At 49.8% G+C, this 66,408-nt stretch overlaps 1 protein-coding gene across 1 annotated transcript; it reads right to left on the bottom strand.

The window, feature by feature from the left end:
* Positions 1–6,115: 6,115 nt before the first annotated feature.
* On the bottom strand, positions 6,116–35,438 carry KCNIP3 (potassium voltage-gated channel interacting protein 3). Its single transcript, XM_004435807.3, has 8 exons — positions 34,980–35,438; positions 16,024–16,148; positions 15,508–15,577; positions 15,170–15,240; positions 10,482–10,589; positions 9,702–9,806; positions 8,897–8,959; positions 6,116–8,271 (listed from the first exon to the last, which is right to left on the bottom strand). Exons 1-8 carry the CDS (start codon positions 35,080–35,082, stop codon positions 8,224–8,226), a joined length of 693 nt encoding a protein of 230 aa, XP_004435864.1. The 5' UTR covers positions 35,083–35,438; the 3' UTR covers positions 6,116–8,223.
* Between the last annotated feature and the right edge of the window lie 30,970 nt (positions 35,439–66,408).

The following is a 66,408-nucleotide window of genomic DNA, read 5'->3' as shown; positions in this document are numbered from 1 at the left end:
TTTCTGTGACAGACTGCTGTCTCCTGTCTGGCCTTCTAGACCCTACAGGCAGCTGTGAAGCGTGTAAGAGAGATTTTCAAGCTTTTTTCAGGATTTTAGAAACCTAATAGGTAAGGCTAGGCTGGCGAAACCAAGTGGTAACTTTATTTGCTTTGGGCTGGAATGAAATCAGCTCAGTGTGGTAACGGTTACGCAGTCTAATGAGTAGTTATGTGTATCCTAGTTAACAAAATAACGAAAAATGAAAATGAGTAGTTAGGTCCCCTCTCCCCAGCACCCAGCTCAGCGGACTCTGGGTGATCTTGTGGAATTGTTACTTGATAAATTCAGTTTTTTGGGGGAAAGCCATGTGGAGAATGAGGCAGAAATATGAAAATGCCTTTGGGGCTATGAGAGAAATGACTAGCAGCTTTCCTTCCAAGCAGCTTCCTCAGGGACCTGGGGGCAGGGAATTGGGGAGGAGGCTGGTGTGTGGCACATTCACCCCCTGGTGGTCAGTGGGGAGCACAGCACTTGGAACCACAGGCGAATGGCATCCTCCATTCGGGAGGATGGGGGAGGATCCTCCATTGGGGAGGAGGAGAGAAGCCATGGATCCTCTAAATCATAGACCGGCCATTGCTCTGGAAAGTTGTGCAGCAGAGAACGATGGTTCCCATTCTGTCACTCATTGGTCTTGGCCAAGGTGCATGACAGGTGTGTGTAGTTATGACACCTGTTGACTGGTGCTTGACTAAAGGGAAAGCTGCTACCATGTTGTTGTTATGTGAGATGTTCGCTGTAGAGACCCTTTCATCAGCTTAGGGAAGTTCCCTTCTATTCCTAATTTTTTTCATGAACGGGTGCTGAACGTTTTTAATGCTTTCCCTGTATCAAATGAGATGATCATAAGGTTTTCTCATTTAATCTGTTGTTCCAGTATCTACTTCTGTGTAAAAACCACCCAAACAACAACAATGACATTATTTGCTCATCAGTCTGTGCTTGGGGCATGACTCAGTAGGGACAGCCTATCTCTGCCCGCCCACTATCAGCTGGGAGGGTTCAAAGCCTGGGGACTGGAATCATTCCAAGTCTCCCTCATTCACATGCTTGACAATTGATGGTATCGGCTGTCGGCTGGGACATCATTTGGGACTTTGGGCAGGAACAGTTATATGTGGCATCTCCATGCAACTTGCGCTTCCTCCCAATATGGTGGCTGGGTTTCCAAGAACAAGCATCCTGAGAGAGAACCAGGCAGAAGCCTCTGATGCCTTAGCCTCTGGTGACCTAGCCTCGGAAGTCAAGCAGCATCACTCCTGCCACATTCCATTCGTCAAGACAACCACATAAAGTCCTACTGAGTATCAAGGGTAGAGGAAATAAATTCATCTCCTGATGAGGGAGTGATAAGATCTGGAAGAATATGTAGTGCTAGAAATATTGTGGTGGCAATTTTTGGAAATTACACTGATAGATTTTCTTTTTTATTGTTTTTGCATGTAACATTGCATTTCTTTAAAATTTTACTGTAACAAAGGCTAAAGTTAATTGGTATCTTTTTCCTCCTTCCAAATAATGTATTCCCCTCAACCTAAATGCTACTGTTGCCATGTATTTTAGTTTTATCTTGGCTTTTTCTTTCTAATTTTGTGTAAAATTTCAAATCCCACGAGGCATTATTCCCACTGTTTTGTACAATCAGTGTTTGTTTAGACTTAATATTTACTGCTTTGTGTGCTCTTCATGCTTCTTGAATCTCAGACCTTTTAGCTGGAGTGGTTGCCTTGCTTTTCTGCCTGAAGTAAATCTCTCGGAATTTTCATTAGTGAGTGTCTATTGGTGGCAAATTCTCTCAAGTTATGTTTGCTGAAAATATTTTTGTGTTGCCTGGTATAAAATTTTAGGTTGGTAGTTGTTTTCTCTCAACAAATTGAAGATATTATTCCACCGGCTTTTAGCATCATTGTTACCAACGAGATGTCAGTTGTCACTCTGTTGCTCTTTTTCTCTCTGGCTGCCTTGGTGATTTTTGTCTTGGGTGTTCTGCAACTTCATTATAACAGGTCTAGGTGAGAGTTTCCTTTTATTTAGCCTGCTTGGGACTTGTTTGAATTTCTTAAATCTGTGAATTGGTGTCTGTGATGGTTAATTTTATATGTCAACTTGACTAAGCTATGGTACCCAGCTGTGGTCAAATACTGGTCTAAATGTTGCTGTGAAGGTATTTTGTAGATGTGGTTACCACATTTACAATCAGTAGACTTTAAGTAAAGCAGGTTACCCTCCATAATATGGGTGGGCCTCATCCAATCAGTTGAAGGCCTTCAGAGCAAAAGAAGAAGAAGGAATTCTATCTCAAGACTCTAACATAGAAATTCTGCCCCAGTTTCTAGACTGCTGGCCTGCCCTGTGAATTTTGGACTCAAGACTGCAACTTCAACTCTTGCCTGGGTTTCCAGCCTGCCGGCCTGCCCTATAAATTTCAGACTTGCCAGCCCCCACAATCATGTGAGCCAGTTCCTTAAAATCTCTTCCTCTCTTCTCTCTGTGAGAACCTTGACTGATACAATGTCTAATCAATTCTGGAACTTCTCAGCCATTCTCATTTTCATTTCGTTTTCTTTAGGACTCCATTTGGATTTATGGTGTACTTTCTTGCTCTATTTTCTATGCTTATGAATCTATCATATTTTCTATCTTTTTGTTTCTCTGAACTACATTTTAATAATTTCTTTAGATCTATCTTCCAAGTCATTGATTTTTTCTTCAGCTGGGTCTTTCCAGAAGTTTTATTTTATTCTTTTTTTCAACTATGCTTAGGCAGTCATTACAGTTTCCTGTTTTCCACATGTATTTTCAAGTTTGTCTTTTATTTCTTTAAACATATCAAACATAGTCATTTTATGGTTGTGTCTGATAATTCCATTCTCTGAAGCCCTTGGGGTTCTGTTTATGCAGCCAGTTGTTTTTGCTAAATCTCATTCATGGTGGCTTGTTTCTTTATTTGGTCTTTTTTGTTACTGAAATCTGCTCATTTTCTTGGGATTTTACAGGGGATTGCTGCAAATTAAATTCTCAAGCATATTTTCAGTGTGAATTTGGGCTGCAAACTCACATGAGGTCCAACTTATGCTTTCTAATTCTTAGGGGTAAATTTTTCCACTCTGTTTTAAGCCAGGGCTTGAGATGGTTGACTTTTCTTGCAGTCTCCTGGGTGAGAGCTGGGGGTCAGTGGGTTTGCTTCTATTTTATCCTCATTATCTCCAAGGGTATAACTCTTTTGTGGTCCCAGTTTTTTTTTTTTTTTTTTGAAGGGGAAGATTTTCCCTAAGCTAACATCTGTTGCCAATCTTCCTCCTTTTTTCTTCCTTTCCCCCCCTACAAGCCCAAGTACATAGTTGTGTATAGTTGTATGTTCTTCTGTTTTGTCTGTATGAGCCGCTGACACAGCATGGCTGCTGACAGACGAGTGGTGTGGTTCTGTGCCCGAGAACCAAACCTGGGCCGCTGAAGCAGAGCGTGCCCAACTTTAACCGTTAGGCCATCAGGGCTGCCTCAGTGATCCCAGTTTTATGGAGGAAGGATTTCCTGATAGACTGCCCACCTGAGTGGGCCCTGGGTTTTATCTCTTGTACTTTGGGCTTTGGAAGGATGTGAAACCAAAGCTTAATCAAGCTCACCTGTTTCACAAAATCCTTTCAGGGCTCTGCTTATCTCTCTGAATTTCTACCTCCACTCTGTTCCTGATCCAAGAATGCTTTACATTTTTGCTATTTTAATGATGCTTATAAGAGAGTATTATATATTTTATTCGAGATTTTTAGTTTTCAGTAGAAGGAGTAATCCAGATACCTAGGAATCCCATATTACTGGAAACCGAAATGCCTATATATTTTAATGTTAAACCTTGCATTTCTGAGGTAAACCCAAATCTGTCATGATATATTATATATATATCATGTATACATAACATACATTATTGAAATGCGTTTACTAATAATCTGATTTTTACATCTTTGTTTATAGTTGAGATTGTCCTGTAATTTTTCTTTCTTGTCCTATCCATGACTGATTTAAAAAAAAATCCTGGTAATATCAGTCTTTAAAATGAGTTGGGGAGTGTTTCCTCCTTTTCTCCTAGACTAAGACCCAGAGAGAGAGGATGCGACTCGTCCAAGGCCACGTGAGTTTTGTAGCCTGATCAGAACTGAGGTCTCCTGACCCTGAGCCCAGGGCTCCTCCTTTGCCACCCAGCAACAGAGGGCACAAGCTGGCCAACCCCTCTGCACTGAGTGTCTGGGTTAGGAAGGTGCTGAGTAGTTGAGTGGGAAATAGTACAAAGGGATAGGTGCATGGATGCATGAGTGGATGATGGATGATGGATGGATGGATGGATGGATGATGGATGGATGGATGATGGATGATGGATGGATGGATGGATGGATGCATGCATGAATGGATGATGGATGATGGATGGATGGATGCATGAATGGATGATGGATGATGGATGGATGGATGGATGGATGATGGATGATGGATGGATGGATGGATGGATGGATGCATGAATGGATGATGGATGATGGATGGATGGATGGATGGATGATGGATGATGGATGGATGGATGATGGATAGATGGATGGGTGCATGCATGAATGGATGATGGATGATGGATGGATGGATGCATGAATGGATGATGGATGATGGATGGATGGATGGATGGATGATGGATGGATGGATGATGGATGATGGATGGATGGATGGATGGATGATGGATGGATGATGGATGATGGATGGATGGATGGATGGATGGATGCATGAATGGATGATGGATGATGGATGGATGGATGGATGGATGATGGATGATGGATGGATGGATGATGGATAGATGGATGGATGCATGCATGAATGGATGATGGATGATGGATGGATGGATGCATGAATGGATGATGGATGATGGATGGATGGATGGATGGATGATGGATGGATGGATGGATGGATGGATAGATGATGGATGGATGGATGGATGGATGATGGATGATGGATGGATGGATGGATGGATGGATGGATGATGGATGGATGATGGATGGATGGATGGATGGATGGATGGATGGATGATGGATGATGGATAATGGCTGGATGATGGATGATGGATGGATGGATGGATGGATAATAGCTGGATGGGCTTTCCCCCTCTGAGCTCTATGGCCCATCATGAAGTGGGTGGTTCAGTGCTTATACCTGGCCTGAAGCAACCTGCATGGGTCCAATTCCTGGCTCCAATCTTTAATAGCTGAGAGGTTCTTACATCTTTCAACCCCAGCTTCCCCATCTGTGCCCATCAGGCTGTGACCAGGGTGAACATGCTCAGCACAGTGGCCAGCCCAGAGCAAATGCAGGACTTCTCCCATCCCAGACGGCAAGGTCAGGGCTCCCTTGCCTGGATTGTGCCAAGGCCCTGGGGCTCAGGTGGAGTGGAGCCTCTGTGTGTGGTGGTGGAAGGGGGCTCTTGTTGTCCCTCCCAGCTACAGCCCATCAGCCAAACCTGGTGAGGCTTGGGTCTGTGTTCACCATGGAGATGTCACATGGCACTGCCAGACCCCCCCAGAACCTCCCTCCTCCTCATCTCCGAGTTGGGGAGCCCCCTTACCTCCCCCTGGATTCTCATTTCCTGCCCCTCTCCTGGCATAACCATCACTGAGTTTACACTTTTGAAAACAAAAAGCAAGAAAGGAAGATGTCTTCAGGCAAATTCTGCTTCTGCCCTGTGACCTGCACCCTCCAGCTAAGGGGGTGTGCAGAAATGATTTCCTGGAACCGGCAAAGAAAACCGATCTGGGAACGAGATACAAATGGCGCCTCAAGAAGTCACCTTGCTCCCCAGCTCTGTGTATAGGCTGCAGGGCTGGAGCTTCTCATAAAGGATCCTGACTGCGGGCATCTCTTCCCGACTCCACCTTCCATGACGTCACACTGGGAGCTTGACATCGAGCGTGGAAACTGCAAATGCTACAATTCGGGGAATGTTAAACATTTACCAGCACAGCACTGGGCAGGAGCCACGGCTAATAGCAGCATGGATGGGAGCGGCTGGGCCAAAATTCAGAGATAAAGCCAACAGGAGTCCCTCTCCTTTGTCCAGTTTATTTTATTAAAATATACAGGACTGAATATTGGTGGGCACTGAGAACAGGAACCACCCTCCCAGGCCGCACCGAGGGAGACGCTTCTGCCATGCAGACATGCCGCCAGTCCCCATCCCAGTGTGGGAGACAGACCCCTCCTGGTTGGACATATGTAGCCAGTCTGGCCCGAGGCCAAGGTGGGCAGGGGAAGGGTGGTGACCCTCTCCTATGGCCTTGGCCCCTTAGAAGCAGAGCTACACCAGCTGGGAGGGCCGGGTTGGGGGTGGGGAAGGCGGAGAAGATCCCTGAGCCAGGGAAAGCTGATGCCCTCCTGGAGGAGGGGAGAGGGACCCCCCCAGTCAGACTGGAGATGGGGTGTCAGTGCAACTCCAAGGGGGAGGCTCACCTGTGTGTGGGTGTCAAGGGTCCCCCGTGGCCCAGCCAGGCCAGTCTCCACAGCCCCCGCCACCCAGCCTTGCCTCCGAGGGCCCTGCTCACCCTGGGGCCAGGACTGAGCAGCGATGTGGGGGGGAGGCAGCCGATGGAATGTATCATACGGGGATCTTCCTCGGAGGGCCCTTGCTGCCTGGGGCTGGGTTCCTTCTCAGGGAGGCCTGGGCAGGTGGGAGCAGCATCTCTCTCTCTCTCTTTCCTGGAGACTTCTGTCAACCTGCCACCTGGCTTCATGACCCTCAGCCCTCACTGCTGGCTCTGGCTTCAGGCTTCCATCCCCAGAGCAGAACCCAGCCAAGCAGAGTCCCCCGAGTTTGTGCTTTTGAATGTTGGTGAGCTGGGCTGGGCTGGGGCTGGGCTTCGAGCCCCCACTGCTTCGAGGCACAGAACGGACCCCCGTGCTTCTCCCCCAGGGCCACCTGTATTGGGGCTGCTGGGACCCAGGCCTTAGCCCCCCAAGGGGCCTTGTCTCGGAAAAGCAGTGTCCTTGGCTCCCCTCGTGGGCTGCTGCCTGAGCTGCTTGGGGGGCTTGTGCTTTTCCTAGGGGGCTGGGGTGAGCCTGGGTGGAGGGGTGGCCACACTGCTCCAGGACCCTAACCAGGAAGGGGGGCGGTGCTCAGCCAAACCGCTGGGCCAAGGGGGACGCGGCAGAGGGGAAGGGGAGGGACAGGTCCCTTCCAGGCCCGCTCCGCCGCCCCCACCGGGGCTCCCTGGCTGCCAGTCCCTGGGCCATGCGACCTCTTCTCAGGACCAACAGTGACCTTGGGGGAACAGTCTAGAGCCTGAGGAGTATGGGCAGCCCCCCTGAGCCAGGACTGGGGCAAGGGAAGGCTTCTCCCATCCAGTGGCGTTGGCAGACAATTCCCCTCAGATTCTCCACCAAGACACCCAATCCCTGAACTTGAAAGGCCCCCCTTCCTGGGGTGCAGGGAGAACGGAGCCCACTGGCCCCTCACCACCTGAGCTCGCCCAGCTCAGTGGAGCGGCAGGCGTCCTGGGACCCCAGGGAAACATGTCCCCGAAGCAGCAGGCTCTGTCCCCAACACCACCTTTTTCCTCATCAGAATTCCCTGGACCTTCAGCTGCCCCTCCAGGGTCCTGCAGTGAGGGGCATTCTGGGAGTGTAGTCCGTGGGCAGGGAGTGGCTGGGGGGACAGGTAGGCCAGAGCAGCCCCCAGAACCTGGCCCATGTGTGGTGGGCAAGAAGGGTGGGAGGAGGGCGGGGTGCATGGGCTCACGCAGGTGGGGCCTTTGCTCTGGAGACCGCACCCTCCTCTGCAGGGGACCTTGTGCGCTTTCCTGGTGACACCCAGGGCCAGCGGCCAGCAGACTCTGTTCTTTCAGCTGCCCATCCCAGAGGCAGCTTCGCCCTGCTGGCCTGGGAGGGGACTGGCCAGGGGCGTTCAGCTCTCATCACCTTGATCCAGCTCCCAGCCAGACTCAGTCCTCCCTCACCCCTGTCCCCCTCTGCCAGCCCAGAGGAGTGGAGAGAGAAAGAGCGAGTGTGTGTGTGTGTGTGTGTGTGTGTGTGTGTCGGGAGCAAACTGTTCACTTTTTGCAAATATATTAGAAAAAAGTTTCTCATGGAGGCTGCTCCTGGCAGGACTGAGGTTTCTTTGGGGGCAGAGGTGGCAATGGCCACTCAGGGATCCCCCCACATGTCCTAGATGACATTCTCGAACAGCTGCATGGAGCTCATGATGTTCTCATCCTGTGTGGGGAGAGAAGGACAGGAGGCTGGGTAGGCTCTTGGTGGGCAGGGCAGGGCAGGGCCCAAATCCGACCCCCGTGAGCTGATTCTCGTCAGGGGCTCCGAAGCCCGCAGTGACTGCTCTGTCTGGCGTGCTGGGCGAGGGGCAAGCTGGTCAGGCAGCCCGTCTTCAGCCGCGCGGGCTGACTGCAAGCCCGTGCGGGAGATGCTAACTCACTGAGGGACAATCCTCCCTGCTGCACACGGCCGGAGCAACTGGAGGCCACTCTGGGAGGGAGGCAGGTGGCTGAGGCCAGTGGAGGCCCAGTGTCCTGCCCCCTGAAGGGTGCTCTGCAGCGGAGGGTCAGCAGCAATGCTGGGGAGGCTCCAGGTGCCTTCCCCCAGCGTGACCCTGTCCCGCGGGCCACAGGGCCTAATCACCCTCCCTAAGGACACCCACCCCATCTGCCCCTCTGATGCGAGGCACTACAGGCCAGGGCTGAGGGACGCCGTGCCCACGTGGGCAGAGGGCTGGCAGGACCGCGTGGGGAGGGCATGGGCTCAGAGGAAAGAGTGAAAGTGGAGCTTGGAGGTTGGGAGGGGCCCGGGGACAGGCAGGGTGTCCTCAACTCCCGATGCTGCCCACCTTCTGACAGGTCTCCAGGAACTCGTCAATGGTGACCACCCCGTCTCGATTCCGGTCCATTTTCTGCAACCCAAGCCATGCCCTCAGTGAGTCTGTCTCACCAGGGATGGCCCCTGTGCAAGGCCTGAGGACACGGCAGTGGGTGGGCTCCCTCCACCCTAACCTGTCCCCTCTGTCCCCTCCCCTGGATCCAGGCTACAGAAAGAGCCTCCCCAGCCACCTCCCACCCACAGCTGACCTCTCTGGGTTCTTCCTAGTCTGCTCCCCCCGCCGCCCCAGCAACCCCCTGGTGGCCTCCTGGGCTTATACTTCCCAGAATGCATGTCCCCACTCATCTGACCCCTCACCTCCCTGATGGGCGGCCAGGGCAGATGGAACAACCGAGGCACAGGACAGCAACAAGTCTAGAGGGCCCCCAGCCAGCGGGAGGTGGAGCCTTCAGCCCCTCTAGTCCCCATGGGCACAGAGCAAAGTCACCCCAACTCCACTTCTCACAGAGAGTTTCCCCAGAGGAGCTGGAGGAGCTCTTGGAAGACACCAGAACACTGGCCAGGGTGTCGGCTGCCTTGGAATCCACGAGGCCCGGCCTGCCCTGAGATGAGGTTCAGCAGATTGGGAGTGGGGATGGTGTTTTAATTCACTCCTCGGGGTCCTGACAACCAGCCAGATGGGGGATGCAAGTTTAACCTCACGGGAGGGAGAGAGGCTCAGAGCGGAAGCGGCTTGTCCAGGGTCGCCCTAAAGGCAGAAGCCCCCTCCTCTTCTGGCTGCCCTTCCCTGCATGGCCCGGGGCTGGAGCACTTACCTGGAAGAACCGCTCCACGTGCTCCAGAGGCGCGTCCTCCCGCAGGATGGGGTAGGTGTGGCGGCCCATCATGTCGTAGATGGACTTCATGATGGCCAGCATCTCCTGGAGGGGGGCCGGGGGGCCGGCATGAGCCCGGCTGCAAGGATGTGGGGGGGTGGGAAGGCTCAAGGGGAGGGGGCTCCATTACAAGGTGGGGGGGCACCTCCAGGGCAGGGGTGAGTGAGCGGGGAGGGGGGCCGTGCGAGCTGGACAGAGACCAGCTCACCCCCATGTAGTGTGCCCAGCGTGAGCTTCTGACTCCAAGAGATGCTGGAGATAGGTTTTAATGTGCAATCTCCCAAATTTGAACCTGTAGTGATTTTTTCATATACAAAAAAAATCTTTGGGCCAAAAAAACTCTGACTGTAGGCCTGTGTGGTAAGGCCCCTGTTTGTACCCTGCCTGAAAGGACCACACTGCCTACACTGATTGGTGGGAGCCAAAGCCAGTCCCCCACCCCAGCTTCTGTCTCCTTCAGGCCCTCCCTGCAAGAAAGGATGATCTGAGAACACTTGCTGAACTGGATGTCCCAGGTGTCCAGGACCAGGAGCCTGGGAGTGGAGGAGAGCCCTTTGGCTGGCTGTCCCCCCCAGGGCTAGGCTGAGAGCCATATCTCTGGACACGGAGGGGTACAGGACAGCTGGGGCAGCAGGAGAGAGGAGGGGAAGAGAGGTTAGGGTATGCAGCAGTGGGAGGGGAGGCGGGGCAGATAGGCCACCACCCCAGCCACCCCCGTACCTCTTTGGTGATGTAGCCATCTTTGTTAATGTCGTAGAGGTTAAAGGCCCACTTGAGCTTCTCGTGGACTGTCCCTCGCAGGAGGATGGAGAGGCCAACCACAAAGTCCTATAGAGGAAGGTAGGCTGAGCAGTGACAATCCAAGCCCGGATTCTATTTCCAGTTCTCTGTGTGGCTTCCACTGAAATTCACACCGCTATTGGGGAGGAGCCTCCATGACAGAGCGGGCAGACGGTGTCCATTAGGGCAACACGGTGTGAGTGTGTGCGCGCGCGTGTGTGTGTATGCATGTGCACGTGTGTGGCAGGGATGGCATGCTGGCTGATACTGATCTTCTCAAATAAAGATATTCAAATATACGGTGTCTTAGACCCATTTAACGCATCGCTACTGACACAGAAGACCTGGGGCGCTTTTTGATCAAGGGGAGTGCTCTACTTGATCCCTACTCAACTTTTAGATTTTCTGGATCTGAGGAAGCCTGTACCCCAAGAGAGAAAGACTAAGGGAAACAGAGTCAAGCAATTTGGGAGAAACAAAACTTATTCCTGAAGAAAAAACTTAACAGCAACTATCAGATTTAGACATTAGAAATCCGGCACCCTAAAATAAGACTAGGATGCTATGAAAAAGGATAAGTGAGAACAAGGAAGAGCTCTTAGGAATTCAAAATAAGAAAGCAAAATGGCAGACTCAGAAGAAGGCTTGGAAGAGCAAATGGAATCTTCCATATAGTAGCATGAAAAGGCAGAGCTGGAAAATGGGAGAGAAAATAGGGAAATGAGAGGTCCCCTCCAGAGTGGCCAACACCCGAACAGTAGGAGTTCCAGGAAGAGCCGGAGGGAAGCATGTCAGAGAAGCACTGAAGGACTTCCCAGAATGGAAGGCTGTGCGTGCCCAGGGCCCGCCGAGGCCCAGCACACGCGTGAGCGCAGCCCGCAGTGTCGCCTGCAGGCATACAGCATGATGACATAGCCAAGAGAGGATCCTATACGCTTCCAGAGAGAAAAACGAAACCAAACAGAAAAAACAAAACCAGGTCCCGTACAAGGGTCAGGAATCAGCAGGCTTTGCCTTTTGCCAGCAACACCTGAGGCAGGAAGACAGCGGGGTGATGCCGCCACCGTCCGGAAGGAGCACAGCTTCCCCCCATAGCTCTGGCCCACACAACACAGCAAGCAAGAGTGAGAACAGAAGACGCTTCCAGACATCCACAGGCTCAAGTTACCCCATGTGCTCTTTCGTAGGAAGCTGCCGGAAGATGGGCCCCCGAAAAGAGAGAGTGAAGCAAGAAAGAGGAAGGTGACAGATTTTGGAACCCACAGACACAACCCAGGAAAGAGGGGAAGAGGTCTGCAGAGGGCACCAGGTCCCCTTGGAGGCTGGGGAGGCATCCGCAGGGAGATGCCAAGAAGACAACTGGAGAAGGGCCTGGTGCTAAATTCATGAGGAGGCCACAGACACCAGGCAGCTGAGCAGTCAGGGCAACCTTTAACTGTGGGCAAAATAAGAATGTGTGCAGGAGAGGAAGACATCATCACAGTTACTGCAAGGCTCAGATGGGGGTCAAGTTCACAGCACAAGAGTGAACCGCGAGTCCCTGTCCAATCCGAGTCCTACAGTTCTGTCGGGAAGCCAGGGATGGGAAAGGCACGTGTGCGAGGAGGCCTGACTCCTCATCACCCACGGCGGAGCCGACAGGCAGCATCTGAAACCAGGCAGCCAGGAAGGAGCAAAAGAGCGTGCTGTCGGGAGCCGAGCGGACACACAGCGACAATCGGCTGATTGTCAGGGGAGGTGGCTGCCTCCGCGGTGTGTGCGGGGGCGGCTAACTGCTGTTTTTCCAAAGCACACCCTGTAAATCTATTGGACTCTTAAGTCACGTGTGTGTGTAAGTGAAGAAAATGAAAATACATGAAAGGAGAAACAATGGGAGGGCCCCGGCACCTCTGTCCTCTCATTCTGTCTCACAGTCCCGGGCCTGCCGCGTAGAAGCCCTCAAGGTCGGCCTCAACCGAGGAATGACCCCACTCAGCGTCCCCTAGTGTGTGTGACATAGTCATGACAGTATTAGGAGAGAGTGGGTGAGAATGTCCCCTGGAAAACACACAGATGACCCCAAGTCCAGCCAGCCCATGTCCGGATGCTAGTTCTAACTTTACAGCCCCACACAGCAGTTTCACGCGGGACCATCGCTAGTTGTAAGTCCTTGCTCTTAACTTTGAGGTGCACGAAGCCCGTCACCCCCACAGTCCCTGCTCTATGGCTGTCCCTGAGGCAGGACCCAGGGAGGGTGAGGGGCTCCTGCAATGACTGTGACCCCAGGCTAAGACACACCCAAGTGCACACAAGGAGCACTCGGCAGGGCGCAGAGCAGGAGCCCAGCCCGCGGGTGGGAGCAGAGGGTGTGACTACGGGGGTTGTGGGCATTCTCTCTGGTTACTGCAGTCACACCGCTCAGCTGACGGCACAGGGAGCGGGTTACTGCAGGGGGAGGTAATAGAGAGGCAGCCACCCCCTCCTCCAGACACCCACCCGGCCATAACTCTCCAAACGAGCAGGTTGGCCAACGTCACTTCAAACCCGGCTGGGGAGCCTGACTTGATCCTGGGTACTGAAAAGGCATCAGCAGTCTGAAGAATCATTTTTAAAGCTTTGCACGTTGCTGGCACGATGAACGAGTTGAATCAGACAGGCCCTGGATGGCATGAGGCGCATCTGTGTGTGCGTGGCCGTCGCCTGGCGGGAGGGGAGGCCAACACCAGGCTCCCTCCCGTGGACACATCCCGAGGGACCCAAGAGGACCAGAGCAGCTGCTAGACCCTGAGGTGGGACGTGGGACGACGGCTCCCGCTTGGCAATGCTGAGTTTTGCTTGATTTGTCCTTTTGTTTTCTGTTAGTCTTTTTGTTGAGGGCAGGGAAGTTACAATATTTTACCATATCAATAAACTTTAATTAATATATGTCTTGTCTCTCAAGAATATACAAAAAGGATTGATTTTGCAAATACTGATAAGCCGAGCTGACTTTCCATTTTGGGGGCATGTTGAAAGGTTCAGTCCGAGGCAGTGAGGGGAGCCGAGTGTCACCCTCACCCCTCAGGATCCTTTCTGGCCAGGGGGATCCCAACCCATGGTGCACCAGGATGGGGCTATGCCACTTGGAAGGTCCCTGGGGAGCTATGTGCCCTTCTGCCTTCCTGAAAAAGCCTTCCTAGAGCAGAACACTGAAATCAAGAAGGTCCTTGAGGTAAACAAACACACCTGGATGGAACTAGAGGAATTAATTCCACATGCAGAGAAGCACATGGAAGGCCCGGATGATGCCAGAGATGAATGACCTCCTGAGAAGGTGCTTAGCAGAGGGGCTTCAGCACCAGCACCCCCAACTCAGCCACTGACTGCACCTCCCCACACAAAGACCCACCACCCACCCCCTTAAAGGAACCACAGGCCTCTCTCCCTCAGGGTAGTGAGAGCGATGACCGCAGGAGGGGGCACGGGACCTCCCTGACGCCTGCCATGCCACCGGGGCAGGCTCAATCCTCTGACGTCTGAAAAAGAAAAGTCATCCAGCAAAGCCCTGGCTGGGTCCATGTGGCTGGAATCCCCTAGATTCCTTCTCACACTTTGTTCCCCGAAGTCTCAGGTGCCTCTTAAGGGACACACGAGAAATTGGTCACCAGGAGGGGCGAGGGAGGACAATGCATTTTCCCAGTTTACTGCTTTGAACTGATGGGATTTTTTACTGTGTGCAGGCATTACTGAACATTTTTTTAAAAAGACGAAAACATTGTACGTTTACACACGCACTGGCCGTGAGAGCGTGGCCCGGAGCGGGCGGGGCGCCCGCGGTCACTGAGCCAGGCAGCGGCCTGGGGTGGCCCACGGTCTGCGTGTCAGTGTGCCCGGCGGGCTGGCGGCATAAAAACACCCGGCGCAGCGTTACTGCCGGGTTATTATTACCCCCGGCTCCCCAGGCGCTCTGAGCCGGCCGGATCGCCGCCCTTGGCCTGGACGCCGGGCGGGGCGGTTATCGATCCAGCCCGGCTCTCCGCGAGGTTTTCCTCTCTGAAGAGGTTTCAGCTTTTAGCCTGCAGCTATTTTTAGGGGTCTGGGCTCCACAGATGGGGCCTCTGTCAAATGATCCCATGTGGCCAGGCCTGGGCGGAGCCCACACGCTGTGTGCGCGGAGCCCAGCGCGGTGGGGCAGGTGGCCGGGGGCAGGCTGCTGACAGCGGGGGCACCAGGCCACTCACGGTCCCAGCTGGGATGACCCTGGAGCCCGCTCAGGCTGGGGTGCTCTGCCTGTTTTCTGGCAAGGGGGTAAATGCTGGGGCTGGGTGCCTGAAATCGCACCATTAGCGCAGACCTCTGAGTTAACCTTGCCTCTTCTTCAAATGCAAATTCAAGTCAGGCATTACCACCTCATGTGCCTTAGTGCCTCCCTTGGCCTGGTGGGGCTGGAATGGAAGAAAAGGGTGGCAGACAGCAAAATCAAATCCCAATGATTTCAGTTAGGCCCATGGACAGTTCACTTGTTCCGGGGGTGACACACTGGACCGTTTACAGCCAGGACCATGTCTGAGCCTCTGGACAGCCTCGGGAGGGTGGCACCAGGGCAGGGAGACTCCCCCCACAGAAGGCTGCAGGGACAGAGGACGTGGGAGGGGTCGGCAGGGACCTACCTCGAAGCGGATGGCCCCGTTCCCGTCGGCATCGAAGGCATTGAAGAGGAAGTGCGCGTAGGTGGTGGCATCTGGGGAGAGCAAGGGCGAGGGCTGGGGTGTGTTGGGGTCCCCTAGCAACTCGAGCCCCCATCCCAGACAGCCCCACTGAGGGTTCCAGTTGCATCCTGGGCTGAAGTCCCCTCTTCCAACAAGACAGAGGCAGCACCAGGCCTCTGGAAGGCAAGGGGTGGCAGGGAGGGTAGAGGTGGAGGTGAGGGTCCCCTCCCCGTAAAAGGGACACCCACCCTCTGCAGAGCTGCCACGGGACGCAGTGGGGGGCCAGGCCTCAGACTCACCTCCCTGAGGGAAGAACTGCGAGTAAATGAGTTTGAAGGTGTCTTCATCCACCAGGCCCGTGGGACACTCCTGCAGCAGGAAGTCACCCCTCTCAGCGACCTTGGCCACCCCCTGCCCCACACTCCGACTCTGCAGGGCCAGGCCTCTCTGCTCCCACTGAGCCCTGGGCTGGGGAAAGCCTGGTTGGAACGCGGTGAGGCAGGAGGGGGTAGGTGGAGGGGGGTGGCTGGTCCCCCCATGCCAAGCTGGTCTCTCTGTATGTTCCTCCTCTGTGCCAGCATCGAGGCACACAGAAAGGAGCACAGTGCCTTCAGAATACTGACTCTGGGTCTTGGCCCACCCTCCCAGACAGCTCTACCACAAAACATGAGCCCCATAAAGGCCCCTGGGATATTTACTGTGCCATGGAGAAGTTTCTAGAAGGTCTGCCTGGGCCAGAGTCCCTCCTGTCCGGATCTAGGGATAGGAGCGCTGGGTGGGTCAGGGCCTCTCCTGGGGGAGTGGGGAGCACTCACGTTCTTGAAGCCCCTGTAGAGGGACTGCAGCTCCTTCTTGGTGAACTTGGTCTGTGCCTGCAGCTGGTCCAGCCCCTCTGGTTGGTGGCGCACCGTGGACAGCTCTAGCTCACTGTCGCTGCTGTCTGGAGGAGGACACAGACCCAGGAACATGTAGCCCCAGTCCTCCATCTTGCTCCAGTGTGGGCGCCAGGCCATGGGCTGAAGTAGGGACTGGAGGGAATCTCCCTGCATGACTACCATGCATGGCCACACAGGCTGTGCACTGCACAAATCGAGGGGCTATGGTGGAATAGCACACTCAGGAGTTGTGCCTCATGGCTGCTCTGCTGCCTTGCTCCTCACACAGAGTGGGCCCTCCCCACTCGCCTCACCTCGAGTGTGCCCACCCTCTCAGCCACACAGTGGGATGGGTGCTGGGAGCTGGTCTTGTCCTGGAGAGACACTGAACACCTCATCCATGTAGCCCTCCTTGACTTCCCCCAGGAATGCGGAGGGCACCTCTCTTGGCCAATCGCAGCCTAACATGCTCGCTGCTGCCCGGCCGCATTTGGTGTGGGGATGTTGTTCACATTTGGGTGGGAGGTTGGAGCTTAGGGGCCCGTAGGGCAGGGACCAGGCCTTTTCTTTAATAACAACACATCAAAATGTTAACTATCCACGGCTACCTATGGGGAGGAGGTGGATTTCAGGTGATCTTTACTGTTTTATTTATGATTTTTTTTTTTTTTTACATTTTCCTAATTTCTTTTGGTATGGCATGCATCACTTTTATAGTACACAATACAGCTATAGACAAAACCCCACTGAGTTCCTGCACCTTGCGGAGCGGCATGCTCACATAATGACAGAACTTCCCACAGAATGGGAAGCACAACCCCGATGCACCGACCCACCCTCAGCCTCCCCGTGCCCCTAGCAGAACGGTGAGGCCCTGATTATCTGCACAGCTGCTCGCTTGCTCCCTCTGCAGGGTGAGCTCTGCGAGGCAGCCTCCCCGCACTGCCCATCCTGTGCCCGCAGAGCCTAGCTCGGTGCCGGGCATGGAGCTTTGCCCCTCTGAGCCTGCTGAGCCCTCTGCTGGGCCTTCCCCGTGCCCGGGCCTCTCCTGTGAGCACAGCCCACTCCCACGCACCTCAAGAGCACCCTGGAAACTGCCCAGCAATCGGGCTCTGTTGCCTAGGTCCATGCACAGCCCAGTCTCCAAGACAGCGATTTCATATCTTCCTTCTCTTTAAATTTCCAGTACTTGCACCCCATCCTTACCCTCACATTGCTTCCTACTTCACTGAGAAAATAAAAGCCACAGAAGAAAACTTCCTCAAGCTCCTAGCACCACACCTAGCCATCTACCTGCGTCTGGCCCAGCCACCGTGTTCCCTCCTTCTCTGGGGATGAACCGTCCCTGTTCCCGGCTAAGGCAAAGCCCTCCACTTGCGCAGTGGGTCCCGGCCCCCCTCACCTACTCAAGCATGTGGCTCCAACAATTCTTCCCACTCTTTCCCATTTCTTCATCGTCTTTCTCCCCTCCCTTCTGGATCATTCCCATCACCACAGGGACATACTGTTAAATCTGGCAATCCTTGGTCAAGTTAAGTATAGCAGACATTGCAAGCCATCAACCCCACTCTGGGTAAATGTCCCAAACATAATCTTACACAGCTAAGGGGACCTGTATAAGGATGCTCATGGCAACAGTATTTTTCATGGGGGAGCTGGAGGCATCCGGGTCCATCACAGGCAGGATGGTGGGCACAGTCCGGGGGATGCACACCAGGGAGAGCTGTGCCGTGGGCTAGAGGTGTACAAGAAGCAGACTGGATGAAACAGTAAGATCCAACTCTGTGCTATTGACAAAAAGGATGCCCTTACTACAAAGACATGACAGATTTAGAAAAAGGATAAGAAACCTGGTGTGGCTATATTAATACAGAAAAAAGTAGACTTCAAGACAAAAAGCACTACTAGAGACAAAAAGGAACATTTCAGAATGATACACGGATTAATTCATCAAGAACAACCTGAAATATATATACAGTAGTGCCCCTTATCCGCAGGGCATACGTCCCAAGACCCCCAGTGGGTGCCTGAAACTGCGAATAGTACCGAACCCTGTATCTACTATGTTTTTTCCTATACATACATATTTGAGGTGCAACAGCAAAACTAGCACTATTTTTTTTTTCTTCTTCACAATTTCCTGGATAGAAGATCCATTCTTACCATAGATCTTAGCAACCTCAGCATATGATTTTTTTCTTTCCTTATTAAGTCAAGAATTTTCGCCTTTTCATTTAAAGGAAGTACATCATGGCTTCTCTTTGGGATATCCGAATTGCCAGCATCACTACTTTTACACTTTGGGCCATTATTAAGTAAAATAAGAGTTACCTGAATACAAGCACCGTGATTCCTCAACTAAGTGACGGAGGGCAGGTAGTGTATACAGCGTGGATGCGCTGGACAGAGGGATGAATCACGTCTCAGGCGAGATTTCATCCCACTACTCAGAACAGAGCACAATGTAAAACTTATGAATTATTTCTGGAATTTTCCATTTAATGTTTACAGATCACAGTTGACTGTGAGTAACTAAAACTGCAGAAAGCAAAACCACAGATGAGATGGGACTACTATAAGTACCTAGTAATAGAACTTCAAAACACCTGAAGCAAGAAATTCAGAACTAAAGGGAGAAAGAGATAAACCACAGTCATAGTTGAAGATTTCAATATTCTTTTCCAGCAAATGGTACAAGATATAAAAAATTTGAAAAACACTATCAACCAATTTGACCTTATTAATACTTATAGAACACTATGCCCAACAACTGTAGAATACACATTCTTTTCAAGAGCACATTCTATGGTTACCAAGATACACCAGATGCTGGAAGATAAAACATGACTATGACCACAATGGTATTAGATTAAAATCCAAAACAATAAGATATCTAAAAAATTCCAAATATTTGGAAATTAAACAACACACTTCTAATTAACCCACAGCTCAGAGAAGATAAATCGCAAGGAGAATTTTGAAATATTTTGAATTGAATGATAATGAAAACACAGCATATCAAAATTTTATGGATGCAGTAAAGCTGTACCTAGAGGGAAATTTTTAGCTTTAAATTCCTTTATTAGAAAAGAAGATAGGTGTAAAGCCAGTGATATCAGCTTCTAGATCTAAGCTTTTCAGAATCTAGAAAAAGAAGAGCAAATTAAACTCGAGTTATTAGAAGAAAGAACATAATAAAAATAAGAGTAGAAATCAATGAAAAAGAAAACAGACAAACATACAGAAAAATCAATAAAGTCTTTAAAAAACTCAATAGGCAAGTCACAGACTGGAAAACATATCTGCAGTACACATATCTGACAAAAGACTGATTTCCAGAATGTATAAAGAATTCCTACAAATTAACAAGAATACAACTAATAACTCAATTTTTAAAATAGGCAAAAGATTAGACCACTTCATAAAAGAAGATATACAAATGGTCAATAAGTACAAGAAAAGATGCTTGACAGCATTAATCGTCAAAGAAATACAAATGTTCCAATGCAAAATGCAAGATACCTAATGATCTATCATTTCAAAGACACTGATGCCACCAAATGTTGGCAAAGACACAGAGCAACTGGAACTCACATATGTTGTTGGTGAAAGTGTAAAAGGGTATAACCACATTGGAGAACTGCTTCGCAGTTTCTTATAAGCACACCTCAACCTTATGACCTACTTACCTAGCATAAATGAAGACATATGTCCACAAAAGACTTGAACAAGAAGATTCACAGTAGCTTTATTCATAACAGTCCCAAACTGGAAACTGCCCAATCAATCAACAGAGGAATGGACTTGTGGCATGTTCACATAAAAGAATACCATACTCCATTAAGAAAAGAATGAACTATTGATATATGCAACAACATGGATGCATCTCAAAAATATTATGCTGAGCAAAAAAGTCAGACATGAGAGAGTTCATACTGTATGATTCCATTTATATGAAATTCTGGAACAAGTAACACTAATGCATGGTGATAGGAGTACAGCAGGTGGTGGTTAAAAGGGTGCATACAATTGTCAAAACTCACTGAACTGAACACTTAACATCTGTATATTTTGTTGTATGTAAATTATATCTCAATTTAAAAAAAGAAAATATACTGCTTAGACTTCTGCTTTCAGTCATGATGGGGTAGTGAATGTCAGACTTACCTTCTCACCACAAACAACTTGAAAACTGGAAGAAATATATGAGGCAAGTGTTTACAGGCTTTGGACTACAGCACAGATCTTTGAGAGAAGGGAAACATATGAAGTGAGCTCCACATTCACCCTAGATATTGGCTGGGGACACTTTCTGGCCCATGATATAGGAAGTGGAGCACAATCCAGGGAGCAGCAGTAGGGCAGAGATGAGGCAGAGATCAGAGTTGGGAGCTGCTGAGGCAGATGGATTTCTAGAGTAGAGTCCTGGAGAGGAGGGAGCCGCACAGAGGAGGGGCCCCAGAAGTTTGTGTGGAGGTTCCCCTTGGGACCTTGGCCAAGGGCTGGACTGCATATGTTCAGAATGAGATTCTGTGAGGCCCAGCTAAGAGCAGATGTTGGAGGGTAGGGGGACAGAGACCTGAAAAGACATCTCAGAGTTCATGCAATAATGGGAAAAGCTGGAGTTCTGGCTCAGCTAGAATGGAGACACCTCCCTAAGCACCTCCAGCATTCAGTTGAAACCCCAGGAAGGCCATGCTTGAGGAGTAAGGATTGTGCCCAAGGGTAAGGGCTATGCTCTAGAACTAAGGACAAAGTCAAAACAAACCCACTCTACCAAAATCTAAAATAAAGTCCTGTCAAGATCAAGTGGATCCGCCAGTAATTTAATTGCCTGCCAAACTAAAATTCAACAGCCTTTATATTAAGATAATATAATCCAGTTTCCCTACAATATACCACCTACAATATCCAATAAATAATTAAAAGACATGAGAAGTAAGAAAATATGACCCATAATCAACAGCTAAAGGAGTCACCAGAATTATTAGTTTTTTTATTAGAATTATTATAAAAGACCTTTAAAACAACCATTATCAATATGTTGAAAGCATTAAAGGAAAGAAAAGAGTGAACAGATGGGAATATTAACAGAGAAGTAAAAACTATAAAAAAGAACCAAACAGGACTTCTAAACCTGAGAAAAAAAGTAACTCAATATCTAAAATAAAAATATACTTGATGACCTTAAGAGAAGTTTGAACACTGCAGAAGAAGAGGTCAGTGAACTTAAAGACAGGTCAATAGAAATTATCCAAACTGAAAACAAAGAGAAAAAAATATTAATAAAACCATGCATAGAGTCTCAATGACAATATCAAGCAACCTAATATGTACGTAATTAAAATACCAGAAATAGAGGAAAGAGAAACTGTGATATAAAAAATATTTGAAGAAATAATGACCAAAGTTTCACCAAATTTGCTGAAAAATATCAATATACAGATCTAAGAAACTCAGTGAACCCCAAGAAGGAGAAATAGAAAGAAAACCACACATAGGAATATCATGGTCGAACTGATGAGAAACAAAGACAAAGAGGCAATCGTAAAGGTAGCCAGTGGAGAGACGGAGACCCTACAGGAGAACAGCAGTAAGAAAATCAGCTGACTTCTCATGAGAAATGATGGAGACCAAAAGACAATGGAATAACACTTTAAATATTTGAAAGAAAAAAATCTGTTAACCTAGAAGTTTACATCCAGTGGTTATATGTTTCAAAAAAAAGGGTGAAATAAAGGCATTTTCAGATAAATGAAGGATAGAGAATTTGCTGTCAGTAGATTTGCACTACAAGAAATGCTAGAGGAAGTGCTTCAGGATGCAGGGAAATGATATCAAATGGAAATCAAGATCTGCAGGAAAATAACTGGAAGCTAACAGAAATATTTTGAACTGAATGCATGTGAAAAGATAACATATCAAAATTTAAGGGATGCAGCTAAATCAGTAGTTAGAGGGCCATTTAACACATTAAATGCCTATTTTAGAAAAGAGAAAAGATTTTAAATGTTTCCACCTCAAGAAGCTAGAAATAGAAGAGTAAAATAAACCCAAAGCAAGCAGAAGGAAGGAAATAGGAAAAGATAAGAGCAGAAATCAATGAAATCAAAAACAAAAAAATAATAGAGAACATGAATGAAACCAAAAGATGGTTCTTTGAAAATATCAATAAAATTGATAAAACTCTAGCAAGAATGAAAAGAAAAAAAGAGAGAGAAGACACAAATTACCAATATCAGGAATGCAACAGGAGGAATAAGTATAGACTCTACAGACACTAAAAGGATAAAAATGAAATATCATGAACAAGTCTCTGCACACAAATTCAATAACTTTGATAAAATGGACCAATTCCTCAAAAATCATCAACTACCCAAATTCACCCAAGATGAAAAAGAAAACCTGAATAGTCCTAACCGTGATATTCCTCATGAACATAAATGCAAACATTCTCAGCAAAACATTAGCAAATTGAATCCATCAATGTATAAAAAGAATAATATACCACACCAAATAGGGTTTTCCAGGAATGCAAGACTGATTCAATATTTGAAAATAAATCAACATAATCTACCATATTAATAGTTTAAAGAAGAAAAAACACATGATCATATCACCTGACGTAGAAAAAGCATTTGACAAAATTCAATGGCCATTCACGATAAAAACTCTTCAGAAAATCAGGAAGCCAAGGGAACTTTCTCAACTTGATAAAAGGCATCCCCAAAAAGCCTACAGTTAACATCACACATGATGGTGCAAGACTGAAAGTCTTCCCTCTAAGATTCAGAATCAGGCAAGAATATCTGCTCTCTTCTCTCCTCTCCTATTCAATATCATACTGAAAATCCTAGCCAGTGCAATAAGGAAAAAAAGAAAAAGAAAGGGTAAAGGAAGAAAGCAAGAAAAAGCATACTGGTTAGATGAGAAAGGAAAAAACCAAACTATCGCTGCTTACAGATGACATGATTATCTATGTAGATAATCCCAAAGAATATACAAAAAATCCTCCAATAAATGACCTTAGTAAGGTCACAGGATACAAAGTCAACACACAAAGATCATCACGTTTCTATAGCCCAGCAATATACAATTGGAAACCAAAATTGCAAACACATTACTACTTACAATCACTAGCTGCACAAATGAAATACTTAGATATAAATCTAACAAAACATACACATAGTCTGTAGGCTGAAAACTACAAAACGCTGATGAAAGAAATCACAGGAGATTTAAATAGGTGAAGAGACGTACCATGTTCACGGACTGGAAAACCTCCTAAAGATGTCAATTATTTCCAAAATGGTCTACAGATTCAACACAATTCCATAAAAATCCCAGGATTTTTTTGTAGATACAGACCCACTGATGCTAAAACTTATATGGAGAGGCAAAGGAAATAAAAAAATAGCTAAAAGAATAAAGCGGGAGAAATCAGTATATCTGATTTCAAGACGTTTTATATACCTACAGTAATCAAGACTGTTTGGTGTTGGAGGAGAGAGAAACGCACAGATCAGTGGAACAAAACAGAGAACCCCCAAAAAAGATTCACACAACTATGACCGGCTGATTTTTGAAAAATGTTAAAAAGCAATTCAATGGATAAAGTATAGGTGTTTTTCAACAAATGGTCCTGGAAAAATTGGACATTCACCTACAAAAAAATGAACCTTGACCTAAACCTTATATATTATCCAAAATCAACTCAAAATGGAGCACAGACTTGAATGTAATACATTAAACTATGAAACTTCTAGGAGAATATATTCATGGCCTGGTTTGAGGCAAAGAGTTCTTAGACACGACACCAATAGCATGATCCATAAAAGAAAAAATTGATAAACTGTACTTTTTAATAAAAAATTAAAACTTTTGCTCTGCAAGAGATGCTATTAAATAGAAAGGCAAACTACAGACTGGGAGAAAATATTTGCAAATCATGTATCTGACAAAAGATATCCAGAATACATAAAGAACTCTCAAAACCCAGCAGTAAGAAAACAAACAACCCAAATTAATAAATGGGCAAAAGACTTGATCAAACACTTCACCATGGAAGATGGTGGCATCCTCCCATTTATGCCATCCCATTTACAGATGGCAAATAAGCACATGAAAAAACGTGTAACACCATTTGCAATTAGAGAAATACACACTAAAACCACAATGAAATACAACCACACACCTCCTAGAATCACTTAACAAATACTGACAACATCAAGTGCTGGTAAGGATGCGAGTACCGGGAACTGTTATACTTTGCGGGCAGGAATGAAAACGGGACTGCCACTCTGGAAGTCAGCCGGCCAGTTTCTTATAAACATACATATGACCCAGATATCCCACTCCTGTTTATTGACCCAGATGAAATGAAACCTATTATATTCACACAGTAACTTTTACGCAAATGTTTAGAGCAACTTTATTCACATTGGCCAAAAGCTGGAAATAACCCATATGTCCTTCAACTGGTGAACGGATAAACACACTGTGCTAGATCCACACGGAGGACTACTACTCAGCAACGAAAGTGAACAAATGTTGACACGGGCAACAACGTGAATGAAGCTCAAGTGCATTGGCTAAGTGCAAGAATCCAGACTCGAGAGGCTACGTTATGTATGACCCCAATTATATGACATTCTGGAAAAGACAAAATTTGAGAAATCAGAGGGAAGGAGAATATTTCAGGGGCTGCTGGGGGCTAGGGGGCAAGGGAGGGATTGACTACAAAAGGGGCAGGAGGAGGAAGTTTTCTGTGGTGACGGAATTGTTCTCTATCTTGATTGTGGTAGTGGTTACATTAATATGCATTTGTCAAAATTCAGAGAACTGGACACCAAGAAAGGTGAATTGTTCTGTATATAAATTAGAAAACGTAAAAATTAAATAAAAATTAGAATAATTGCTATAGAGGAGGGAGGAAATAGGGGATAAAATAAATAAAGAAAGTAAGAAAGCGGTTTTAAATGAGTCAAGACTGATACTGTTTCATGAACCAAAGAATATGATTAACTTAATCTTCTGTGCCTGAGGGCCAAAAAATAAAATAAAACAAAAATCCTAAACCTGCTGCTTTCTTCCATTGAAACAAAACAAACCAAGGGGGCCAGCCTGGTGGCGTAGTGGTTAAGCTCGCACACTCTGCTTTGGCAGCCCGGCGTTTACGTGTTCGGATCCTGGGTGTGGACCTACGCACGGCTCATCAAGCCATGCTGTGGTGGTGTCCCACATACAAAATAGAGGAAGATGGGCACAGATGTTAGCTCGGGGCCAATCTTCCTCAAGCAAAAAGAGGAGGATTGGCAACAGATGTTAGCTCAGGGCTGATCTTCCTCACCAAAAAAACCCAAACAAACAAAAAACAAGAAAACAAGGAAACAAAACTCCCTTGACCCTACTGTCCTCTTAAGCTACTGCCTTTCTCTCTTGTTCTTTAACTCACGGTCTTCAGTTCCTCTCCTTCTATTCTCTCTTCAATTTACTCCTGTGGGGCATCTGCCCCACTATTCCAAGAAAACTGCTTTTAAAAGGATCACCAGTAATCTCCATATTGCTAATCCAGCGATCACTACAGTAATCTTGATTCCTAAATCATACAGGGGCCATACAAGAATGAAAACTATAGTGACAACATGGATGGACCTTGAGGGCATTATGCTAAGTGAAATAAGTCAGACTGAGAGAGACAATTACTGTATGATCTCACTTATGTGTGGAACCTAAAAAAAGCCAAACTCATAGAACAGAAAGTCGATTGGTGGTTGCCAAGGCCTGGGGGGTGGGGGAAAAGAGGAGATGTTGGTCAAAGATGAATAAGTTCTGGGGATCTAATGTACAGCACGGTGACTGTGGTTAACAAGACTGTGTTTGTATACTTGAAAACTGCTAAGAAAGTAGATCTTAAATGTTCTCATCTCCACCACAACAAAAAAACGGTAATTATGTGAGATGATGGAGGTATTAACTACCCTTATGGTAGTAATCATTTCATAAATTTACACAGTGTTATATGTCAATTATATCTCAACGAAGCTGGAAAAATAAACAAACAAAAAGAAAATTATATGCCCATTTCACTTTTGAACATAGATGCAAACCTTAAACAAATGTTAGCTAACTGAATCCAACTGAATTAAAAAAAAGTACACTACGATCAAGAAAATTTTATCTGTAAGAGTATAAGAAGGGAAAAGCATATGAATACCTTAATACAGAAAAGGCATTTGATCAAGTCCACATCTATTTATAATTAAAATAGACAAACAAAAACTTTTAGCAAACTATGATCAAAAGGAACTTTCTTACCTTGATGCAGTTTGTATTTGCAAATCACATATTTATTTACAGAAAATATTAGATTTAATGGCAAAGGCTCAGACACATGCCCTTTAAGATTTGGGACAAGCCAAGGTTGGCCACAGCCACCACTAATTGATGTCCTGACAATGCTCTAAAGAAATTTCAAAAAAGAAATAAACAGCATAAGAATTGGGAAGTAAAAGATAAAACTAACATTATTTGTAGATGACATGGTCCCTAGAGGGACCAAAAGAATCAATATACATGAGAGTTCAATAAGGTTGCCAGATACACAAAATTTATGAAAATCAATAGCAATTTTATACACCCATAATAACCACCTAGAAAACATAATAGCAATAAAAACTAAAAAGTTTCTAAGTATTAACCAAAACTCCAAGGACTTCTATAGAGAAAGATAATCTGAATAAATGCTACATTCCATCTTAGATAGGGCCACATAATATTATAAAAATGTCATTTCTCTCCAAAGTAATGTGTAAATTTAACACAATACCAATTTAAAATTCAGTTGGACTTTTTAAGGATCTCAATAAACTTACTCTGAAATGTATATGGAGGAATAAAAAAATCCATAAAAATCTAGAAAGGAAGAGCAAAGGGGGAGTTTCCCTATAAGATACTAATACATATTGCACAGTCACTGTAATAAAAATTGGGTGGTTGGTACAAGAACAGACAAACATACCAGTAAACAGACCAGAGAGCTCAAAAAGACACGGTAGAAAGGGAACTTCACAGAAGATTTGGAGAAAGGTCAGATTGTTTAGCAAGGGGTGTTGGGAGAACCGGCTCAGCACGTCAATCTGTAGGGATCTCTTCCCTACACCACGTGCAACAGTGGGCTCCAGGTGAACTAAAGACCCAAACTGGAAAGGTAAGCTGCAGAGTTAAAATAAAATGTGGAGGAAGCTCTTGCTAATCCAAAGATGGTGAAAGATTTCTTAAAACTTCAAAAGTTCAAACCATAAAGGAAAAAAATTGATGAATTCTACTACATCAAAATTAAGGATTTCTGTTCAACAAAGGGCCAGTTAGAGACACCCAACAGAATGGGAGAAGACAATGTGCAGTATTTACAACCGATGAAAGAGAATGTCTGGAACAGATAATCATCAGAAAAGGGAACAGGAAAGATGAATAAACGTATGAAACACAACCTCATTAATAAATAGGAAAATGCAAATTATGATGAGAATGAAACACCTCCTAGATTGGCAGGAAATAATAGCAATGAAGTAAGAAGGCTGACAATGCCAAGCACTGGAGAGGACGCAGATCAATGGCAATTTTTAAACATGCTAGTGAGTGTGCAAACTGGTACAATGATTGGGGAAAACCGTTTGCATTTTCATACTAATGATGTATACGTTTGCATACCCTAGGGTGCAGTAATCCTCCCCTAGGTATCATGCTAGAGAACTCAATGCCCAGGAGACACACACAAGAGTAGTCATTGGCGCACTCTACAGTAACAATAGCTTGAATCAACCAAATGTCCAGTGACAACAGAGCAGATAAACAGATTGTGGGGCATCCACTGGATGAAATATTATACAGCAGTGAAAAATGAATGAACTATAGTAACACCCAGAAATATGGATGAGTCTTAGAAACATATTGTTGGATGAAAAACCAGTCCTAGGAGACCAGCATGATTCCATTTTTTATAAAATTCGAAACCAAGAATAATCAAACAATACATTTGTAGGGATACATAAGAGATAAAATTATAAATAAAAATGAAAATCCAGGAATGAAAAGCACAAATCTGGCTGGTGGTAACCTCTACAGAGTGGAAGAGGAGAGGAACTCATAGAGAGAGGCAGGCTAGTGATGCTCTAGTTCTTGGGGGAAGGATGGGCTCACTGGTGTCCATTATATTATTCTTTGTCACTTGCATATCAAATATATACATATTTGCATTTATTAGAGCTTAATGGAAATGTTTAAAAGTAATTAGAGTCCCTAGAGCAAGAGAAAATGAGAGTGAGAGAGAGAGAACACACCTCTGGTTTGGATTAAACATCGGACACTTGGAAAATAAAAGAATAGCAATTCTAAGAGAAATGGTCAAAGGATATACATAGGCAATTTATAGGTAAGGAAACTGAAAAAGCTAATAAGCGCACACGGAGGTGTTCAAAATCATTAGCACAAAAAAATGCATATGAGAACAATGAGGAAAAAATATTCCACGTATTAAACCTGCAAAGTCTGAAAGCTCCTTATAAAGTCAAGCCTCAGTTGGGGGATGAGGCTAACGTCTCCCCGAGCTCAAGACTCACCTGCCTGCTTGCCACCTGCGCCTGGATGTCTAGGAGGTTCTCAAATGGAACATGTCCAAACTTAGCTTCCCCCCAAAACCTGCCCCACCCACAGCCTTCCCCAGCTCAGCTGATGGCAACTCCATCCTGCTGGGTGTTTAGAACACAACAGGCAGAGGAACTCTCTCTTGTTTCTTGGCTCGGGAAATATGTCCCAGTTCTCTATGCCCACCTGATTTCCTGGGTCTGTGGACCCTTCCCCACCCTCCTTCCTGAGGTGCTGGCTGCCCCTTCCTCAAGGAGCCTGATTCCACGGTCCCTTGCACAGTCCTCTGGCCTAACCCTGGAACTGTCTGGACCCGGCTCAGAAGCAGGGAACCTGGCTCCTGCCTCTTGACTCCCATCATGTCCAGCCCACTGCTGGGGACCCCGCGTGCTTCCAGGGGATGCCGGGGCCTCTCCTGGCTCTTCCACAGGAGAAATCCAAAGGTTCCTCGCTCTGTGGCTTGTTTCAGTGGAAACACAGCCGGATCTCTTAGGCGCTGCCATAGGCATCACACCCACCTCCTGCAATTACAGGCTGTGCTGCAATTAATGGACCTAAAGAGCCATTTCGCACAGCTTTTCTCAACACACTGAGGAGCCTTGCTCACCAAACTGTGAAGTCAACCTGCTTCTACTGTCTCCCTCCCTTCTACCCGCCCTGGCTCCGCCCTCCTCTGTCCTCTCCAGGGGCTAGTCCTGGACACCCCAACAAGTATCCATTGACAACCAGGGGTCAGCAATAAAGACTGAATCTCTCTATCAAATAAGCACTTTGTCAAGGGACTGAAAGCATGACGACCTTCTAAAGTTGTTTTAAAGTTGAATGTCCCAAAGTCGTACAACAGGGTGATGGATGATGAACTGGGCTTCTTCCCAGCATGTGAAGTCCCAGGCCAGGTTCCTGTCCTGCACTCCAGGCAGCGCCTCTGTGCAAGGCCCACCTGCGGGGGTCTGGGAGAGGTGGCTCCACATCTTTCACTCACTGAGCTAAGAGGCACCAGCTACTGGGTGAGGGGTGCTTGTTGGTCTACCCCAACGCATGAGCCCGGTGAAGCCTCCCTGGGCTGCCCCTGGCGCCTTCTCAAGACTCCCCTGCAGGCCATGACATCTCTGGAGCCTCCTTCGCCTTCAGCCATTACCCACCTTTGCTCAGAACTCCCACGTGCTGTTCACGCCCACTGGCTCCAGTTCCTCCTGAACCCACGGGTGCATCTCAGCCCTCACTTAGTCCCTGCTGGTCAGGTGACTCCTAGACCTTGGGGTCCCACAGAGGAACCCCAGGAACGGTGTGGGGTAAGGGGAGGCCTGTGGGGCAAGACTCCCTTTTCAATCAGAGCAGTGCCCCTTCTATCTACTGGGCCTCTAAGTAAGACTGCATTTGAGATTCCGTGGCTTAGCCGTTTTGAAACCACTGATTGTTTTTAGACATGCAACAGTCAAGGCCCTGACTTGGGGAAGGAGGGGGCTTTGCCCAAGTCCCCCAGCCCACAGCAACATCCGGCTTCAGGCTCCACCCACCTCTCTGTCTGCAGAAGCCACCCACGCAGAGCCCGCCTCTCTCCTTCCCTTCCCCGGAGCCTGGTCCAGGAGGCCCGCAGGCAGCACCTTCCAACCAGGTGGGACCCAGTGCCCTGACCTTACAGAGCACATGATGAAGGATGCCCACCATGACGGAGGGCCTGTCAAGTGCACCCTCCTCTCCCACTAACTTCTAGTACACAGTTAGTGATGTGTGGCCCGGGGGGATTCTGGGCTAGGACATTTTTGGCAAGACATGACGAGAGCTAACCCACAAAGTGCGTACTCTATGCTGGCACTGCTCTCTCAGCTTTGTACACGCTCACACACAGTCTCCACAACGGCTCTACGAGGGAGACTTCTCCCACTTTGGATTTGGACCCAGACAGCTGCCTCCACTTTGGGCTCCTGACACCTGCTCTGTAGGAGGCTGAGATGAACTGCTGTGTCCACGGCCCCTCGGCCCTGTGGAGTTAGAGACGCATCCAGGATGGGTGTGCCTGAGTTCCGAAAGGTCCTGGCTCTGCCACTCCCTGGCTGGGTAACCTCGGGCAAGTCACGCATCCTCCCTGTGCCTCAGTTTCCTCATCTATAAAATGGGCCTGCTGTTGAGGACAAAATTATGATATGCACAAAGTGCCTAGCACAGAGAGCGCTCACGAGATGCTGGCTACTGTTGTTGTCATCAGCATCCCAGATCTGGAGACTCTGCCCGGGGGCTGCAGGAGTCCTGAGGGACTTGCAGTTGACAAAGAGTGGTGGACCCTGCCAGGGGGATGGGCATCCAGGATGCGCAGAGCATCACCAGGCCCCCAACAAAGGTAGCAGAGGGTGCTGGGGGGGAAGGAGCAGGAGTCACGGTGGCCCCTTGGCCTACTCCAAGCCAAGAGTCAGCTGTGGACCCACCAGGCTCCCAGGTCAACTTCGCAAGGCCAGGCCCCTGTGCTGCACAGACAGCAGCTGCAGAGGGTTGGGGCCACCCCATGGGGGGAGGAGCAGGATGGTGGGCAGGGCCATGCATACCTCCATTCTGGACACCCCCCATTCTCCCCCTTGCACCTCTGTTCTCTTCATCCACCTCTACTCTGGCCCTCACAGGCCAGCTTGCCTGCCCCCACCCCAGCCAGAGGGACCCTCCCCTCAGATGGCATCTGCCCAGGGCTGCCCTAAAAGGAGGGCTAAGACCCCGCAATACTTGTGCTCCTGGTAGCCTCACACTGCCTGGCATACAATGGGTGCCCAATAAGTGTGTGCTGGCAATGGCATATAATTTATACTTACTCGACACTTGCTGTTTGCCAGGCAGTGCTGGGCACACTCTGGGGCCATTAGCTCAGGGGCCCTCGGAGAGCCCACATGGGTGAGGACGAGGACATAGAGAATTTCAGGACAGTATCGCCTAACACATCCCCAGGGGGCGGGAAGCCAGAGGGATCAGGGAAAGTTCCCAGGGGAGATGGTGCCTCTAATCCAACCCCCCACTTACAGACGAGGAAACAGCTCAGATGGGACAATCGACTTGCCCAGGTTAATGACAGCATGTCAGGGACTCAATCAGGGCTGAAAAGCAGCTGTCCCAACCCCCAGCCGGTGCTCCTTCCAGAACAAGGTTTCTCAACCTCACTACTGACATTTGGGCCTGATCCTTCTTGGTGGGGGAACGGTCCTGTGATTGCAGGACATTGAGCAGCATCCCTGGTCTTTACCCATGAGATGCTAGTAGTACCCTCTCCCCAACTGTGACAATCAAAAATGTCTCCAGACATCGACAAATGTCCACTCAGGAGCAAAACTGCCCTCAGCTGAGAGCCACTAGTCTAGACCTTAGGAAATCTGAACCGGGAGGAGAGAAGCAGCAGGCAAAGGCAAGCCTGGGGCCACAGACGTGGACAAGAAGGTCTGGAGTCAGGGCTGTACCAGCCTTGCAGACCAGCCCCGGGGCTCACCGGCCCAGGCTCGCCTCTTGCTGGCCTGCCCCACCCTATGAGTCCCCCAGACTGGAGCTCCACTTTTAACTGGTTCAAAGTGCTTTCGTTCACCACACACTTATGAAGTGGATAGGGAAAAATATTCTGTTATTATCCTCATTCTACAGATGAGGAAATTGAGGATTGAGGAGGTGACCAAAGTCACCCCGGAAGCAAGTGGCCAAACCAGGCTGGAACTAACCCCACAGAGTCGCCCAGAGACAGAGACTGACAGGAGGCCCAGGGCAGACAGAGGAAGGCCTGTTGACTTCTGCACCTACTTCTAGAAGGCTGCAGCCCTAGAACCTGGATCCATTAGTTTCTTACAATCCCCAGGGGCATCGTAGCCCTGGCCTCTTACAGATGAGAACTACAGAGGCTCAGAGAGGACAAGAGACACACACAACAGCCTGCACTCATGCCTGGAGGGGAGCTGGGCACCTGCTCCTTCCCTCAGTGCCAGCTCTCATTCAGGCTGGGACCGAAGGGTCTGGGCTCCTCACAGCCTATCTGACAGTCCCTTAGACACTGCCTGCCAATGGGCCCTTCCAAGCACTTAATGGGCACTGCTCCCCATCAACACGTAACATCGGGAACTTAGAACTCCCTCCCTCTGACGCAGGCAGGGGAGGCCTGTATGAGTGACAGAATGTTTTCAATGAAATCAGTTCTGTTGTTACCAGTAATCATTCTATTGCTAATTATTGGTGAGACCAATGGTTCATGAAATTTGTGCATTTATTATACACCAAGAATGGTGCTGGGGGCCATTAAAGCCCCACTGACTAGTTACAAGTCTGCCATAGCCCTATGGGGTAGGGATTATTATTGGCCCCACTTTACAGATAGTCCAACTGAGGCTCAGAAAGGTCAAGGGAGTTTCACAGCTAGTATGTGTGGGTGACAGGATCCCAGCTCAGACCTGGCTGACTCTGAGGCTCTGTGCTCCACCCACTGTGTTAAGACCCCAGAAGTGCAAGGGGGCTGGTCTACCAGAAAAGAGAAACTCATCAGAGCCTGAAGTGGGTTTTTAACAGGTTGAATAAAGCATTTGTAGCCTTGTGCACGCTATCCACCTTGTAAAGAAATCCCTTCTCCTTAGAAATCACAAAGGCAAACTCCAGACCAGCCCAGACCTGTGAGCGGGTGGGGTCAGTTAGGAAGGTTTTGCAGTGCTAAGTAGAGAGAGGCTGGCTGGGGCTCCCGGCCCCTGGTGGTCCTAGGAGGGCCCTGGAAACAGGGAAGAGAAATGGAGGGGACATGGCTTCCCCGAGCACCAATCACCCCCCACCCCCTCCACAGACTCCAGGTGGGGAAAGGACAGGCTACAGGGGATGGGCTAGTGCCCTGCAGGAGGCAGGGGGCCTCAGGGGCACAGCAGTATGGGATGCTCATTCCTTCTCCTCATCCTAAGCACCTGCATTTCCCACTAAGTCCCTGTCCTAGATTGCCCCGGCCAGGGTCAGCATCCAGCCAAGTGCAGGCCCAGCCTGGGCAATTTTCCTCTCCAAGTAAAGTCTACAGCTCAAAGCGGCACCTCTCAGAACCGCCTTGAGCAAGTCCCTCCTCTCTGGGCCTCATGAACTCACCTAGAAAAGGCGTGACGGAGCCCGATTTCTTCTGAGGGGCACATGGCCATGGACTTCAGGTAAAGAGCCAGCCCTGGACTCTGAAGGCAGAATGGAGGGAATGCCTTGCTTCTGGGCCCTGTGCCCCTTCCTGCCCTCAGCAGCCCTTGGCAGGGGTTTGGGGCACATCCCCAGGCCGGAGGGGCTGCGGGGCAGTTCGGAGGCAAGGGCAGGTTCTTCCTCCCTCCCTTCCCTGGGCCTCTGGGTTTCAGTCCCAGGAGCTGGAGACTGGCAAGGTCAGCAGAGTGCTGAGGCAAGCAAGATGCCCATCCTCCTCTGAGAGGACAGCGGGGGAGCATAGGTGACAGGAACAGGACAGGCTGGCCCCTTCCCCACAGTCCAGAAGTACAGGGATGCAACTGCCTCTTTGGAACTGGGGGGAAGGGAAGTTACAGCCCTGGTGGGTCAAGGTCCCCTTCAGAATGGGTGTGCCCTGGAGGGGCTCCCCTCCTAACGTGCCCAGAAGTCTCAGGGAGGTACCAAGGATTGGGAAGCAGCTCAGAGGGCACCTGTGCGGGGTCCCAGGGAGGCCGTCAGTGTCTGATTAAGACTGGGTCTGTCTCCTTAGTGAATATTTTATTGGGACAGAAAAGCAGGGCCTGAGGATTTGGTTGCTGATCCCGTGGGCCCGAGCCTTGCCTGGGGAGGGGGAACTGGATGTGGGATAGGGGGCGAAAGGGACGGCCGCAACACGCAGCAGAGGCCTCATATTATTCCCCGCCGCCGCCAGGCGCCCTAGGCTAAGGGTCCTTCCTGTCATCCTCACCCTGAGCCACCTCCCGCCACCGGGAGGCCCAAGCCGCCTGTGCTCGACCGGGGCGGCTCGGACGGGCGGGCCTAGGACGGCCAGGGATGCCCGCTCAAGGTGTCACCCGACATCTCGCTCACACCCACCCCAAGCGCCACGGCTCCGTCCCCACTGGGGCTCCTCGGAGCCCGAGCCCTCTCTGCCCCCTCAGGCTCAGGCAGCCCTCCGGAGTCGAGAGGGGGTGGCAGCTCAGGCGGCGGGGCGCAGGTGCCGGAGGGCCGCTCCTCGCCCGACCCGCGGACCCGCGCCCCGGAGCGCAAGTGCTGCTCTCTCCTCGCAGACCGCTGGCCCCCGGCAAAGCGTAGCGGAGGGGCGGGTGGCCACGCGTTACCTTCCATGGACATGGGCTCCAGGATGCCGAACTGCTTGAGGACGGCGATGAACAGCAGCACCACCACGGCCATGGCGCACAGCTCCATGCCCTGGAGGCCCATGGCGGCCCGGGCTGCCTGGGGCCGGGGCGTGCCCCTCGCCCGCGCGCTGCCTCGGGAGGCACCGGGGCCGGTGCAGCCCGCCCGGCCTCTTGGGGAGGCCGCGGCTCACATGCCCCCGGCAGGCGGGGCTGCGCGTGTCGGCGGGGCCGGGGCCCGCGGAGGGCGGCGGCGGCGAGCTGGGGCCGGCCCGGAGGTTGGACGCGGCGCGGCGGCGGAGCCCGAGCGCAACTTTCCGAGTCAGCCGGCAAACTTCGAGGCGCGGCGGGGGCGCGGAGCGCAGCTCGGGTGGCCGGCGCGGGCCAGAGGCGCCTCCATGCCCGGCGCGGGCGCCGCGCCTCTTTCGCCCCCTCTCCAGCCCTGCGAGGTCCCGGGCGCGGGGGCGCGGCGGCGGCGGCGGGGATCCCCGGCACTCCCGGCCGCCCCAGCCTCCATCGCGGCTCCCCGCGCGCTCATTGGCCTAGGCGCGGCGACCACCCGGGGAGGAGTCCCCTGCAGCCCCCCCGCACAAGCTCGGGGAAGGGGCGGAGGGAGGCGGCCCCGCCCCGCAGGTCCAGCCCCCGGACGGAGCCTGGCGCGCAGCCTCCGCTACCCGGCCAGCCCCTGGGAGGGCGCGCGGTCGGCGGTTTCACCCAACTGCCTGTGCAGGGCAGGGGCTCGGGGCCGGAGAGGAAGGGAATCGCGGCATCGCTCTCTGGGAGGAGTCGGGGTTCCACTCTCTTGGCCGGGGGTTGCTGAGCCTGGCCACCGCCGCTGTCCGTCCGGCCGGCCAGCGCAGAGGTGGCCTTCGGAGTATCCGGGAAGCCCTCTCGCCCCGGGGTATTTCCCACAACCATCAGCCCTCGGCCGGAGATTGAATTTGGCCTTGGTCTGGCCCCCGTTGAAAATGTAAAAGTTGGTATCCAAAGTTCTCCGGTTCTGGAAACCCGCGTGCGCTCGAGGCTTTAGGAGGGTGTGTGGGCTTTGGCATTCGAGTGAATGGAGTTGAGTTCCAGTCCCGGCTTCGCAGCGTGACCTTGGTCGGACTCGCAGCCTCCTCCCCCATAAAGAGGGGCTGGTGCCTGCTTTTCCGGCTGTGGGAAAGAGCTAAGCGGATGCCAGGTGCTACGCGCAGGCTGGGCAAGGGAGTGCTAATTAGTTTGTGGATCGCTGTCTTCCTGCCCGGGGACCCTGGGTAGGAAAGGAAAGCCGCCGAAGGAAGGAGAAACGAAGGAGAGAGGAGGGGGCGTGGCAGGGCGGAGCCCAGGATTCTCTGAGCCCCCGAACTCTGGGACTTGAGGGCCGAAGCCGTGACTCTCGGCTGCCCTCCAGCGGGCGCTGCGCACCGCGGGTGTCCTCACCAGCCCCGCGCTTCAGAGGGCGGGAAGTGCGGGCTGCTGTGAACACCAAGTTCTTCGGTCCTCCGGGTGTGTTAGTGGAGGGGGAAATCCCGCCTGGCTCCAGGCCTGTGAGTGTGAGCCCTGCTTGGATCTAGGGCGTGAAAAATAGCAGTTTCCGTTTATGGAGCCTATGCTACCCACTCGGTCATTCATTCAACAAACACTGAGCGTGTTCTGCGCCCCAGGCACAGAACTCGGTGCCCAGGTCGGGTTAGAAACCGCAACGTGCGCTGCTGAGGGCCCTTCCGGAGCCGGGCACATGAGCCAAGACTTTAGGTTTCCTTGTAATCCTCAAGGGCTCCCCCAGGGGGCATTCCTCTCCTCCCATTTTACAGGTGAGAAAACCAAGACCTAGAGGGTGGATTGTGGAAGGGGGCACAGGTATGGCCCAGGCCTGCTGGATTCCAGAGCAGACGCCGTCCCAGGACACCACACTGTTTCCGATGGAAACCGAAGGGGAGAGGCCGCCGCGTTTCTTTCGGCCTGTGCAGTTCAACCTCACTGTTTAACACACCTGGTTAAAGGTCTGAGTTATTGGAGACATTTTTAAAGAACTGTAAATGCACAGCTTTCAATTCCATTTAAGTGGACATGCGGTGAGTCTCCACTGACCAAAGGAAAGAGTTCTAAGTAGAGACGCTAACCATCGTCAGAGAACACGGCTCTGCCGGAGCACAGGACCTGCTCAAGTGTGTAAAAGTCTAGAAAGGTTAACGAGCCTCCTGCAATCTAATTTATGCACTTAAGTGCTGAGCGACATCTAACCTCTGTCCCAGCTAGTTAGCGCCAAACCTCAGGCAATGGCCTGGTTAAGACTCCAGTAGTACATAACCTCTCTAAGCCTGTTTCCTCATCCATGAAATGGGGATGATAATCTAGCCTCCCCAGGAGCTTGTAAAATACTGAATGAGACAAGGGCTGCCACGTGTGACGGGCTCTGATGGCCCCTTATGATGTTTTTTCAGAGCTGAGGGTGTACAGGGTGCCAGATGTGAGATAAGGGAGTAGAGAACCCAGCAAGCAAAGGAAGCCATCTCGGGGGTCCTCCTAAGACTGCCCCAACCCTGCTCCCCTGCCTCAGTTTCCCCTGGTGCTCCTGAGCATCTTCCCCATGAAGGCTTCAATGACTACCCATAAACACTGAGCTATAAACAAGACATCGATCCCCTGGCTATGCAGTGTAAAATATTAACGATGCCTAAGTGGATACCAGGGCTGAGAGCACAATGTCCGCTCGGCATCAGCAGCCCGGGCCATGGGCCTAATGGATGGGAAGCCGACTCCCCCGCTCGCTCACTAGCTTGGGGTCTGCCAGCTCTGGGGCCAATCCAGATCCACTGAGCCTGGACTGATGTTCCCGTCACGGCCCCCTCTTCCCCAGGACCTGGAGTGGGAAGCTGGCAGACAAGCCCCCAAGCCCTGTGCATCCTCCCCACACCCATGAAGTGCCAGGCCAGGGCTTTCCCAGCTGCCTCTAGCTCCCCTCCCAGGGGGTCATTTGCCCTGGCATGCATTCACCCCCTCCCCAGCATCCCCCAAGTGCCTCATGTGGTAGGGAGCATGCTGGGTATTGACAGTGCTTCTTGCCAGCTCCCTGCCTTGGGGGAGGAGGAAGGCTGAGGGGAGGGGCACATACAGAGAAATCCCTGCCGGGCAGGGCGCTGAGGGCTGCCGCAGAGGTAGGGAAAGATGAGGGGCAATGTGGAGGGAGCAGCTCGCTCTTCTTCAGATGATGGGGGAAGGCTAGGGGGCCCTGAGCCCTCTCTTGAAGACCTCAGGTTGTCTGAGAGGCCCTGGAAGGCCCTGGTGTCCTGGTCTAATTTAGAAATTTTCAGAGACCCTGCTGCTTTGGGGCCAAACCTGGGCTTGCACCCCATACCTGAGGTCATGGTCTTCCTTTTGCCTGGAATATTGATGATGCCACTCTAGTTCTGCCTCCAGGAAGCCACCACAGACTATGCCAGCCCTGCATTAACCCTCTTCTCCTCTGAACCCTCACAGCCTCTGCCGCCTGGCCACACCATTCTGCGTGTGTCGGCTGTCTGCCCAGACATCTTCCGTGTCATCTCGTGCTCCTCGTCTCTCACCACAGTGACACTGTCAGCTCCTGTGGGCTGGGACCCTGTCAGTTTGACCATCATTTATTGGATGCCCCCAGCCTACTCTTCCTGACCGTCTAGCTGCCCAAGATTTCAAGAGGTCTTTTGACTCTTGAGGGAGGGATTGGGCTGGACACATGCTGTCCAAGGTACCCATTCCCTGCAAACAGTTCAGCAAGTTGTTCCTATCCTGACTCTCCTGGAGGGCAGGCCTCCCTTGGTTCTAGTGCATTCTACTGGGCAGAGTAGGCATTATTCAATGTATTTATCCTTCTCATATTTCATAAGAACCAGACAAGAATGCCCAAGAGTGGAATTCCACACCCCGAAGAAAGGCGTCCAGGACTCCTCCCCGTGGATGTCCCCAGGCTCCTCAAAGCAGAGCAGCCAAGCCAAACTCTCAGTCTTCCCCAAACCTGCCCCTCTTTCGCGCTCCCTACCTCAGCTGCTCAGGCCCAAACCCTGGCCCTTAGCCTAGAGTCCGCCTGTCCCCACTTCTGTCTGGTCTATCACCAAGACCTGGTACCGTGATTCTTTCTCATCCATCTCTGCCCCACTGCCACCATCCCAGCCACGCCATTGTCCCTCTCTCCTGGACTCCTGACATCCACCCCCAGTGTCTCTCCCCACCTCCACTCTGCCCTCCTTTTGTCTCTTCTCCATTCAGCAACCAGAGCGGGCATCTCAAGACAAACGTCAGACCCCGTCCTTCTCCTGCTTAAAACATCCAGGAGCTCTCTGACTCCACACCGGTTGTGTTGGCCTGCTTGGCATTCCTCTCCCTGATTTGGCAACAGCACCCCAATTCCTTTTGTAGATCCCCCTGCCCCTGCCAGCTTCACACCAGTGGTTTCAGAGGTTTGGGGATATAACTGGTGGATCAGTGTCAATTCCTCTCTCCCCACTCCACACCAACCCTCCACTGCCAGAGTGATTGGCTCAGGGATGGGCCCCAGATGGGAGCCAGGACAGTGAGAGACCTCCATGAGATTGGCCCTGGGACGAGCAGGAAGGAGGCACTCTCTTTTGCTAAGGTAGCTTAGTGGCCACCCTGCCACCATGTAGCGAGCCTGAGAATGTAGCCACCTCACGAGAAAGCAGAGCAGAAGGTGGAGAGAAAGAGACTGAGTCCAGTCAACAATGCTGTGTGCCTGGATCCAGCTGTGCCTGATGACGCATCTAAACCTACATCTTTCAGTTGTATGAGCCAATAAATCCTTATTGTTGCTTAAGCCAGTGTGAGGGTCCTGATGAATGCATCCTCTGTTACTCATAGAACAAAGACCAAAACCCTTAACAAGCCCCGTGAGAGCAGCTGCCATCTCCTGAGCACTCACTGCGTACCAGGCACTTCAACACAACTCATCTGCTTCATTCCTCACAGCTCCCAATGAACTAGAGACTTGATAAGAGGAAGAAATTGAAGCACAGAGTGGTTAATGCTTTGCTTAAGGGCACACAGCTGATAAATCACGGCATTAGGATTTGAACCCAAGCAGTCCAGATCCAGACCTGTGATATATTTTCTTTTGGTGAGGAAGATCAGCCCTGAGCCAACATCCGATGCCAATCCTCCTCTTTTTTCTTTTTTTTTGGTGAGGAAGATTGGCCCTGGGCTAACATCCGTGCCCACCATCCTCTACTTTATATGGGACGCCGCCACAGCATGGCTTGATAAGCAGTGCATAGGTCTAGCACCTGGGATCCAAAGCTGTGAACTCTGGGCCCCTGAAGTGGAGTGTGTGAACTTAACCACTACGCCACCAGGCTGGTCCCCCAGACCTGTAATTTTAATTCAACACCGCCCTGCCTCTCTAGACCTGCGCGGTCGGGCCTTCCTCCGCTCTCTTGCTCACGTGACCCCAGCCACACTTGCAGCTACCTAAGTGAGCCCAGGACTCTCCCACCTCTGGATCTCCGTGCATGCTCTTCCCTGAGCCTTGTAGGCCCTTCCTCCTGCTCCTCACCCAGCTAACGCCTACTTGTCCTTTAGATCTCAGCTTAAATGTCACTTCTGCACAGGTGTCTTTCCTGACTTCCTCCCCTTAGTCTCTACCATGGCCGCCATCCCTTTCCCTCTTTGCAGTTATCACAATGTGAACCTAGATATTTACTCATGTGTTTGTTTCTGCTCTCCCACTAGACTGTAAGCTTCCTGAAGATACAGGTGTTACCCGCCTTGTATAAGTATTTTATGAAATATTGATGGGATGTCAGATGATGCCTTTTCCCCAATTATTTCAGCAGAGGCTGTCCTGGTGTCATTAACAAGAGCACTGGACTGGGAGTCCAGGAGGACCAGGGCCGAGTCCCTAGTTCCAACCTTAACCTGTTGGCAGGCTGGTCAAGGCACACCACCTTTCTGAGCCTTCCTTTCCTTCTTGCAAAATGGGGTCACTTGGTGACATTTACTTGCCTGTCACACCGTGAAGTATGAGAATCTGAAAAGCTGAGGGATGTGAAAGTATCCCAAGACACACATGAGGGACCTTGTTCCTGGAGGAGCCTGCTTCCTTGGAGCCAGGGCCACCTAGAAAGTGACACCAGGTCACTTTATCTTATGGTATTGCCCGAGCCCTCCAATCAAACACACCCCTGAACCCATCCACACAGTCTCTGTTCCGGCCCAACTTCAGATGAAATGTGAAAGGTTTATGGCTACAAGTAACAGAAAACCTCCCATTCATTTAGCTTAAACCATAAGGAAATGTACCATGTCACACAAAGGAAATCCAGCAGGAAGGCGTCTCTGGGGGCAGTCAGCTCAGATCCAGTGGTATCATTAAGGACCTGGGTTCTTGTATATACTTACACTGCCAGCCTCAGAGCATCTACCTTATCCACAGCCTGCTCCCCTCATGATTACAAGATGGATGCCTAGTTCCAGACATCACATCCTGACATGACAATGTCCTGGGAAGAAAGAAGGGACCATCTCTTCCTATGTCTCTGTCTTGTAGTGAGGAAGACTTTCCGTTAAGCTTCTAATGAACAATCCCTCGTGTTTCATTGGCTGGAATTATTTCACATGCCATTCCTAAATCAGTTGCTAGCAAGAGGATGAGACCACCGCTGAGCAGAGACTGCTAGCTCTCCACCAAGGCTCGTTCTCCTCTCTTCTACAGTAAAAACATCTTAACTAAGCACGTGGCTGCCTGGTGGCGACAGCATTTCTCAGACCCCCTTGCAATTAGGCGTGGCCATGTGACTATGTTCTGGCCAGTGGCAGTGATGAGTGCTGCATTGGGGACGGAGGCCCTAAGACAGCGAGTGCATCTCCTCCTCATTCCTTCTTCTCTTTTCCCACCAGCTGGAGCCCAGATGTGCTGATGACCAGCCTCAGTCCTGCAGGTCATGACAAGCCTGGGAGCGGCAGGGGTTGGGGTGGAGCTACAGGATGGCAGGGACCTGGGGGCCTGAATGATCGCATGGAACAGACCTCCCGCCAATCTGGAACACTCATCCTGAGCTGCTAAGGGAGAAAGAAATAAACTTTAAAAAAATTCCTTAAGGAAGGAGATGAGATCAGATGAGAGCTGGCTATTTTGAAAACTGAGGTGGAAGGGAAGAGGGAAATACCAGATATTGAAGGCTTCACAATGTTGCAAAAGCGAACTGCTTTTGGACCAAACGACAGAGACAAGACTATTGCAAAAAGCATTTTTCTAAGGCCCTTTAAGCTTTGTCAGTCAAACATCAAGCCAAACAAAGGTGGCCTCCCTCAGGGGAGAGAGAGCATAGAACAAGGAAGCCAAGAAATAAAACAGCTACAAGAACCATATTCAGAAAAGAACTTTGGTAGCAGTTACCAAACACAGAACTGACTGGAAGCAAATGGACCAGAAACCAACCAAGTCTTTGAGGGACTTATATTGTGGTAGAAACCAGAGGCCTGGCCCAAAGCAGCCTGTGACTAATCAAGATCTGCAAAAACTTTTGCCCCTCCCAACTTGACCAGCAGAAAACTTGGACAGCTTTGTGGCCCCAAGGGAGGGCACACTTCCCAACACTGCTTCAAATGTGCCAAGAGGAGAATGGACAAGGAAGGCCCTCCTGGAGGGCGAGGCTGGGCTGTGGAGGACAGTGGACAAGGAGGTGGTCCCAGAGAGCAGAAAGTTTTCTCCTTCTACCGCCAGGGCGGGTAGCCCAAGAATCCTCACTCTCCAAATCCACGCATTTCCTAGATTCAGATAGTGAGAATGACTTTAGCAGGTTCAGGTCATGAGTAGTGTAATGCATTATCTAAACCTATTAGATTCCTGAGTTTTGGATAACAACTATGAGAGTTCATGAAGAAAAAGTATATCAAAAAATTATCAGAATCTGTTCAATTCCTGAGTTTGGATAGGGAGCGTTCTGACAGCAATGATGCTTGTATTTGCAATTTCTATTCAGCGGGATTTAACAACTGCTATGGACCACTGTCTACTGTGTGTTTCCCATTCTTACCTTATCTCCCTCAGGGAGGGAGGAAGTGTGTCCTGTACATGGAAGAAGGATGTGCACAGATTTTTGCTGGTGGACAGTGACAGAAATCCCCGGTCATCCACCAAAATCTATTCTACCCTTCCATGGTGATAGACAGAGCTGTTCCTGAACATGTAGCTTGGGACCAAAACCCCCACAGCCTGGGAATGTGACTAAGTTCCCTCCAGCAGAATGTGAGCAGAGGTGAAGTGTGCAACTTCTGGGTGGAGCCCTTACTGCATTGGGCATGGCTTCTCCTCCCCATTCCCACAGCTGGAACCCAGACATAGTAGTGTCCAGCTTTAACCGTGTAACAGTGACAGCTCTAGGAGTTGGCAGAGCCACAATATGGAAGGCACCTGGGTCCTGACTATCTACATGGAGTGGAGCCACCCATCAATCTGAACACTCACCTCAAGGTGGTCACAGGAGAGAGAAATAAACTTTGTCCTTAAGCCACTGGATTTTGGGGGTCTCATTGTTATAACACCTGATCTACCTTAATTAATACAAACATGATGGCTCAGATCAATCAAGACCACCCCCTGGGGCAAAGGAGCTCTGCTAGTGGTGAAGGAGGAAGGGGGACACTTGAACCTGGGGCTAAAACCAGAGCTCTCTAGAGAAGGAGAAGGTAAGGGGTAGATTGGGGCAGACAAACAACAGTGTCTGCACTAATACCCCTCCCTTTATAGTATCTAGGTCCAAGGCCCAAGGTCTCATCCCTCCCCACTGGGTAAAGAGATATCAAGTAAAGCAAGTCAACTTTCTCCAACATAAGGCTTTAAAAAGGCTTCAGATGGTGTCTCATCAGCTTCTACTGATGGATCTCTCCTTGGGTGGGGCTTAGACAAGTCAATGCTGCAAGTATTTATTGAGCCCTTACTCTGTATGTGGTCCTGGTGAGTGTTTCACAGAGGAGTCAGCCTCCTTGTGAAGACATTTCTTAGATGGGCCATTAGAAAAGTTCCTTGAATTCGAGAATACTCACTGCCATTTACTGAGCCAGATATCTGTTAGATGCTTTACAAGAATTACCTGGTTTCATCCTCAAGTCAATCTTAACGATGGAGGAAATAACACCATTTACCCTGTGGCAGAGACTTCCGGTTGCATAGACTTAGTATCTGTTCTTCCCTTCTTTCTCTCTAACAGAATCCTAATTTTGTCGGGGGCGATAATGTGCTCCACTAAAAAACTACATTTCCCAGCTTCCTTTGTGGCTAGAGATGGCCATGTGACACAGTTTGGACCAATGGGATGTAAACAGAAGTCATTGGGTAGGGCTCCTTGGAAACCATCTTAAAGGGAATGGGACAGACTCAGCTGGCATACACCTCTTCAGCATTTCTACCAACTCCTTTCTGGAATGGAGTTATGATGGTTGTACCTAGAGCCTGAGAGAAGGATACAGGCTCTTGGATTCTGATGACTTGAGCTGCCAAACTAAACCTAACAACTACCTACCTCTGGATTTCTCATTACTTGAGAAAACAACCCCTATCTCATTTGAGTCACCATTACTTAGGTTTTCTGTTCCATAAGGTGAAAATCAATTCAAAGGGTAGAGAAACTTAGGGATCTAAGGGTAGAGAAACTTAGGCTTCAGAGATGTGCCCAAGTATTCACAGCTGGCAAGGGGCAGAGCTGGGTTTGAATTCACTCTGAAGGCAGTGCCACAGACAGGTGGCTGGTGTGCTCCACCTCCACTGCCTCCCATCCACCTCCTGCCCTGGCCACATTGGCTCCTGGGGGCCTCTGCCCTGCCTGAGGTCTGCATGTTCCTTGCCAGTCACCAGTCTTGGGGCTAAGAACTTCCTTCTACAGTTTCAATCCCCAACTGAGGGCTCCAGCTGTTGGTTCTGCTTCTTTCCTCAGGTGGCCCACCCTCTAGCCCAGTGGTCGAGCTGGGTTTCTTGGCCCCGGTCCTCACCAGCACTCCTCAGCCTAGCTGCTGCCTTTTCTCTCAGGCCCTGCTGCTCAGAGAACAAGCCTGGAGGCAGAGAAACCCGTGATATGGACAGAGAAGAGCCTGGGTGAAAGATGAGGGTGGGCTGGACTGAGGTAGAGGCAGGAGGACTGCAAAGGAGGGAACTTCATCAAGAGAAGTGAATGAGCCGACAGATTCTACACATTCAAATGCTGCCTTGGAGGAAAAGCTGTAGCTTTTAAGGCTCTGCTGATACGGTGATTTTCTTATAACTTATATTTATAACAAAACTGTAAAAAGATCGAGATCATTTGTAATGGCAGTGTAGTGTGGTGTGCTATTAAGTGCAGGCTTTGTAGTCAGATGCCTGGATTCAAATCCTAGCTTTTCCACTTACTAGCCATGTGACCTTGGGCAAGTAACTTAGCCTCAACAGGACTCAGTTTCTGCAACTATAAAATAGGTATGATATCAGTACCTATGTCACAGAGTGAGTGTGAGGCTAAAATAAATTAGTTCATGTAAAACACTTAGAACAGTGTTCTTTGCCCATTTAAGATACTCAGTAAGGTCTGTAGCTTCTCTTATTTTCACAGAGAAAGGATTCATTGCATATCCGAATGACACACTCAGAGACCAAGCAGAAACATGGGTGAGTTTGAATACATCTGTATTTTTAACCACACAAGTGCCATTACCTCTCTCAGCCCCTTTGAGTGCAGAAAAGGAAGATTCCAATCATGATGGAGTAGCTGGCATCAGACTTACATTACCATTAAAAACAACTATAAAATCTGGACAAAATATATAAAGTAACTGTCGGACAGCAATTAATATAGGACAATGATTCTTGAGAGAAGAGAATCACACTAAATGATCCCCACATTCATTTTATCTTTATCCCTGGGTTTATTTTCCCAAATGCTGGATAGCAAAACCTTCTACCACTGGTGGTCACACTGGATGGAGGAAACAGAGATCAAAGTTTTGGACTGCTAAGATGGCCATGATTTGTGGGGGCAGGGGTCTGGAACGGAGGGAGCCACAGAAAAGGAGCAGCCCCAGAGACCTACACGAAAACATTCCTTGGGTCCTTGGTCAATTATTAGACTATGCGTGAGCAGGGAGAGACTCCAGGAAGGCTTGCAAAGAATATCTGCTGGGGAAGGTAAGAGCTGAACAGAGATTTCAGAGGTCATAAAGCTCTGAGGAAATATTGAGATTCAGGCCCAGCCACCTTTGGCTTTCTGTTGATATCCCAGAAAGGTCACACTTTAGGATTAAGACCATGCCTTAAGAGAAGAGCTACACTCTGTAAATAAGGGAAAAAGCTAAAATAGACCTGCCTTAACATAGCATAAATGCAAGCTTTAATGAGATTTGTGTGATTTGCCAGGAATGTAACCACCTGCCAAAACAAAACTCAACACTCTTTACAGGGAGAGAAACTAATCCAGAGCCTCTACAACATATCATTCACAATTTCCAGCATGCAATAAAAAATTACTAGACATGAGAAGAAGAAGGAAAAAGTGACTGATCATGAAGTTAATAGAAACAGAACCCAGAGATGACCCAGATGTAGGAGTTAGAAGATAAGGACTTCAAAGTAACTGTAATTAGTATGTCTTTAAAACTAGTAAAAGAAATGGACAAAATGAATGAAAAGATGAAGTTTAAATTTTAATAGAGAATTGGGATCTTGTATCAGTTAGAGTTTGATCAAGGAAGCAGAACCACTATGAGTGATATGGAATAAGGGCTTTATTATAAGAATGAGACCTTACACAATTGTGGGAGCTGGGGGAGAAGTCTATGGAAGGCTGTTGTCCCTACATATCTCTGAAGTTGCTTCAGGTCAGCAGGACCAGACGATATGAAGAAAGGCTGATAATGAAGTGGGAGAAAGTGAGAAAAAACAAACTCACATCTGTCTCTCATTGCCTCCAATCCTGACAGCATGGGTGACCTGCAGAAGAAGCTGACACCATCTGCCACGTGGAGCTGCACGTGCGCCTGACCCACTATTCAACAAAACATTACAAAGCATGCCAAGAAACTAGAAAATGCAACTCATACTCATGAAAAAAAGCAGTCAATAAAAACTATCTCTGAGTATTTCTAGGTGCTATATTTAGCTGACAAAGACTTCAACGCAGCTATTATAAACATATTCAAATAACTAAAGGAAACCAAATTTAAAGAATTAAAGGAAAGTATTACCAATGACTTAGTGGATGGAGAATCTCATAAAATTATAAAACAACCAAATAGAAATTCTGGAGAAATTCTGGAGAAAAATGAAATAACTGAAATTACAAAATTCCTTAGAGGGGGCTGGCACCGTGGTGTAGCAGTTAAGTGCACGCACTCCGCTGCTGGTGGCCCAGGTTTGGATCCTGGGCACGCACTGAGGCACCACTTGTGAGGCCATACTGTGGCAGCATCCCATATAAAATGGAGGAAGATGGGCATGGATGTTAGCCCAGGGCCAGTCTTCCTCAGCAAAAAGAGAAGGATTGGCACGGATGTTAGCTCAGGGCTGATCTTCCTCACACACACACACAAAAATTCATTAGAGGGCATCAACAGCAAGTTTCAGCTGGCTGAAGAAAAATTCAGTGAACTTGAAGATAGATCAATAGAAAGTATCCAATCTGAAGAACAGAGAGAAAAAATATTGAAGAAGGGTGAAAAGAGCTTCAGATACCTGTGGGCCAATTTTAAACATAGCAACATGATGAGAGTCCCAGAAGAATAGGAGAGAGAGAGAAATGAGCAGAGAAAATATTTGAAGAAATAATGGCCCCAAATTCCCAAATTTAATGAAAAACATAAATCTACAGATCCAAGAAGCTCGAAGAACCCTAAATAAATGATGATAAACATGAAGATATTCACACCTATACACATCACAGTCAAACAGTTGAAATACAAGGATAAAGAGAAAATCTTGAAAGCAGTAAGAGAAAAATGACACATCACATACAAGGAACATCAATAGCTGATTTTTTATCAGAAATAGTGGAGGCCAGGGAGCAGTGGAATGACATACTCAAGGTTCTGCAAGAAAAAAACCCTACCAACCAAGAATTCTTTATCTAGCAAAAACTATCTTTCAAAAATGAAGACAAAATAAAAGACATTCCTAGATAAACAAAGACTGGGAGAATTCATTGCTAGCAGACCTGCTTTACAAGAAATACTAAAGGAAGTCCTTCAGGCTGAAAGGAAGTAATTCAAATCTACAGGAAAAAATCAAGAGTGCCAGAAATTGTAATTATGTGGATAAATTTAAAAGACTATGTAAATATATCTTTTTCTAATCTCTACTCTTAACTTCTTTAAAAGTCATACATTTTCATAAACCAATAATTATAACACTGTATTCTTTGACTTATAATATTTATTGATGTAATACATGTGATAATAATAGCATACAGGAGAAGAGAGAAAAAGAAAATGTATTGGAGGAAAGTTTTTATATTTTACTGGAATTAAGTTAATATTATGAGGTAAATTGTGTAAAATTAAAATACATATTGTAATCCCTAGATGATCCACTAAGCAAGTAACTCAAAATAATGCAGTTTTAAAAATCAACAGAGGAATTAAAATGGTACACTAAAAAATATCTGTTTACCACAACAGATGGCAGTAAAGGAGGAGCAGAGAACAAAAGGAGACAAATAGAAAACAAGTAGCAAAATGGCAGACATAAATCCAAACATATCAATAATCACAGTAAATGTGAATGGTCTAAAAACAAATGGAAGGATAAAACTGGAAAAGAATATAAGGAAGATGTGGAACAAAGTAAAAAAGTCTAACAAATGTGAAATTGGAGTCCCAGAAGAAGAGAGAGAGAAAGAGACAGACTTGGAATTTGAAGAAATAATGGCAGAAAAATTTCCAAAACTGATGAGAAATATCAAACCACAGTTTCAATAAGCTCAACAAAACCCAGGCAGAGTAAAGACAAAGAAAACCACAGCCATGCACATCACAGTCAAACTGCTGAAAACCAACGGTAAAGAGAAAAGCTTAAAGGCATCCAGAGGAAAAAAGACATTTAGGAGAAAAACACGAATGATGGTGGACTTTGCAACAGAAATCATAGAAGCCAGAATACATTGGAAAAATATTTCCTTAAAGTGCTCAAAGAGAAGTAACTGGCCAACTTATAATTCTATACCCAGAAAAAATGTCTTTCAAAAGTGAAGGGTAAATTAAGACATTCTGAATTAAAAATGGAGAGAATTTGTCATGAGTAGACATATTCCACAATAAGTACTAAAGAAATGAAGTTTCCCATGTTGGAACTAGCTTCTGGGAATAAGTCTTTGCCCATTACAGGAATCATGGGATCTCTCAGAATCTTGGGCCAGAATTAGGGCCAGTGGTCTCTGGAAGGAAAGAAACTTCATGCTCCTTAATTAAGCAGTTCTGGTTCCCATGGTTCTTGCGGTCTGGAAAGACTTGGAAGGCATGAGAAGACTGAGTTACTTGGCCACGTGGACATGTCTCCAAGTGTCACTATGGTAGTGGACCCCTCACTGCCTACTTATGGGAAAACTCTCTTTTGATGGTCCACAACATGTTTGATTTTCCCTTGTTCAGGAGGAGAGGATCTCTCTTCATGCCTCCATCCCCATTCAAGGCATATCCAAATTCCCATCTATTGTCCACGGGGTTTCCAAGGGTCTAGTAATACTGGACAGGTGATGGAAGGAGGGACACCTGAGGGTACCTTGTCCTCGGAGCCCCTCATCCTACTCCCTGGTCCCCTGTGATGGAAGATTCCCATTTCCTCTTTCACTTGAAGGACTTCTCATCTCTTCTTGTGTCTTTTCTTATCGTTACCCAGCTCTAGTCCTGGAGAACCAAGCAGGCGCAGAATGACAGGAACAAATAAGGCCAGCTGTGGCTCTTCTCAGCAACTTCACTTCAGACCCTTAGAGTTTATACAAGGTCCACCATGTTGGCTTGTGTGTATCTTTGGGTAAATTTATGTTTCTTAGCTTTCCCACCTCTCTGTGTTGGCAAGAGGGCTGCATAATGATGAGTCAGGAGATCCCGGGATGTGTAATCTAAGCTGTGTGGCTTCTCACCTCTTTGGGCCTCAGTTTCTTCATCTCCAAAGTGGAGGAAACATTCCTTAACCCCTGGCTCGCCCCCTTATATTGTTGTTGTGAGAATCAGGTACACTCACGCATATGAGTGCTCTGTACGCTGAGGGGCTCCATGCACGTGTTAACTAGTGTCGTGTGAGGTAAGCCCCTGCTGGATCTAGGCTGGGGCCCTGTGCACAAAGGTATACGGGAAGCATCGTTGGCCAACTCAGAGTCTGCTTGTTCGCCCTGGCGTTCACTCCAGTCACATGGGGTCATCCATCCTCATGTTTTATGACACTGATGCTAAGTGCTCTCCAGTCGCATCCTTGCTGCTGATCTGTGAAGATGTCTGGACGTAAGCATTTTTTGCTTTGAACTCGAGCCGAGGGCCCAAGGGTGTCTTGGGGAATTTCCATTTGGGACACTTGGTGCCGGTGTCTCAGCTTCTGCAGTGGCCTCTGGCGGCTCAGGGGGTTATGTTTATTGTAGATGCCCTGCGTCAGCTGGATGCTGATGAATGACTTGGGAATCAGCACCTTGGGATCTGAGATGGAAGACAGCAAGGGAGACGCTAGGGCCCTGGACGGGGACTTGGAAGTCCTGGATCTGAATCCTATATTTGCCTCCCGTAAGCTGGGAGGCCTCAGCCAGCCCGCACCTCTCTCTGAGCTCAGTAAAGTGAGGAAATTGGGCAATAATAATAGTAGCAGCTTTGTTTCTTGAGTGCTTCCTATGTGCCAAGCACTTTCCTAGGTACTCACATACATAATATTACTCAATCCTCGCAACGCCCTTGTTAATATCCCCAGTCACAGCTTCACATAATAAAGGCTGCAGGATTCGCCCCCGAACTGCTCTCCAGGAGCGTTGGGATTCTAACACGAGCACGTGCGCCAAGAAGGTCCTTGGAAACACACAAGCATTCCCCCTTCTCCGAGGGTAGCTTGGCCTAGGGTGGGTACCTGTGAGGCCATCCTGGAGGAGGGTCAGAGCCCAGAGGAGTCTGCTGGCTAGACCCAGAGGAGGAAAATGGTTTGGATTCTTCGTTCAGTCCAGAGAGACGTAAGATTTCAGAGTCAGAAGAGGCCTAGGCTCACTCATGCATGTACTCATTCAACAGATATTTTACCGTATGTCTACTCTGTGCCTGGCGGATACAGAATTAACGTGGCTGACATGGCCACTGGCCCCAAGGAGCTTACGTTCTAGACGGGGAGACAAGACAACGAACAGTTATGATAGTGATTGGCAAAGACCCTGACGTCAGAGAAGCTTCCATCCCAAACTCGAGGCCAAGAGCAGGTTTCCCTGGGGGAGCTTGGACATTTCCAAGTCCAGGTCTGAAGGCAGAGAATGGGGTGAGGAGTTCTGGGGGCGGATGGACCAGGCTACGAGCTCCAGGGCAGCACAGTGTGACATGGAGTGAGCAGGGGTGGGGAGGGCGGGGGACTGAAGGTAAGCCAGTACAGTGGGCCACAGAGAGCAGAGGGGGAGGCGGGCCAGGCAGGGGCCAGGAGGTCAGGCTAAGAGGTCGGTCAGGGCTTCATTCCGAGGGCAATGGAGCGTTTGTTTTGTTTTCTTTGTAACGACCACTGTAGCCGCAGGATGACTGGATTAGGGGTGGGAAAGGCTGTGATTTCCTTGCCACTCCCATTTCACAGATGAGACGAGTGAGGCCCAGCCAGGGGCTGTGAAGTCACACAGTGGCATGGCGGGGACAAGAGTCCAGGCATCTCAACTCCTTGGCCAAGGCTCCTTCCTCAGCCCTCGCCTTGCCCAGACTAGAACATCTAAGAGACACCTGGCAGCAGCTTATGTGGGTGAGAGGGGCACACACAACCCTCCCACCCCCCACCCCCCAGCAGCAGGAGGGGTTGGGCCTCTGGCTGCGCTGCGCTGTACCCAAGGGTCCAGGGCATGAGGACAGGCACATGGCACTGCCCAGGGCTTCCCTGAAGTCAGCAACCCGGCCTCTTCTCATCACTCACATATTTACCAAAAGATCAGAGTCTGGACTCCAAATGTGAAAATCATGTATGAACAGTTGAGTCTGTACGGCTGCCCACCACAGCCCGAGGCAGAAGTGGAAGGAGGATCTAGTGTCAGAACTCATGCGAGACAGGAGGTTTCAGGTTAGTACAATCTTACACGTTATAAAGCAGTTTCACGTCTATCCTTTCCTTCAGTCCTTAAAATCTGGGAGACGGCCAGGGATGTAATTATGTTTCCCATTTAACAGATGAGAAAATCAAGGCCCAGAGAGGCAAAGAGTCTTCCCAAACATCACAAAAACAAAAGGAGGCAGAGAAGGGTTGAAAACCCAAGTCTGACTGATTCCAAAGCCAGCCAGGGCTCTTAACAAACACCACACTGCCTTCAAAATACTTAGAGCGCGTGAATCTGTTTAACCTCCTCCGACCAGCACTTCTCAAATGTGTTTGACCACAGAATCCATTTTCACATAACTCATATTAATATCCCACAGCCCACACTTGGAGAAACACTGTTCTACCACGTGAGCTTCTAGAGAACGTCCAGCATGTCTTAGTAGCATGACCCCAGCTCTGGAGTCCAGGTAGATCCTCCTCCTTACTGTGGGGCCCTGGAAAAGTCCCCTTCCTTCTCCCTGGGTTTTCTTGTGTATAAAGTGTGGCTTCCTCACTGCATCACTGGAAAGGTTAAATGAAATGGCACTCACAATTTTTCTGTTAATAACTATTTCCTCCTCTCTGTTCTCTCAATAACCGCTTTCTAGAACTCCTTTTAGATGAAAGTTGAAACTCTCCTCTGTGACTCTTTTTTTTTTTTTAAAGATTTTATTTATTTATTTTTCCCCCCAAAGCCCCAGCAGATAGTTGTATGTCATAGCTGCACAACCTTCTAGTTGCTATGTGTGGGATGCGGCCTCAGCATGGCCGGAGAAGCGGTGCGTCGGTGCGTGCCCGGGATCCGAACCCGGGCCGCCAGCAGTGGAGTGCGCGCACTTAACCGCTAAGCCACAGGGCCGGCCCTCCTCTGTGACTCTTAATTCTTTTTCATATTTTCATCTCTTTGTCTTTTAGTATATATAATTTGACAAAAACTCTAGGCTATAGAGTCAGGCTCATTAATTTGCCTTTTAGGATAATCATTCGCTATTCAACCTATCTATGAAATTTTCTACATTTCAGCATGGTTTCACTTCCAAGATGGTTGATTCTTTTGTGTGCTTGTAATGTCTTCTTGGATCTCTGAGAATATTAATTGCATGTATTCTTTTCTATACCTAGGATCTCTGACAATATTAACTATACTTATTCTATTCTATACTTTTTCTTTTGTTTTTCTTAGTAACTCTACTGATTTCTGTGTTACTTCTTCATTTCGTTGAGCTTAACGCTTCTCTTTGATGTTGTTGGTTTTCTGAAAATGTCTTGGGCACATGTTCACATCTGCAGGTGAAGTGCGTGTGGATCTGTCCCTGCAGGGAGGGCGAGGTGGGGTGGGATGGACGATGAGGGTGTGCCCACGGCTCGCCTTCTGGGATGAGGGTCCTCCCTGTGTTTCTCGGGCATTGCCAGTCACTCAGGGCACTGCTCTGCCTCTCAGGTCCACGTGCCCATGCTCAGCTCTGGTCTGGGTGGGCACTGTCCTGCAAAGACAGGCGGTGGGGGGGCCTCTCACCCAGATGCTCCCACTTCTGCACTCCTCCTGCTATCTGTTGTCACCCACAAAATCCCACGGCCACACTCTCTCTCAGCACTTCTGCACTGCATTTTCCTCCTTCAGTCTGATCCCACCTGCCGTCTGCCTTTTGGGGATTCCTCATAATTTCTGGCCCAGTGAGGGCACCCCTTCTTCATTCTTTTCTGCGTATCTTTTCTGTCCTTCCTGGGAGAACTAGAAGCGGAGATGCACTGTCTTGGCCCAATCTCCTTCAACCAACACATGTAAAGTACTGTCGGGAGCTCAGTCTATCTCAGGAGGAGTGCAATAATACTCATGAGAGTGACACTGCCAAGCCTGGTGTGCGCTGGCCCTTAGCAGAGGTGCAACCTGGATCCTGTTTCACAGTTGTGTGCAGTCTGGTTTTTCCATGAGTAGGGATGCCATTCAGGGCCCCCAAACAAAGCACCTTGCAGAGGCCTTCACTCAGAATACAATGGGAAGGGAGAACCCCTGAGCCACGCACGAACCCCCAAACCACCCCCATTGGCTGCCGCATGAACCTCACCCATATGTTTATCATTTTCCTGAGGGTCTCGGTGGACGAACTCACCAAACAAGGAAACAGTCAAACCTCCGTCAGGAACCCAAGTGAATGAAAATAGGCCTTAGGTATATTTTAAAACAGTGGACTCAGAGTTGAAGCAGATCACTAACATGTTGTCCCAGCCAGTACTGCATCCGGTCCTGGCCTCAGCGACCACTGAGTGTCACATGCCCATCATGGGCCTGGCTCTGGGGCATCCGTCCAGGGCTCAGAAGAACTAGTCTTTCCCTTGTGTCTGGGCCTCCCCGGTTCCCCTTTCCAAGCCTCCGCTCTCCATCTGCCTGCTGAGATGCTGTATTAGGGCTCCCTTGATTGAACCTGCTCAGGCAAAGGGATTTATCAGCCCTTAAATCAAACCACAGGAAGAGAAAAGGACAGGGATGACCAGAAGCATGGGCTCAAGCTATGTTCTCCACCTCTCACCTTCCAACTCTCTGCATGTCAGCCTCAGTCTCCCCAAATGGCTTCTTCCGTGTGGGTTGATTCTTGGCTACTAGAAGCTGCCATGCGTGTCACAGCCTCCCTGCTCCACACAGGGGGCCACTCACTGTCAAAAGATCTGGGAAGTGTCTCATTGGCCCAGCCAGGGCCAGGTGCCTGCCCTGGCCAGTGGACACTCCTGCTATGATTGGCCTAGCAGTGCCAGGTGCCCACCTCTAGATCAATAAGCATGTGAGATGCTGGGAGCCCTCATCTCAACCAATGGTTGGAATAGGATGAAGGTCACTTTCTGGAACGTGGATAAGTGCCTTTCTGGACAGAATAAACAATAGAAACTTTCTGCAGATGTCAGGGGCCAACCTCTGGGGGTGGGCACAAGAGCCTTTAAACATCAGTGTGCATGCCTGGGGTGGCCCTAGACCACTTCTGTCCAGTCTTTTAGCTTTAAATCCCATCTATGTGCTAACGACTCTCAATTTTCTCTCTCCTGTCTCAACCTCTCTCATATCCCAACTGCCAGCTGCCTCCTCAATACCTCCACTAGGATGTCTTTAGATGTTTAAATTTAACGTCCTACAGCTGAGCTCCTGTGCCCTCCCACACCAGGTCTGCGCCTCTGTTTTTTCCCAGCCCAGTAAAACCACTCAGATCTTCAGATGCTCAGGATGACAACCTTGACCTATCCGTTATCCTCGACTCCTCTCTTTCTCTTACATCCTTCCTCCCGTTCATCAGCAAATCCTTTCAGCTCCATCTTCAAAATGCCTCCAGGACCCGCCTGCTACACAACACCTCCGTCACTTGCACCCTGCCCCAGCCCGTGGTGCCTGGCGACTGCAAGAACCTCACACCCCCCTGGTCCCTAAGGCTTGTTCTCCACCCAGTGGCAGCAGGAGGGTTGGCTCAGAGAACACAGCAGCTCCTGGCACCGCTCGACTCAAATCCCTGGGTTCTGCCTCCCCCTCATGAAGAGCCGAAGCCTCACAGTGGCCCACAGACCCTTCTTGATCTGCCCCACGCTGTGCTGTCTCTGAGCATCTCCACATGGGCCACCTCCCTTTTCCCCAGACATGCCAGCTTGCCCTCACCTCTGGGCATGGCCCTTGCTGTCCCTCGGCCTGGAGAGCCTTCCCTTTGGTTCTTCTCTCATCCCCTCGGGTCTTTATTCAAATATCACGGTCCCATCAAGCCTTGCCCTGGACGCCCCCACCCTCTTCCCCGCCTGTGTAATTTCTGTAGCCCTACTCCTTTCTAATATGTAATTTATTTATCAATCTCATTTTACAGCCTGTGAACTCTAGAGGGAGTTTGATCTGTCCAGTTCCCTGCTGTGTCCCCAAGGCCCAAGACAGTCAGACTTGTTCAGTGATTGTACAACTGGGTGCTCTCGGCCTGGCCTGGGGTTGGAGGGCAGAGGAGTCCCAGAAGTTTCATGGGACCAGCGCCAGCCTGGCGACCTCACAGGGACTGGGAACACCACAGCCCTGGTGCCCTGGCCCAGTGGTCCGTCTGCAGTGGTGGCCGCTGGCCCGGGATGGGCCACCACTCACTGGTTTCCTCCTTGTTGCCACAGTGTCTGCCTCAGCCAGGCCTGGCCCCTGTGGCCGTGAGGATTTCACCCAGCAGATGCTCTGATTGGGGGTCAGGTAACTCTTCCCTAGCACCCCTGTGTACCCCCCGGCTGGGCCTTGAGGAAGAAGAGAAGTGGAGCTCAGAGCGGTGCTACTAGTAACCCCTGGTCACCCTGCCAGGAGGGCAGGGCTGGAACATGCTGCAGTCCCCCAGACTCCCCGCCATACGGAGATGGCCCCCAGAGGGCGCCAGGGAGTACCGCCAGCCAGGAAGCCCCGCACAGGAGACCTGGCACCCAGGAGACACTGTAAATATTGATTTGTCTCCGTCCCCACCCCCAGCCCACGGCAGCAGCAGTTTCTGGCCTGAGGCCTGTCCAGGGAACCATTCAGGACGGGCCTCCCCTGTCACTTCAAGATGCCCCTGTGTCCTCCCTCTTCCCCTCCCCATTCTTCAACCCTGCAGAGCTCCCTGGGAGCAGGGGCCGCACCTTCCTGCTCCTGCCTCCTCCCCCACCAGCCCTGCAACTCAATTACTCCAGCCTCTCCTCTCCTCTGCGTCGCTGCTGCCGCAGCAGCCAGAGGTGGGGGACACCGGAACCCATTAGGCTCCAGCCCCACCCGCAAGTGGTCGCAGGCGGGCAGGAAGGCCAGGGTCTGCAGCAGAAAAGGGGTGAGGGGCCTCGGCAGGGAAGATGAGAGGAGGACCAGGGTGGGGACGAAGGCTCTGAGTTGGCATTTTCGGGTTTGCGTTTGGAGACAATTAGGAGCTGAATTATTAAAGACGTGCTAGAGAGAGGCTGTTTTTAAGAAAGCATGAGTAAGCAGGGCTCTCTCACGGCAGCACACGGGATCGAAGGCGATCAATCGTCATAATGGCTGTAAATATTTACTTGGCTTAATTGTGAATGTGTGCGCCAGCCACGTACTTACCACGGGGGGCTGTGCCCAACAGACCCCCGTCAGGCCGGCCAGAGGGGTGCAGCTCCAGCCACCTCCCTGCGTCCTGTCTCCTCCCCGCGTACTGCTCCCTGTGTGAGGCCAGCGTGAGGGGCCCCTTGGCCCAGGCTTCCTAAGGGCATGGGCTCTGGAGGCCGATACAGCTGGGTACTCCTCGCTTGGTCGCCCCAGGCGGGCTGCTCAGCCTCCCAGGACCTCAGGACTCATCTGTGAAGTGGGCTGGTGACACCCACCTCAGCGCACAGGAGCACTCCCGGTGTGGTGCTCAGGGCGTCGACACCCAGCAAACGCAGGTCCTGTTGGCCGGGGCGCAGTGGGTCGGGACGGGGAGGCCCACCTGGGAGCAGACGCCTGGGGCTCTTGTCTTACCCTGGACCCTTGCTTAGTTAAGATACAAGTTCAGCTTAAGTTTCAGAAGTGGGGTGCTCTCAATAGGAACCCCATAAGCATGAGATGGCTGATGCGGGTCCACTCTGAGGCTCAGCCAGGAGCCGAGAGCCGGAGCATGTGCTATGCACTTACTGTGTGTGGGCACTCCTGGTCTAAGTGCTGTCTTATTTAATCCTTGCAGCAGCCCGGAGAGGAGAGTTCTTCTATCATCACTCTGCATTTCACAGATGAGGAAACTGAGGCTCAGAGAGGTGGAGTGACTTGCACATAGCTGGTAAATAGCAGAGCCAGGATGACAGTCCAGGCCCCTCCCACCCTTTCTAGGAACCCCGGGGCTACGCTGAGACTCACCCATTCTCTGCTGTCTCCTCCTCAGTGGCACCCCTCTTCCTTCCATAGGCCACTGAGAGGTGCCCTGGCCCCCAGCCAGCAGCCCCCATGCCTGAGGGCACGTCTAAGGGCTGGCGGAGGGCACAGCTGAAAGGGCACCGGCCTCTGTTTACTCCTCTGCCAGGGCGCGGCCTGCCTTGCAGCCCCTCCACGCTGAGATCCCGGCTCTAATGGGGCCTGCACTGGCCAGGCCGTCTCACTGGTCAGTTAGCCCATCTCTAAGGACCCTCGGGATGTGGACTGAGGGTGTTGTTGCAAGAATAGTACCTGGTCTCTTCCCCAATGCACAGGCAGCCTCAAAGCCCACATGGATCACAGAGGACATGTAGATGGTGAGCGTGTACACACACAAGCACATAGGCACGCACGCATATGCACGTGCACATGCACATACAGCTGAGCCAGCACATGGTGGCTTCCAGCCCCCTACAGACTCACCACAACCACTCCCTGTGAGTTCAGCGTTTGGAAACAGCTCAGCCGCCCACCATGCACCCACCGCCCTTCTCGTAGCACTGAGACAGAGCCCTTAGCCTCTCTGTCTGTGTCCCTCGTATCCCCAAACTGGGACACCGAGGCTAAGACAGCTGTGTAGAGTAGAAGAAAGAGCGCTGTCTTGGGAGTTCCCAGACCTATACCTTGGACAGTTAACACTCTCTTCCCAGGCCTCAGTTTCCCCATTTGTGCCATGAGAACTCAGCAGGTCCAAGAGGAAGGCCACAGGGGCTGGGGGAAGGGTGGAGTCTGCCCTTGTATTTGATCCATTTTCCAAGGTCCAGGGAAGATGGGGGGAGTGATTTTAAGATCCCCATGGGGGGGCAAAGATAAACTGCACCCAGATTCTTGCCTCTGCTCCCAGCCCCCCAGAGGGTGCAGGGCACAGGGAGTCTCAGGTTTGTCCAGCACAGGCTGGCAGTAGGTCCCCAAATATCCCCAGTTGAAGCCTGGCCCCAAAACCCAACCACAGCAGGTTCCCAGGTGTGTTTGGGGCAGGGGTCAAGTAGGGCCCTGCAGAGTGGGGGAGGGCAGAGGGGAAGGCGGCCCTGGCTCCTCTTCCCTCCCAGCTGGCCTCAAGCCCTGTTCTATGCCAGGCTCAGTAGGTGTTTCATAGATCCACATTGGATGGATGGACGGACGGATAGATGGATGGACGGATGGACAAATCTCTCCCTCTCTAAACCTCAGGTACTCCTGGAAGGTGGGGATGACGGTGACGCCCACCTCACAGGATCAGCATGAGGATAGCTGAGAGCATAGGGGTGGGCCCCAGCACCTGCCCGACACAGAGAACGCACTCCGCCCACTCCAGTCCCCTCTTCACCTCTGACCGCCCCTTGCTCTGGCCACAGCAGCTGCTCAGAAGTCTCACAAACTGTGGTTGTCAAGGAAACAATGGTCCCTGCTTCCAGGCATACCTAGGGGTGTGTGTGTGTGTGTGTGTGTGTGTGTGTGAAGAGCTGGCAGGGGGCCTGCTTGTCACCTCAGAGCCATTGAACTGAGATCCCTAAATGCAGTGGGGATAATGGGATCTTGGGTGGCAGGGCCAAGTGGTGGCCCCTAAAGGCCAAAGATGAGATGGGTGTAGTCAGCGTAATGCACAGGCAGCTCCGTCGTCTGACGTGCAGGACCTCTGGCCTTGGCTAGCTGACCCGGGGTCCCTGGCACTGAACTAGATGGGCAGCCTCCTGAAGTCTTCCTTGCTCTCTAAAAGCACTGGGTCTAGTGAACAGAGTCTGGCTTGAATCCCCCAGAGAGAGAGCAGTCTTTGTCAAATGCCATTTGACGAGGCACCTGGTGTGTGCCAGGCATTGTGGTGATATGATAGGACAAGTCCTCCGAGGAGGTGACATTTGAAGGAGGAGAAAGGCCAGCCGTGCAGATGCTCTGGGCAGAGAGGACCACGTGCGCTAACATCCTGCTGAGGAAGAGCAGGGCCCTGGGGCCAGATCCCACAGGGCCCTGAATTTATTCAAGGTTCAAGGGGAACCACCGAGAGGTTTTTGGCGGGAGAGGGACTTATTTATGTTTGCAAAGCTGCCTTGGGCTGCTCGCCGGGTGGAGCATGCGCTGCAGGGCCCACCTCCAGGGAGAGACCTTGGGTAGGAGAGGCAGGAAGGAGAAAAGGAAGCAAGGAATGAGCGATCAAGAGCAGCGACTCTCTGGTGCTTTCCACCACCTTTACATGCACTGCCAGGGGCTCACAGAGGTGAGGTGACCTACACAGTTACTGGCTGATGGGACGGAGCTGGTGGGGGAGCTGCCCTCCCAGAGCTGGATGTCTGCACACTCCACCCCAAAGCTCCTGGCCCTCGCCGTCGGCCCCTGACCTGCCCTGCCCAGGCTCCTCGCTCCCCTCTTGGGGCAGCCCATTTGTTTTGGCGGTAGGGGACAATGGCAGCCTTGGCCCTGTGAGACTCCTGCCTGGCCAGAAGACCCTCCGCATGCAATCACCCCGCTGTCAGCCAGACCCCCGGCTGCCATGGCTTAGGGGTTTCTGTGAATCCCTCCTCTCACAGCTCTTTCTGTTTGCCTTTTGAAAAATTAGAAGTGGGTCAGGCTTTCACTGGCTTTTCCCCACCTGCCGGACTGTGCTGGGTCAATACTCTCCATGATTGCTTCCTTGGTTGCTCCTTTCTTCCTCTCGCTCACTCCCTCGCTCTCTCACTCACTCACACCCTCATCCACTCATTCATCTACTCTTGGTTGCGCTCTGTTCTGAGGCCTGTGCGGTCTCTGCACAGTCCAGTCCCGGGATCTGGTCACTGACCAGGCCCAATCCTCAGCTTTTTCTTTGCTGGGAGGGACAGATCTCGACCAACAGAGTGGAGGGCCCAGGCCTGTGGACCCCACCAGCAGGGCTGCACCTTGCTCTGAAGGGAGGCGGGGGAGAATGTCCTCCCTAGGGCTCAGCCAGAACGCCTGCCCTCCCTGTCTTGTCCCTGGTTTCTGCCCATCACTCCTGTCACTGGGGCGCCCTTTCGACCTTCCAGCCCAGCCTCAGCCAGGCAGGGGTCTGCAACTGTGGTCCCCAGGCTTATATAGACCTCTGATATTTCCCCCCAAATTTGGAAGAGGCCATACAAGTGTCATCTTTTATTTTGCAATGCAAGGGCATTAAAAAAATTTTTTAAAACCCTAACTACTCTCTATCTTTGGCACTATTTTGAAAGAGAATGAAGATGTGAACCATTGAAAGGGAGTACATTTAGTTTACTGACACTCAGTTCACTGCCCGTCTTTCCCCTTTTTCACCTCGGAGACCTGTACCAGCCTGCAGACTGGTGGTCAGGAGCCTGATCTGTGCAACTTGGGAAGCACTCGTTTTATTTTTATTTTTTTATAATTTTATTTATATATTTTTCCCCCAAAGCCCAAGTAGATAGCTGTATGTCATAGCTGCACATCCTTCTAGCCACTGTATGTGGGACGCGGCCTCAGCATGGCCGGACAAGCAGTGCATCAGTGCGCGCCCGGGATCCGAACCTGGGCCGCCAGTAGTGGAGCGTGCTCACCTAACCACTAAGCCACGGGGCCGGCCCAAGGGAAGCACTAGTTTTAGATCATTATAGTTATCCCCCCGCCCCTGCCCCCACATCAGGCACAAGCCCAGGGTGTGGACATGGCCTCTTCTGAGACTGTTCCCTCATCCACACCCAAGGAGGGCAGCTAAAGAAGGCCTTCTATGAACACCCTAGGATTCACCCTGCCCTCCTGAGGGCACTAGGGGTGACCTGGGAAGGAACCACTGCCACCCTAAAGCACTCGAGTCCTGGTGACTGGGGCAGGCACTTCATGGGCAGCAGAGGGGAGGGCATGCCTGCTGGAGAGAGGGTCCCAACCTGTTCTGGGCTTAGCTCAGGGCATCAGGAGCCAAGGATGACCTGAGCTAAGGATGTGTCCTGGAACAGAGGTGGCAGCCCGGAAACACCAGATCTCTGTGTCCCTAAGTTCCAAAGATGCGAAGATGTGGGAGTAGGGAGGTAAGCAGGAGGGTTGGTATCAGAAAACGCAGAGCTGGTGATTTAAGATTAAAATGATCCAGTAAGGCAGACATGTTGGTCCCTGCTGCCCCCTGGTGGGCAGATGGGGGAAAGCCTGTCAAGAGAGACTGGCAAGCTGGCAAGGAGCCAGGGAGGCTGGCTGGAAACGGGGGGCAGGCCAATGGGCACCAGGCTCGCCAGCCTGTGAGTGTCTGCCTGAGACCTCCAATCGCTCAGTCACCAAGGTTTTGCCTTTTCCCTGAGCAGCCCCAAGCGTGGCGCTAAGACAATTTCTCCCACCCTGGAGCCTCTGGAAGCTATTCCTGTTTTCCCTTACCTCCACCCCAGAGGGCAGAGTCTTGGGCCCTGCAGCAGCAGGGACCCCCCCTCCCCAACACACACACACACACACACACACACACACATTACAGTGGGGGAGGGGTCTGGCACAGGGAGGTGGCGATGGGGCCCAAGGGACCCCTGTGTCTGGGCAGGTGGCTCCCAAACACCTTTCTCGGGGCTCACCTTACCCACCTTGCCAGTCAGTGCCCAGCGAGCTCTTTCCATTGGCCCTCCCTGTATGTTCCCATCCATCTCTCTCCTGCCCATTCTGATCCAGCCATTTGGAGGCAGGCAGTGGGGGAGGCCAGAGCAGGAGCGGGACTACAGAAGCCTGTTACATCTGTCTGGAGAACCCCAGCCTCCCGCTAAAGCTCAGGGAGAGCATCAGGCTGCTCTCAGTTGGCTTTTAATGAACTTTACCTTGTTAGCAAGGCCCTGGGGAGAGGTCAGAGGTCTGGGAGGCGCTCTGTGTGGTGGAAGGGCACAGAGCCTCTCAGGACTCAGAAAGAGCATCTGGGGAGAAGCCAGGGAGAGGCAGGAGTGGGCCGTGGTTCTAAAGGCAGGCCCCGTCCCAGGGTCCAGGAGCCACAAATGCATCCCAAGCCCCCAGGCCCCTGTGCCTGGGTAAAGGGGATGGGGAGAAATCACTGGATTTAGAGCTGGTCTTTGACCTTGAAAATTGCCCTCTCCAGCTCTGTCACAGATGAGGAAACTGAGGCCCAGGAAGGGGGAAGCCCCAGCCCAGAGTCACACAGTAAATCTCCATTATCACCAGCCCTGCCATTGAAGCCGTAAGTGGTAGCACTGCCCTAGTCCCTTACAGACTCTGGTGAATCCTTTAAACCACCTGCCAGGGGCTGGCCCCGTGGTGTAGTGGTTAAGTTCAGCATGCTCCACTTGGGCGGTCCGGGTTCATGGGTTCAGATCCCAGGCACCTACACCACTGGTCAGCCATGCTGTGGCAGTGACCCACATACAAAATGGAGGAAGATTGGCACAGATGTTAGCTCAGGGTGAACTTTCCTCAACAACAACAACAACAACAACAACAACAACAAAAGTGTTAAAAAAAAAAATACCACCTTCTATTATACCTGTTCAGTGGATGAGGAAAGAGAGACCAAGTAACTCGCCCAATGTCACACACCAATATAAAGCAAGCCAATACAGGGGCCCACCAAGGTAGCAAGGTGGAGAAGGTAAAAGGCCACCCCACAGGTGCGGAGATTCTCATATGCATCTGACAGCAACCTTCTTAATGACTTCGTTATTCTTGTGACGATTTTACAGATGAGGAAACTGAGGCTCAGGGAGGTTAGAAGCAATTTGCTTAATGCAGAGCTATGTTAAAGTATTTGAACAAGGAGGCCATTGGGATGGAGGTGGCTCTAATGCCTTGGTAGCCTGTGTAAGCAAGCCAAAACCTAAGCCAGAATCAAGGCGCTCGAATCTGCCAAAACAAAACTTAAGAACAACCAACGCAAACAGCCAACTAGGCTTTCCCAAATAAGGCACCTGCTTAAGCTCTGGCCAATCAAATCATTTCCTTGCCTTGTTTCTGCATCTGCTCTACAAAACCCCTCCCCTAGCTCCTGTCAGTGGAGTGCTCCTAAACATCTTTGGTTTGGTGCGGCTCGATTCAAATTGATGTACGCTCAAATAAACCCTTGAAAATTTTAGGGCGCCTCAGTTTATCTTTTAACAGCTCTGGTGTCAGAAGTGGAATCCGAAGGACAGCCCTGATGGCCCACGAGAACAACAGGTAACCAGGCTAGGCACCTGCTGAGCCCTGTGTGCTCACTGCTTTCTCACTGCACCTGAAGGTCACGGGGCAGTCCTAGGATAACTGGGCTCTGCAGCTTTTGTGTTTTGAGCTCTCCAACTTGATTTGAACATTTCTTTTACCGGACTGGGTCCAGAGTTGGACTAGGTCCAACTTAAACACGATGAGCTCTCTGACTTAAACTGAACTCGGTCCAACTTAAACTGGACTGAGTCCAGGGTGAGGCCTCAGGTAAGTAAAATTTTGTTTGAAGGAAAGGAGAGGAGAAAATGAGTTCCTCTGAATCCCAAGAGTCTGGGACACCTCTATCTGGGACTCTGGCTAACTGTGTTTGTCTGAACGAGTGGGTTAACCTTGCCAAAGATAATGTTGAATTACAGTGGCTGCAGTGGGGAACTTTTAACCTAGATAAGCTTATTCATTTACCAGATGCCCTAGAGCAAAAAGGGTCCCAAACTTTCCAAAAACAATGGGATGCATTTTTGATTGGTATGCCGAAGCTTCTAAGACTAAGTGAATCAAAATTGTCTCTAAAGAGTTCAGTCCTGCCAGGAATATTTATTGTTTGTCCCAGTTAAAACCTAATGATAAGCTATTTGAAAGGATTTTTTCTTTAAGAGGAGCTCTATGCTCAGAAGTTGGCTGAATTGGAGCCTGATATTCAGAGCCTGATAGGGACTTTTTTAAGGCCTTCCTTCCTAAGCTAAAATGGAACTACGTATCCAGAGGGAAAGACAACATTCTGAAGCCTTTCTGGACAATTTATTAAAACATTCCAAAGACACACGCTCTAAATGTAGAACATAGGAATCTTTTGATTTCTATCTTAGTTGGAAATCTTCTCCCTGATATGAAGAAGCAAACTGAACATAATATGGTTGGATGGGTGGGTCCAGCCCCCTGATATCATTCAGGCTGCAACCCAATTCTTTGAGGAGTTGAAAACAACTGCTCTTGTCTTACAAATTGAGTCTTTTCAAGAACAGAAATTCAGCTCTTCAAAGCCCACCTAGTCTTTTCACCAGTCCCAAGGGAGTAGGGCCTGGAGCATCAGTTACCAATCCCAGAGAAGCACTCTAAACACTTCTGCCCACTGCACCTTGGTATTGAAGTTGCCAAGGGAGACATAACACAGTCAACACAACCATTGGATGGATCAATGCTTTGTGTGCGTAGAGAAGAGACACAGAAGATCAATTTCCATAGTGGGCATTGGGCCCCCACGGCCAGCAGGTGTCTCCTGGCAGCTGACACAGGACAACTGACTTATGAGCGCCCCTCTCTTGTCACAATGGAAGAACCTTGTCCCCTCCCCACAGAGGACAGACATAACAGTGCATTGGCTAGGTACCATGTGATGCAGACACTTTAGCAGAGACAAAGGAATACTCAGAAAATTAAACAAGGTGGGTGACAAGAGATTTTCACATATTGAGGTATATATGAGGTAGCTATTCTGGTTCAAACCTGAGTCGGCTTGAACTAAAGAAGCCTGACTTGTGGCCTGTGAAACATACTTTGTACATCTGCTTTAAGCTTTAAAGAATGCACTGTCTTCCGAGAACAATGCATCCTTCCCCTCCTGTGCCCTATCAGTAACCAGTGTTGGTAACACCCTATTGGTAATGCCTGTATTTGTCCCTTTCCTGACATCAGGGTCATGTTGACCTGCTAATTTGCAACTGAATACATCTTTGAAACTTTGATAAATATGTATCCTGGGTGTGTTTAATGTACGTTCTTTGTTCTAAAAAGATATAAGACTGTATTGAAAACCATGCTTCTCTGGAGTGCACTTTATTCCTTTGTGGAAACTGCCTTCTCAGGTTATAATCTTCAGTTTGGCTCAACTAAAACTCACCTCATCTCTCTTATCTATAGAATGGTTATGGGTTATTTTGCGTCATCAAGTCTGTTAACAAACATGTCTTGTGCCAAATTGAAAAATTTACTGAGAAAGGCTATGATTCTAGAAGTTATGGAATGTATTAATAAGTTTGCCAATCTGTAGAATGCTGGTGTAACAGACAGTCCACAATTGCTCATTCTTGGTTTCACTAGAAATTAAGGTTTCCAAGGGTTAAGAATACTAATCAATATATGTAACTAAAATTTCTAGAAATAATAAGAGAAACAAGGCTGTATGCAAGGGAGTAGGATGTGTTTTTGGTAAGAAAGGGTATGAAATATGCAAATGCATTTTTGTTAAGGGAAAAGAGAGTTGTTTTGTC

The sequence above is a fragment of the Ceratotherium simum genome, chromosome 40 (genome assembly GCF_057802395.1).
Source record: "Ceratotherium simum simum isolate JZ-2026a chromosome 40, ASM5780239v1, whole genome shotgun sequence".
Classification (NCBI taxonomy): Eukaryota; Metazoa; Chordata; class Mammalia; order Perissodactyla; family Rhinocerotidae; genus Ceratotherium; species Ceratotherium simum.
Note: the sequence above shows the minus strand (reverse complement) of the source record. Positions and strands in the feature narration are given on the sequence as shown.

What these genes read in the sequence shown, in the direction of transcription:
- KCNIP3 (XM_004435807.3), bottom strand. Translation starts at nt 35,082, where the DNA reads ATGGGCCTCCAGGGCATGGAGCTGTGCGCCATGGCCGTGGTGGTGCTG. An exon ending in ACGTGGAGCGGTTCTTCCAG is followed by an intron (nt 8,960 to 9,701) that starts GTAAGTGCTCCA and finishes CTTGGGTTGCAG; the next exon opens with AAAATGGACCGGAATCGAGA. An exon ending in TCCTGGAGACCTGTCAGAAG is followed by an intron (nt 8,272 to 8,896) that starts GTGGGCAGCATC and finishes CTCCCCACACAG; the next exon opens with GATGAGAACATCATGAGCTC.